The 72089-nt window shown below is 44.7% G+C and overlaps 3 protein-coding genes and 1 long non-coding RNA gene across 8 annotated transcripts; 2 read left to right on the top strand and 2 right to left on the bottom strand.

Moving 5' to 3' along the window:
* Positions 1-22259: 22259 nt before the first annotated feature.
* LOC125522809 (phosphatidylinositol 4-kinase gamma 5) lies at positions 22260-28289 on the top strand. 5 transcript variants are annotated; one of them, XM_087536693.1, is made up of 2 exons: positions 22260-22360; positions 25757-28289. In XM_087536693.1, exon 2 carries the CDS (start codon positions 25860-25862, stop codon positions 27885-27887), a length of 2028 nt encoding a protein of 675 aa, XP_087392819.1. In that variant the 5' UTR covers positions 22260-22360; positions 25757-25859; the 3' UTR covers positions 27888-28289. The 5 variants fall into 5 exon arrangements, with proteins under 5 accessions (XP_087392819.1, XP_087392820.1, XP_087392821.1 ...); XM_087536694.1 differs by lacking the exon at positions 22260-22360 and adding an exon at positions 22767-22884; XM_087536695.1 differs by lacking the exon at positions 22260-22360 and adding an exon at positions 22897-24009.
* Positions 28290-28471: 182 nt separating this feature from the next.
* LOC125522810 (calcium/calmodulin-regulated receptor-like kinase 2) lies at positions 28472-31912 on the bottom strand. The gene is made up of 8 exons (XM_048687839.2): positions 31700-31912; positions 30999-31470; positions 30634-30787; positions 30137-30263; positions 29870-29955; positions 29714-29785; positions 29084-29287; positions 28472-28978 (listed from the first exon to the last, which is right to left on the bottom strand). Exons 2-8 carry the CDS (start codon positions 31349-31351, stop codon positions 28679-28681), a joined length of 1296 nt encoding a protein of 431 aa, XP_048543796.2. The 5' UTR covers positions 31352-31470; positions 31700-31912; the 3' UTR covers positions 28472-28678.
* Positions 31880-32397, top strand: LOC147958963 (uncharacterized). The gene is made up of 2 exons (XR_015611511.1): positions 31880-32004; positions 32143-32397. It is a non-coding gene; the product is annotated as an uncharacterized LOC147958963 (long non-coding RNA).
* A 5276-nt stretch (positions 32398-37673) lies between these two features.
* LOC125520085 (uncharacterized) lies at positions 37674-42481 on the bottom strand. Its single transcript, XM_048684891.2, has 3 exons — positions 42082-42481; positions 38250-40518; positions 37674-38160 (listed from the first exon to the last, which is right to left on the bottom strand). Exons 1-3 carry the CDS (start codon positions 42400-42402, stop codon positions 37910-37912), a joined length of 2841 nt encoding a protein of 946 aa, XP_048540848.2. The 5' UTR covers positions 42403-42481; the 3' UTR covers positions 37674-37909.
* Between the last annotated feature and the right edge of the window lie 29608 nt (positions 42482-72089).

The following is a 72089-nucleotide window of genomic DNA, read 5'->3' as shown; positions in this document are numbered from 1 at the left end:
TGGCGAGACGAAAACGATGCTACGATGGAGATCAAGGTGTCGCGCCGGTGACGATGGTGATCATGACGGTGCTTTGGAGATGGAGATCACAAGCACAAGATGATGATGGCCATATCATATCACTTATATTGATTGCATGTGATGTTTATCTTTTATGCATCTTATCTTGCTTTGATTGACGGTAGCATTATAAGATGATCTCTCACTAAATTATCAAGAAGTGTTCTCCCTGAGTATGCGCCGTTGCGAAAGTTCTTCGTGCTGAGACACCACGTGATGATCGGGTGTGATAGGCTCTACGTTCAAATACAACGGGTACAAAACAGTTGCACACGCGGAATACTCAGGTTATACTTGACGAGCCAAGCATATACAGATATGGCCTCGGAACACGGAGACCGAAAGGTCGAGCGTGAATCATATAGTAGATATGATCAACATAGTGATGTTCACCAATGAAACTACTCCATCTCACGTGATGATCGGACATGGTTTAGTTGATTTGGATCACGTAATCACTTAGAGGATTAGAGGGATGTCTATCTAAGTGGGAGTTCTTTAAGTAATATGATTAACTGAACCTAAATTTATCATGAACTTAGTACCTGATAGTATCTTGCTTGTTTATGTATGATTGTAGATAAATGGCCCGTGCTGTTGTTCCGTTGAATTTTAATGCGTTCCTTGAGAAAGCAAAGTTAAAAGATGATGGTAGCAATTACACGGACTGGGTCCGTAACTTGAGGATTATCCTCATTGCTGCACAGAAGAATTATGTCCTGGAAGCACCGCTGGGTGCCAGGCCTGCTGCTGGAGCAACAGGCCTGGCAGAGCAAAGCTGATGACTACTCGATAGTTCAGTGTGCCATGCTTTACGGCTTAGAACCGGGACTTCAACGACGTTTTGAATGTCATGGAGCATATGAGATGTTCCAGGAATTGAAGTTAATATTTCAAGCAAATGCCCAGATTGAGAGATATGAAGTCTCCAATAAGTTCTATAGCTGCAAGATGGAGGAGAACGGTTCTGTCAGTGAGCATATACTCAAAATGTCTGGGTATAATAATCACTTGATTCAAATGGGAGTTAATCTTCCAGATGATTGCGTCATTGACAGAATTCTCCAATCACTGCCACCAAGCTACAAGAGCTTCGTGATGAACTACAATATGCAAGGGATGAATAAGACTATTCCCGAGCTCTTCGCAATGCTGAAAGCTGCGGAGGTAGAAATCAAAAAGGAGCATCAAGTGTTGATGGTCAACAAGACCACTAGTTTCAAGAAAAAGGGCAAAGGGAAGAAGAAGGGGAACTTCAAGAAGAACAGCAAGCAAGTTGCTGCTCAAGAGAAGAAACCCAAGTCTGGACCTAAGCCTGAAACTGAGTGCTTCTACTGCAACCAGACTGATCACTAGAAGCGGAACTGCCCCAAGTATTTGGCGGATAAGAAGGATGGCAAGGTGAACAAAGGTATATGTGATATACATGTTATTGATGTGTACCTTACTAATGCTCGCAGTAGCACCTAGGTATTTGATACTGGTTCTGTTGCTAATATTTGCAACTCGAAACAGGGACTACGGATTAAGCAAAGATTGGCTAAGGACGAGGTGACGATGCGCGTGGGAAACGGTTCCAAAGTCGATGTGATCGCAGTCGGCACGCTACCTCTACATCTACCTTCGGGATTAATATTAGACCTAAATAATTGTTATTTGGTGCCAGCGTTAAGCATGAACATTATATCTGGATCTTGTTTGATGTGAGACGGTTATTCATTTAAATCAGAGAATAATGGTTGTTCTATTTATATGAGTAATATCTTTTATGGTCATGCACCCTTGAAGAGTGGTCTATTCTTATTGAATCTCGATAGTAGTAACACACATATTCATAATGTTGAAGCCAAAAGATGCAGAGTTGATAATGATAGTGCAACTTATTTGTGGCACTGCCGTTTAGGTCATATTGGTGTAAAGCGCATGAAGAAACTCCATACTGATGGACTTTTGGAACCACTTGATTATGAATCACTTGGTACTTGCGAACCGTGCCTCATGGGCAAGATGACTAAAACGCCGTTCTCCGGTACTATGGAGAGAGCAACAGATTTGTTGGAAATCATACATATAGATGTATGTGGTCCGACGAATATTGAGGCTCGTGGCGGATATCGTTATTTTCTCACCTTCACAGATGACTTAAGCAGATATGGGTATATCTACTTAATGAAACATAAGTCTGAAACGTTTGAAAAGTTCAAAGAATTTCAGAGTGAAGTTGAAAATCATCGTAACAAGAAAATAAAGTTTCTACGATCTGATCGTGGAGGAGAATATTTGAGTTACGAGTTTGGTGTACATTTGAAACAATGCGGAATAGTTTCGCAACTCACGCCACCCGGAACACCACAGCGTAATGGTGTGTCCGAACGTCGTAATCGTACTTTACTAGATATGGTGCGATCTATGATGTCTCTTACTGATTTACCGCTATCGTTTTGGGGTTATGCTTTGGAGACGGACGCATTCACATTAAATAGGGCACCATCAAAATCCGTTGAGACGACGCCTTATGAACTATGGTTTGGCAAGAAACCAAAGTTGTCGTTTCTGAAAGTTTGGGGCTGTGATGCTTATGTGAAAAAGCTTCAACCTGATAAGCTCGAACCCAAATCAGAGAAATGTGTCTTCATAGGATATCCAAAGGAGACTATTGGATACACCTTCTATCATAGATCCGAAGGCAAGACTTTTGTTGCTAAGTTCGGAAACTTTCTGGAGAAGGAGTTTCTCTCGAAAGAAGTGAGTGGGAGGAAAGTAGAACTTGACGAGGTAACTATACCTGCTCCCTTATTGGAAAGTAGTGCATCACAGAAAACTGTTTCTGTGACACCTACACGAATTAGTGAGGAAGCTAATGATAATGATCATGAAACTTCATAACAAGATACTACTGAACCTCGTAGATCAACTAGAGTGAGATCCGCACCAGAGTGGTACGGTAATCCTGTTCTGGAAGTCATGCTACTAGATCATGATGAACCAACGAACTATGAAGAAGCGATGGTGAGCCCAGATTCCGCAAAATGGCTTGAAGCCATGAAATCTGAGATGGGATCCATGTATGAGAACAAAGTATGGACTTTGGTTGACTTGCCCAATGATCGGCAAGCAATTGAGAATAAATGGATCTTCAAGAAGAAGACTAACGCCGATGGTAATATTACTGTCTACAAAGCTCGACTTGTCGCAAAAGGGTTTCGGCAAGTTCAAGGGATTGACTACGATGAGACCTTCTCACCCGTAGCGATGCTTAAGTCTGTCCGAATCATGTTAGCAATTGCCGCATTTTATGATTATGAAATTTGGCAGATGGATGTCAAAATTGCATTCCTGAATGGATTTCTGGAAGAAGAGTTGTATATGATGCAACCGGAAGGTTTTGTCGATCCAAAGGGAGCTAACAAAGTGTGCAAGCTCCAGCGATCCATTTATGGACTGGTGCAAGCCTCTCGGAGTTGGAATAAATGCTTTGATAGTGTGATCAAAGCATTTGGTTTTATACAGACTTTTGGAGAAGCCTATATTTACAAGAAAGTGAGTGGGAGCTCTGTAGCATTTCTGATATTATATGTGGATGACATATTACTAATCGGAAATGATATAGAATTTCTGGATAGCATAAAGGGATACTTGAATAAGAGTTTTTCAATGAAAGACCTTGGTGAAGCTGCTTACATATTAGGCATAAAGATCTATAGAGATGGATCAAGACGTTTAATTGGACTTTCACAAAGCACATACCTTAACAAGATTTTGAAGAAGTTCAAAATGGATCAAGCAAAGAAAGGGTTCTTGCCTGTGTTACAAGGTGTGAAGTTGAGTCAGAGTCAATGCCCGACCACTGCAGAAGATACAGAGAAAATGAAAGATGTTCCCTATGCTTCAGCCATAGGCTCTATCATGTATGCAATGCTGTGTACCAGACCTGATGTGTGCCTTGCTATAAGTCTAGCAGGGAGGTACCAAAGTAATCCAGGAGTGGATCACTGGACAACGGTCAAGAACATCCTGAAGTACCTGAAAAGGACTAAGGATATGTTTCTCGTATATGGAGGTGACAAAGAGATCATCGTAAACGGTTACGTTGATGCAAGCTTTGACACTGATCCGGACGATTCTAAATCGCAAACCGGATACGTATTTACATTAAACGGTGGAGCTGTCAGTTGGTGCAGTTCTAAACAAAACGTCGTGGCGGGATCTACGTGTGAAGCGGAATACATAGCTGCTTCGGAAGCAGCAAATGAAGGAGTCTGGATGAAGGAGTTCATATCCGATCTAGGTGTCGTACCTAGTGCATCGGGTCCAGTGAAAATCTTTTGTGACAATACTGGTGCAATTGCCTTGGCGAAGGAATCCAGATTTCACAAGAGAACCAAGCACATCAAGAGATGCTTCAATTCCATCCGGGATTTAGTCTAGGTGGGAGACATAGAGATTTGCAAGATACATACGGATCTGAATGTTGCAGACCCGTTGACTAAGCCTCTTCCACGAGCAAAACATGATCAGCACCAAGGCTCCATGGGTGTTAGAATCATTACTGTGTAATCTAGATTATTGACTCTAGTGCAAGTGGGAGACTGAAGGAAATATGCCCTAGAGGCAATAATAAAGTTATTATTTATTTCCTTATATATCATGATAAAAGTTTATTATTCATGCTAGAATTGTATTAAACCGGAAACATGATACATGTGTGAATACATAGACAAACAGAGTGTCACTAGTATGCCTGTACTAGACTAGCTTGTTAATCAAAGATGGTTATGTTTCCTAACCATGGACAAAGAGTTGTCATTTGATTAACAGGATCACATCATTAGTTGAATGATCTAATTGACATGACCCATTCCATTAGCTTAGCACCCGATCGTTTAGTATGTTGCTATTGCTTTCTTCATGACTTATACATGTTCCTATGACTATGAGATTATGCAACTCCCGTTTACCAGAGGAACACTTTGTGTGCTACCAAACGTCACAACGTAACTGGGTGATTATAAAGGAGCTATACAGGTGTCTCCAAAGGTACATGTTGGGTTGGCGTATTTCGAGATTAGGATTTGTCACTCCGATTGTCGGAGAGGTATCTCTGGGCCCTCTCGGTAATGCACATCACTTAAGCCTTGCAAGCATTGCAACTAATGAGTTAGTTGCGGGATGATGTATTATAAAACGAGTAAAGAGACTTGCCGGTAACGAGATTGAACTAGGTATGGTATACCGACGATCGAATCTCGGGCAAGTAACATACCGATGACAAAGGGAACAACGTATCTTGTTATGCGGTCTGACCGATAAAAGATCTTCGTAGAATATGTAGGAGCCAATATGAGCATCCAGGTACCGCTATTGGTTATTGACCGGAGACGTGTCTCGGTCATGTCTACATTGTTCTCGAACCTGTAGGGTCCGCACGCTTAAGGTTATGATGACAGTTATATTATGAGTTTATGCATTTTGATGTTCCAAAGGTTGTTCGGAGTCCCGGATGTGATCACGTACATGACGAGGAGTCTTGAAATGGTCGAGACATAAAGATTGATATATTGGAAGCCTATGTTTGGATAACGGAAGTGTTCCGGGTGAAATCGGGATTTTACCGGAGTACCGGGAGGTATATGGGCCTTAGTGGAAGAAGAGAAGAGGCAGCCAGGGCTGGGCCGCGCGCCCCTCCACCCCTAGTCCGAATAGGACAAGGAGAGAGGGGGCCGGCGCCCCCCTCCTTCTCTCTCTCTCTTTTCCCACCTCACGAATCCTATTCCAACTAGGAAAGGGGGGGACTCCTCCTGGCGTGCCTCTCCTGGCCGACCGGCCCCCCTCCCTTGAACCTTTATATACGGAGGCAGGGGCACCCCCTAGAGACACAAGTTGATCCACGTGATCATATTCTTAGCCGTGTGTGTTGGGGAACGTTGCAGAAAACAAAAAATTTCCTACTCGTTTCACCAAGATCATCTAGGAGTTCATCTAGCAACGAGTCATCGGATGCATCTACATACCTTTGTAGATGGCGCACGGAAGCGTTCAAAAGAACGGTGATGATGTAGTCGTACTCGACGTGATCCAAATCACCGATGACCAGCGCCGAACGGACGGCACCTCCGCGTTCAACACACGTACGGGACGGGAGACGTCTCCTCCTTCTTGATCCAGCAAGGGGGGAGGAGAGGTTGATGAAGATCCAGCAGCACGACGGCGTGGTGGTGGATGCAGGGCGTCACAGAAGCAGGGCTTCGCCAAGACTACGAGGGAGAGACGTAACGGGGGGAGATGGAGGCGCCAGGGGCTGGTGTAAAATCCCTCCTCTCCCCCTCACTATATATAGGGGTGCCATGGGGGGGGGCCCTAGTAGATGAGATCTACTAGGGGGGCGGCAGCCAAGGGGAGGTTTCCCTCCCCCCCAAGGCACCTAGGGGTGCCTTCCACCACATGGACTCTTCCATGGTGGAAACCCTAGGCGCATGGGCCTATAGGGGCTGCCGCCCCAGCCCACTATGGGCTGGGTTCCCTCCTATTTCAGCCCATGGGGCCCTCCGGGATAGGTGGCCCCACCCGGTGGACCCCCGGGACCCTTCCGGTGGTCCCGGTACAATACCGATAACCCCGAAACTTGTCCCGATGCCCGAAACAGCACTTCTATATATAATTCTTTACCTCCGGACCATTCTGGAACTCCTCGTGACGTCCGGGATCTCATCCGGGACCCCGAACAACATTCGGGTTACTGCATATACATATCTTCACAACCCTAGCGTCACCGAACCTTAAGTGTGTAGACCCTACGGGTTCGGGAGACAAGCAGACATGACCGAGACGACTCTCAGGTCAATAACCAACAGCGGGATCTGGATACCCATGTTGGCTCCCACATGCTCCACGACGATCTCATCGGATGAACCACGATGTCGAGGATTCAATCAACCCCGTATGCAATTCCCTTTGTCAATCGATATGTTACTTGCCCGAGATTCGATCGTCGGTATCCCAATACCTCGTTCAATCTCGTTACCGGCAAGTCACTTTACTCGTACCGTAATGCATGATCCCATGACCAGACACTTGGTCACTTTGAGCTCATTATGATGATGCACTACCGAGTGGGCCCAGTGATACCTCTCCGTCATACGGAGTGACAAATCCCAGTCTTGATCCATGTCAACCCAACAGACACTTTCGAAGATACCCGTAGTCTACCTTTATAGTCACCCAGTTACGTTGTGACGTTTGGCATACCCAAAGCACTCCTACGGTATTCGGGAGTTACACGATCTCATGGTCTAAGGAAAAGATACTTGACATTGGAAAACTCTAGCAAACGAACTATACGATCTTGTGCTATGTTTAGGATTGGGTCTTGTCCATCACATCATTCTCCTAATGATGTGATCTCGTTATCAATGACATCTAATGTCCATAGTCAGGAAACCATGACTATCTGTTGATCAACGACCTAGTCAACTAGAGGCTCACTAGGGACATGTTGGTGTCTATTATTCACACATGCATTACGATTTCCGGATAACACAATTATAGCATGAATAAAGACAATTATCATGAACAAGGAAATATAATAATAATGCTTTTATTATTGCCTCTAGGGCATATTTCCAACAGTCTCCCACTTGCACTAGAGTCAATAATCTAGTTACATTGTGATGAATCGAACACCCATGGAATTCTGGTGTTGATCATGTTTTGCTCTAGGGAGAGGTTTAGTCAAGGGATCCGCTACATTCAGGTCCGTATGTACTTTACAAATCTCTATGTCTCCATCTTGAACATTTTCACGGATGGAGTTGAAGCGACGCTTGATGTGCCTTGTCTTCTTGTGAAACCTGGGCTCCTTGGCAAGAGCAATAGCTCCAGTATTGTCACAGAAGAGCTTGATCGGCCCCGACGCATTGGGTATGACTCCTAGGTCGGTGATGAACTCCTTCACCCATATTGCTTCATGTGCTGCCTCCGAGGCTGCCATGTACTCCGCTTCACATGTAGATCCCGCCACGACGCTTTGCTTGCAACTGCACCAGCTTACTGCCCCACCATTCAAAATATACACGTATCCGGTTTGTGACTTAGAGTCATCCAGATCTGTGTCGAAGCTAGCGTCGACGTAACCCTTTACGACGAGCTCTTCGTCACCTCCATAAACGAGAAACATTTCCTTAGTCCTTTTCAGGTACTTCAGGATATTCTTGACCGCTGTCTAGTGTTCCTTGCCGGGATTACTTTGGTACCTTCCTACCAAACTTACGGCAAGGTTTACATCAGGTCTGGTACACAGCATGGCATACATAATAGAACCTATGGCTGAGGCATAGGGGATGACACTCATCTCTTCTATTTCTTCTGCCGTGGTCGGACATTGAGCCGAGCTCAATTTCACACCTTGTAATACAGGTAAGAACCCCTTCTTAGAATGATCCATATTGAACTTCTTCAATATCTTATCAAGGTATGTGCTTTGTGAAAGACCTATGAGGCGTCTCGATCTATCTCTATAGATTTTGATGCCTAATATATAAGCAGCTTCTCCAAGGTCCTTCATTGAAAAACTTTTATTCAAGTAGGCCTTGATGCTGTCCAAGAGTTCTATATCATTTCCCATCAAAAGTATGTCATCTACATATAATATGAGAAATGCTACAGAGCTCCCACTCACTTTCTTGTAAACGCAGGCTTCTCCATAAGTCTGCGTGAACCCAAACACTTTGATCATCTCATCAAAGCGAATGTTCCAACTCCGAGATGCTTGCACCAGCCCATAAATCGAGCGTTGGAGCTTGCACACTTTGTCAGCATTCTTAGGATCGACAAAACCTTCCGGCTGCATCATATACAATTCCTCCTTAAGGAAACCATTAAGGAATGCCGTTTTGACGTCCATTTGCCATATCTCATAATCGGAGAATGCGGCAATTGCTAACATGATTCGGACGGACTTTAGCTTCGCTACCGGTGAGAAAGTCTCATCGTAGTCAACCCCTTGAACTTGTCGATAACCTTTAGCGACAAGTCGAGCTTTATAGATGGTCACATTACCATCCGCGTCTGTCTTCTTCTTAAAGATCCATTTATTTTCTATGGCTCGCCGTTCAACGGGCAAGTCAGTCAAAGTCCATACTTCGTTTTCATACATGGATCCTATCTCAGATTTCATGGCTTCTAGCCATTTGTCGGAATCCGGGCCCGCCATCGCTTCTTCATAGTTCGAAGGTTCACCGTTGTCTAACAACATGATTTCCAAGACAGGGTTGCCGTACCACTCTGGTGCGGAACGTGTCCTTGTGGACCTTCGAATTTCAGTAGGAGCTTGATCAGAAGTATCTTGATCATTATCATTAACTTCCTCTCTAGTCGGTGTAGGCACCTCAGGAACATTTTCTTGAGTTGCGCCACTTTTCGGTTCAAGAGGTAATACTTCATCAAGCTCTACTTTCCTCCCACTTACTTCTTTCGAGAGAAACTCTTTCTCTAGAAAGGACCCATTCTTGGCAACAAAGATCTTGCCTTCGGATCTGAGGTAGAAGGTGTACCCAATAGTTTCTTTTGGGTATCCTATGAAGACGCATTTTTATGACTTGGGTTCGAGCTTTTCAGGTTGAAGTTTCTTGACATAAGCATCGCATCCCCAAACTTTTAGAAACGACAGCTTAGGTTTCTTCCCAAACCATAATTCATACGGTGTCGTCTCAACGGATTTCGACGGAGCCCTATTTAAAGTGAATGCGGCAGTCTCTAAAGCATAGCCCCAAAAAGATAGCGGTAAATCGGTAAGAGACATCATAGACCGCACCATATCCAATAGAGTGCGATTACGACATTCGGACACACCGTTACGCTGAGGTGTTCCAGGCGGCGTGAGTTGTGAAACTATTCCACATTTTCTTAAGTGTGTGCCAAACTCGTGACTCAAGTATTCTCCTCCACGATCTGATCGTAGAAACTTGATTTTCCTGTCACGTTGATTTTCAACCTCACTCTGAAATTCCTTGAACTTTTCAAAGGTTTCAGACTTGTGTTTCATTAAGTAGATATACCCATACCTACTTAAATCATCAGTGAGGGTGAGAACATAACGATAGCCACCGCGAGCCTCAACACTCATTGGACCGCACACATCAGTATGTATGATTTCCAATAAGTCGGTTGCTCGCTCCATTGTTCCTGAGAACGGAGTCTTGATCATTTTACCCATAAGGCATGGTTCGCACGTGTCAAATGATTCATAATCAAGAGACTCTAAAAGTCCATCAGCATGGAGCTTCTTCATGCGTTTGACACCTATGTGACCAAGGCGGCAGTGCCACAAGTATGTGGGACTATCATTATCAACCTTACTTCTTTTGGTACTCACATTATGAACATGTGTAGCATCACGTTCGAGATTCATAAAGAATAAACCATTCACCATAGGAGCATGACCATAAAACATATCTCTCATAAAAATGGAACAACCATTATTCTCAGATTTAAAACAGTAGCCATCTCGAATTAAACGAGATCCCGATACAATGTTCATGCTCAAAGCTGGCACTAAATAACAATTATTAAGGTTTAAAACTAATCCCAAAGGTAGATGCAGAGGCAGCGTGCCGACGGCGATCACATTGACCTTGGAACCATTCCCGGCGCGCATCGTCACCTCGTCCTTTGCCAGTTTCCGCTTATTCCGCAGCCCCTGCTTTGAGTTACAAATGTGAGCAACTGCACCGGTATCAAATACCCAGGAGCTACTACGGGCACTAGTAAGGTACACATCAATTACATGTATATCACATATACCTTTTGTTTTGCCGGCCTTCTTATCCACTAAGTACTTAGGGCAGTTCCGTTTCCAGTGACCGCTTCCCTTGCAATAAAAGCACTCAGTCTCGGGCTTGGGTCCATTCTTTGGCTTCTTCCCGGCAGCTTGCTTGCCGGGCGCGGCAACCTCCTTGCCGTCCTTCTTGAAGTTCTTTTTACCCTTGCCTTTCTTAAACTTAGTGGTTTTATTGACCATCAACACTTGATGTTCCTTCTTGACTTCTACCTCCGCTGATTTCAGCATTGAGAACAACTCAGGAATGGTCTTTTGCATCCCCTGCATGTTGAAGTTCATCACAAAGCTCTTGTAGCTTGCTGAAGCGACTGGAGGATTCTGTCAATGACCGCATCATCCGGGAGATTAACTCCCAGCTGAGACAAGCGGTTATGCAACCCAGACATAGTGAGTATGTGCTTACTGACAGAACTATTTTCCTCCATCTTACAGCTGAAGAACTTATCGGAGACTTCATATCTCTCGATCTGGGCATGAGCTTGAAAAACCATTTTCAGCTCTTCGAACATCTCGTATGCTCCATGTCTCTCAAAACGCTTTTGGAGCCCCGGCTCTAAGCTGTAAAGCATGCCGCACTGAACGAGGGAGTAGTCGTCAACACGTGTCTGCCAAGCGTTCATAACGTCTTGGTTCTGTGGGACGGGTGGATCACCTAGCGGTGCTTGTAGGACATAATCTTTCTTGGCAGCTATGAGGATGATCCTCAGGTTCCGGACCCAGTCCGTATAGTTGCTGCCATCGTCTTTCAGCTTGGTTTTCTCTAGGAACGCGTTGAAGTTGAGGACTACGTGGGCCATTTGATCTACAAGACATAGTGTAAAATATTTTAGACTAAGTTCATGATAATTAAGTTCATCTAATCAAATTATTAATGAACTCCCACTTAGATTAGACATCCCTCTAGTCATCTAAGTATTACATGATCCGAGTTAACTAGACCGTGTCCGATCATCACGTGAGACGGACTAGTCAACGTCGGTGAACATCTTCATGTTGATCGTATCTTCTATACGACTCATGCTCGACCTTTCGGTCTTCTGTGTTCCGAGGCCATGTCTGTACATGCTAGGCTCGTCAAGTCAACCTAAGTGTTTGCATGTGTAAATCTGTCTTACACCCGTTGTATGTGAACGTCTGAATAAAACACCCGATCATCACGTGGTGTTTTGAGACAGCGAACTGTCGCAACGGTGCACAGTTAGGGGGAACACTTCTTGAAATTAGTATGAGGGATCATCTTATTTACTACCGTCGTTCTAAGTAAACAAGATGCAAAACATGATAAACATCACATGCAATCAAATAATAAACGTGACATGATATGGCCAATATCACATAGCTCCTTTGATCTCCATCTTGGGGCTCCATGATCATCTTATCACCGGCTTGACACCATGATCTCCATCATCGTGTCTCCATGAAGTTGCTCGCCAACTATTACTTCTACTACTATGGCTAACGCGTTTAGCAATAAAGTAAAGTAATTTACATGGCGATTCTCGATGACACGCAGGTCATATAAAAGAATAAAGACAACTCCTATGGCTCCTGCCGGTTGTCATACTCATCGACATGCAAGTCGTGATTCCTATTACAATAGCATGAACATCTCATACATCACATATAGATCATTCATCATTCATCACAACTTTGGCCATATCATATCACAACCCACTTGCTGCAAAAACAAGTTAGACGTCCTCTAATTGTTGTTGCAAGTTTTACGTGGCTGAATTAGGGTTCTAGCAAGAACGTCTTCTTACCTACGTTAAAGCCACAACGTGATTTGTCAACTTCTATTTACCCTTCATAAGGACCCTGTTCATCGAATCCGCTCCAACTAAAGTGGGAGAGACAGACACCCGCCAGCCACCTTTATGCAACTAGTGCATGTTAGTCGGTGGAACCGGTCTCACGTAAGCGTACGTGTAAGGTTGGTCCGGGCCGCTTCATCCCACAATACCGCTGAAGCAAGAAAAGACTAGTAACGGCAAGAAAGTTGACAAATCTATGCCCACAACTAATTGTGTTCTACTCGCGCAAGAAGAACTACGCATAGACCTAGCTCATGATGCCACTGTTGGGGAACGTTGCAGAAAACAAAAAATTTCCTACTCGTTTCACCAAGATCATCTAGGAGTTCATCTAGCAACGAGTCATCGGATGCATCTACATACCTTTGTAGATGGCGCACGGAAGCGTTCAAAAGAACGGTGATGATGTAGTCGTACTCGACGTGATCCAAATCACCGATGACCAGCGCCGAACGGACGGCACCTCCGCGTTCAACACACGTACGGGACGGGAGACGTCTCCTCCTTCTTGATCCAGCAAGGGGGGAGGAGAGGTTGATGAAGATCCAGCAGCACGACGGCGTGGTGGTGGATGCAGGGCGTCACAGAAGCAGGGCTTCGCCAAGACTACGAGGGAGAGACGTAACGGGGGGAGATGGAGGCGCCAGGGGCTGGTGTAAAATCCCTCCTCTCCCCCTCACTATATATAGGGGTGCCATGGGGGGGGCGCCGGCCCTAGTAGATGAGATCTACTAGGGGGGCGGCAGCCAAGGGGAGGTTTCCCTCCCCCCCAAGGCACCTAGGGGTGCCTTCCACCACATGGACTCTTCCATGGTGGAAACCCTAGGCGCATGGGCCTATAGGGGCTGGCGCCCCAGCCCACTATGGGCTGGGTTCCCTCCTGTTTCAGCCCATGGGGCCCTCCGGGATAGGTGGCCCCACCCGGTGGACCCCCGGGACCCTTCCGGTGGTCCCGGTACAATACCGATAACCCCGAAACTTGTCCCGATGCCCGAAACAGCACTTCTATATATAATTCTTTACCTCCGGACCATTCTGGAACTCCTCGTGACGTCCGGGATCTCATCCGGGACCCCGAACAACATTCGGGTTACTGCATATACATATCTTCACAACCCTAGCGTCACCGAACCTTAAGTGTGTAGACCCTACGGGTTCGGGAGACAAGCAGACATGACCGAGACGACTCTCAGGTCAATAACCAACAGCGGGATCTGGATACCCATGTTGGCTCCCACATGCTCCACGACGATCTCATCGGATGAACCACGATGTTGAGGATTCAATCAACCCCGTATGCAATTCCCTTTGTCAATCGATATGTTACTTGCCCGAGATTCGATCGTCGGTATCCCAATACCTCGTTCAATCTCGTTACCGGCAAGTCACTTTACTCGTACCGTAATGCATGATCCCATGACCAGACACTTGGTCACTTTGAGCTCATTATGATGATGCACTACCGAGTGGGCCCAGTGATACCTCTCCGTCCTACGGAGTGACAAATCCCAGTCTTGATCCATGTCAACCCAACAGACACTTTCGAAGATACCCGTAGTCTACCTTTATAGTCACCCAGTTACGTTGTGACGTTTGGCATACCCAAAGCACTCCTACGGTATCCGGGAGTTACACGATCTCATGGTCTAAGGAAAAGATACTTGACATTGGAAAACTCTAGCAAACGAACTATACGATCTTGTGCTATGTTTAGGATTGGGTCTTGTCCATCACATCATTCTCCTAATGATGTGATCTCGTTATCAATGACATCTAATGTCCATAGTCAGGAAACCATGACTATCTGTTGATCAACGACCTAGTCAACTAGAGGCTCACTAGGGACATGTTGGTGTCTATTATTCACACATGCATTACGATTTCCGGATAACACAATTATAGCATGAATAAAGACAATTATCATGAACAAGGAAATATAATAATAATGCTTTTATTATTGCCTCTAGGGCATATTTCCAACAGTGTGCGGTGCCCCCTTCCACCATAGTCCACGATAATATTATAGCGGTGCTTAGGCGAAGCCCTGCGACAGTAGTACATCAAGATCGTCACCACGCCGTCGTGCTGACGGAACTCTTCCCCGACACTTTGCTGGATCGGAGTCCGGGGATCGTCATCGAGCTGAACGTGTGCTAGAACTCGGAGGTGTCGTAGTTTCGGTGCTTGATCGGTCGGGCCATGGAGACGTACGACTACATCAACCAAACGCTTCCGTTGTCGATCTACAAGGGTACGTAGATCACACTCTCCCCCTCTCGTTGCTATGCATCACCATGATCTTGCGTGTGTGTAGGAATTTTTTTGAAATTGCTACGAAACCCAACAGTTTGATGCCCAGTGGGTGTAATATACCCTAATTCCTTTATTGTATAGTGTAGGTTTATTCTAAGTTACTATGCTGTAATTTCTTTATTGTATAGTGTAGGTTTGTTTTTAATTCCTAGTTATCGTATATGCCATCATTCGCTATCTAAAAAACGGCAAAAATGTGATGGAGGTGACCGGGCTGAAACATTTGCCTCTAACGGGCCTTTTAGCGGGCCATAATTAGGTCGGCCCGCAACTTACTTGGCGTGGACCTGCCATATGGGCCCTTCATGGACACGGTGCTCCAGGCCCATAACTCAGATGGGCCAAAGGCCCAACTAATCGTTGGGCCCATGTAGCTTCGGGCCATTAAAAGACTGAATATTCTGCTAGCCAGTTATGGCTCATAAGACACCATGGGCCGCTAGCAGACCGAAATGCATGTTGGGCCTCAATTTTCAAGGGTCGTCCATGGGCCTTTAGAAGGCTGGAGTATATGTCGGGTCATTATTGGCCCAGTTATATAACGGGACGTTATCAGGCCGAAACATATCTCGGGTCTTGGTTGGCCCACTGATATCATGGGCCTTTAAGAGGCTGAAAGTTTAGTAGAGGCATTAACGGGCCGAATTGTACGACGGACTTTAACAGACCTAAAGTTAGGTTGGGTTGAGTTGGTGCCACCGTGATCACGGGCCCTTAATGGGCCGAATGTCGCATCGGACCATATATGGCCCATGGGTAGCACAGGCCATTAACAGGTCAAAAACTCACTGGGTCATAATGGGTCCATGTCTACATCGGGCTTCTAACAGGCTAAAAACTCACTGGGCCGTAATGGGCCCAAAGACTGAGCAAACAATTAACGGGCCAAATCTGGCGGTGAGACGTAAATGGGTCATGTTTAAGCAGGCCGTTAGTGGGCCATCCCACTAGTACCTGAGTAAATCCTACATGCCTTTGATTAGGCTGACCTTTTTCACCTAAATGGGCCTTTGTTGGGCCGTGTCGACGTCTCCACGTATCATAGGCATGACATGTGCTTCCTCTGGCCAATGAGAAATTTACACGTGGAAAATTTTCATTGGTCGTGACTGTTAACGGGTTATCGGATCCAAAACCGGACCCGATAGCTTAAGGATAACCCTTTACAGTGGATGCCACATGTCGGTCACTCTTAACGAAAACACTTCCATGCAAGCAACTTACGCTAGGCTATCATGGCTATTACACATATTACAGCCACTGGGCATCAAAGTTTGCCACTAGTGCAAATATAGGGAACAAAGCAGCATATCATATACACTGCTTGTCAAAGTTGGCGACCAGTGCAAATAAACGCCACAGCAAAACAAGTCCAGAACTGAAACCACTTCAGAAGAGCTCAAGAAACAATATCCTGGGTACCCATAATGCTCGCAAGATGCTTAGCAAGCTTTTTAACTTTCTCTTGTTTGATGCTTAAATCCTCCAGCACTTGCTGTTGCACCAGAAAGTATGCATCTGAATTCTGCAGGGACTTCCTCAGTCCTTCGGCTTCCTGTCGCATCACATCTGATCGATATCTTTCAACTTGAAGTTGAGACTCAAGAAGCCAAACTGATTCAGGTAGCGAGTTCGAAGAGCAGGTGCGAGCAGTAGTAGCCAGTGACATGAACACTACATAAAGACATGACTTTGGGGTTGTCTCAGTGTCTTCAACATAGTTTTTATCAGCTTTCTTGGAGACCAACAGGGATGTCTCACTATCTTGAACCTTATCTGCATTACTTCCTTTACCATTCCATAACGGGGTACTCTTCTCCAATATTTTATCCGCGTTCTAAAAGAGAAACAAACAAACATCACAGGTTTACAATGCAGTATATGAAACTTATTTTGGTAAACCAGTTCAGTAGTAAGGTGGACATGATAACAGCATGAAACAAACATATATCTATGTAGTATAATCACTATATGGTTTATATCATTCTAGTTTATGTTGCCAAATCAAGATAGATATAGTTCGAATCATATCTATTTAAGACAAAGCAGCATAGACAGAATATAAGTGTGGGAAACTACACAGCAATAACAACACATATAATGTGCATGGCATGAGAACATAACTTTTTATTCAATTGAAACTGAAATCAACATAGAGCAAGTTACAACATCAAACACGTTAAAGAAATAGGTTTAAAACATACCTGTTGTGCCATTGGAATTTTGATTGCATCCTTCAAATTTGAAATTAGTTGGTATGAGTAAATACAGTGATGCAAGAGCAAAGTAGTATGAAGCATAGCTACGGAACCTGACCTGATAACAATTCTTCTTCTACTTTAAGCGTTGACTTGGGGTTCGGAGTGGTGGTCCTCGTGCTTTGGGCACTGCAGTTGCCTTACTAACTGCTCGTGTTCAGGTGCTCTGTGGTGAAGACGATGATGTGTCAACTGGAACTGGGTTACTATCTGCTGGGGTTGGGGTTAGAAGGGGTGCAGCTAGTTCTCTGTCCAACTGGGTAGGGGTACCATCTGCGTGAGTCTGGGTTATGTGTGGTGGGGCTGGTTCTTGGGCAAGTACAACCGTGGTTCTATCTGCATCGACAGGTTGCATGATCTTTTCTGAAGACTGTGTTTTTACTCCCACAGATACTGCCATCACCCCCTCCAATTGAAATGGCTGATAAACAAGAAAAATAATTGAATGTACAGACATTGTAAGATAGACATGTGCAATGGATAGTAGGGAAGAAAACAGGGCATGAAATAATTCACATTTATGTTGTCTAACCAAATAGAATAGCAGGACATAATTTCACATATATGATGGCTAATTAAACAGGATAGCATGACACAATTTCACATGTATGATGGCTAACTAAACATGATAGAATGACATAATTCAAAATATGATGACTATGTAAACAAAATGACATGATATAACTATACGATGTGTCTATTAAAGTGGTTGGCATGCCATAAATCACAAACATGTCATCGATGGAAACATGATGTCATGATATAATTCACGGATAGAATGACATAACTCAAAATATGCTGACTATGTAAACAGGATGAAATGATATAACTATATTATGTCTTTAGAAAATGGGTTGGCATGCCATAATTCAGATAGATGCTGTCTATGTAAACATCTTGGCATGATATAATTCAACTATATGATTTATATACTAATCAAGTGAGCAAAGGGCAATCGCATATATGGTGTGTCAACTAAGGAGATGTCATTTAATATTATGTATATGATGTAAAAACTAAGCATTGCAATACAACATATGCATGATATGAGTAATATAACCCTGCCAAGTTTGAGCATACACTCCAGGGGGATAATAGGACTGGTCATCTGCCTCTGATTCCTCCTCTGAAGAGCTATCTGTAACCAGCAAGATATCTGCTTCAGCAGGTAGCATTGTCTGCTTTGAAAACCTTATTTTCACTCCACATTTCTCCATCACCAATTCAAATGGCTGATGCACAGGAAGAGCAGTTGAATATACAAACATTGTCGACAAATACAACGAGAAATGCAAAAAAAGGACGGCATGATATAATTCACATATATGACGCTTGGCTAAACAGCATGGCATTGCATAATTCACATATATAATGCCTTGCAACAAGATAGCATTGCATAATTCACATATATAATGTCTTGCAACAAGATGGCATCGCATAATTCACATATATAGTAATTAGACACTAAACAGGTGGCATTCACACAAAGCATATCTAAACTAAGTAAATGACATAGTAATGCAAGATACCATACGCACGATATGAGCAACATAACCCTGCCAAGTTTGAGCATGCACCTCGGGGGGAAATAGGACTGGTCATCTGTCTCTGAATCCTCCCCTAAGAAGTTATCCGTAACCAGGCTAACATTTCTTCAACTGTCTTGGAACTGGTCTTGGTTCAGTATTTTTTTGCTGTGCTGCAATGGCAGGACCTTTGATACCCAGTTTTTGCAATCTACTTCTTGGTTGTGGTTTATGATCACTGGTGGCGAAGTTTGATGCCCAGTGGATGTAATATACCATAATTCCTTTATTGTATAGTGTAGGTTTATTCTAAGTTGCTATGTCGTAATTTTTTTATTGCATAGTGTAGGTTTGTTTTTAATTCCTAGTTATCGTATATGCCATCATTCGCTATCTGAAAAAACGGTGAAAATGTGATGGAGGCGATAGGGCCGAAACATTTGCCTCTAATGGGCCTTTCAGCGGGCCATAATTGGGTCGGCCCACAACTCACTTGGCATGGACCTGCCATATGAGCCCTTCATGGACACGGTGCGCCAGGCCCATAACTCACATGGGCCTTTGTTGGGCATAATGATTAATTAGGCCTTTGGTGGGCCAAACGTTTAGTTGGGTCCATGTAGCTTCGGTCCATTAAAAGGCTGAATATTTTGCTGGCATGTTATGGCTCAGAAGACACAATGGGCTGTTAGCAGGCCGAAATGCATGTTGGGCCTCAATTTTCAAGGGTCGTCCATGGTCCTTTAGCAGGCTGGAATATATGTCGGGTCATTAATTTGGCCCAGTTATATAACGGGCCGTTACCAGGCCGAAATATATCTCGGGTCTTGGTTGGCCCACTGATATCATGGGCCTTTAAGAGGCTGAAAGGTTAGTAGAGGCATTAATGGGCCGAATTGTACGACATGCTTTAACAGGTCTAAAGTTAGGTTGGGCTGAGTTGTTGCCACCGTGATCACGAGCCGTTAATGGGCCAAATGTCGTGTCGGATCATATATGGCCCATGGGCAGCACAAGCCATTAACAGGTCGAAAACTCACTGGGCCATAATGGACCCATGTCTACATCGGGCTTCTAACAGGCTAAAAACTAACTGGGCCGTAATGGGCCCAAAGACTAAGCGAACAATTAACAGGCCAAATCTGGTGGCGAGCCGTAAATGGGCCATGTTTAAGCAGGCCGTTAGTGGGTCAGCCCACTAGTACCTGAGTAAATCCTACGGGCCTTTGATTGGGCTAACCTTTTTCACCTAAATGGGCCTCTGTTGAGCCGTGCCGACGTGTCGATGTATCATAGGCACGACATGTGGTTCCTCTGGCCAATGAGAAATTTACACGTGGAAAATCCCCATTGGTCGTGACTGTTAACGGGTTATCAGATTCAAAACCGGACTCGATAGCTTAACGGCGACCCGTTACGGTGAATGACACATCTCGGTCACTTTCATAATTTGAGTGTTGTCATGGAACACTTCTACGACAACACAAGTATGACTATCTTGATTTTATCATAAAATTGTCATGGATATACATACATGATAGAATACGTGACCTACTGTGACAAACATGTATTATCACGAAATTAATTTTTTTAGTGCTACATGGGCCATGACCCGTCTAGCTTTGCAGCACCTGCTCCAATTACAGCCGGCCCATGGGCTGAGGAAATCTCAGTTTCTTGCAGTTTGGCCTGCCCAACCCGCCCAAGTAATTTGCTGCAAGCTCCGCCACTGGTTTTCAGCCAGGATGATGTTCACCTCAGCACGTGAGGAAAACCGTGTTAAGGAAGCATTCGGGATACTTCCGTTTTGTGCGGTACGAAAGATCTAAGATGAAAAATGAGCTTTTGCAAAGCTCATTTTCTCTTTAAAAAGACAGTAACGTTACCAAGAAAAGCTAAAACTAACTCTGTTGCCACCGTAGGATACATGCATACCGTGCGAGCCAGCTAAAAGCGTCGCACGTTTACAATCGCCGCCGTACACGTAAAGAAGAAGAAGAAGAAGAGAAAAACCATGGACATGACGCTTATCCCTTATCCCCCGCGGATGAACCGGCATGGGCTAGACGGCATCCATCCATCCATCCTCCGCGACGCCAACGGCGCCCGGGCCAGCCAGCACGGCCGGTTCCTGCGTGCCACCGCCGGTTTAATTTACTTGAACCGGGGGCCAAGGCCGGTGCATGGCACGCACGCACGCACGCACGGCACGCAAGACGCAGCGCAACAAAAGCGGTTCGGGCCGAGCGACCGCCACCGCCGTTGGTTTAGCTAACTTGAACCGGGGGCCAAGCACCTCACGAACTCCCGCCCAGCGCGCGCGCGCGGCTGCATGGGGGTGTGCATGGCCGCATGCACGGCACGGGGTGGTGACAAGAAATCTTGTTGTGGCCGGGACGCTTCCCCGGTAAATCCAAACGGCTCGCGTCCGTTCCCACGGTAGAGGTACAAAAAACGTTCGGTTTGAGTGGCGGACAAGCCCAAAGCCTGCTCGGCGCTTCTCGGCTCCGCCCATGGCCGCAGGTGGGGGCGGTGATATGCTCGAGCTGCCTTTCCACGCACTATACATGTCAAGAACAAAACTGACGCCTATCCCCCCCGGAGAAGATCGATCGAGATAAGATTGGTGATGCAAAACTACGGACGAAAATCGGTAGGCGTAACTTATCGTCTGGGGAAAAAGAATATGAGTACAAAGAAGAACTAGCTGGAAGCCATTTTACAACGGGATTCCGCTCGTTAATGCAAATATGTGCATGACAATGCAGTATTTTCTGGGTTGGGGGTAGGGGAGGGGGGCATAAGAATATAGCCATGACAGGGTGAGAAATGAGAAAATGTTGAGTGGGAGCCTGAGCGATTTTTTTTCTCTCCTATATGAAATAGTGTATTAACTTCTATATAGGGAAAATGAAATTCAGTCGTGTGTAAACAGTGTTTTGCTATTTGAATTGTTCCACGCATGCCACATTTGAGTTCGAAAGCCATGACTGTTGCATTTACTCCAAAAATGGCATAAGCATTGCAAGCCTATATAAGTTGATAGAACTATTATTAGTTCACATGCTTAATTTTTACCACCGGGAATACATATGCAAACTACACAAAACAATGGCATGGAGTTTCTGCTCCCGAACTCAAATGTGCCATTATAAATAGTTTTAAAAAACCAGAATTAAACATTGTTGAATTATCTACATACGAGCAAAATTCATGATGAAAAACATTGCTAGTGCTCGGGGTGAAAAAAATTGATGCTCCAAAAAGATTATTTTTTAGAATGGTTTGGAGCATTGATTTATTTTCCTTCGTCTAGAGCATTAGGAATGATTTGTATTAAAAAATCACGTGCATAGAACATTCAATAATGTTTGTTGCAAAAACTATTCATAATTCTTTTGTTTTATTTACTGTTTTTTTTAATGTTCATGGCAGGTGCATTTGGACTAGGGAGCAGAAGAACACTTTCGGCAAACACACAAGCTAAACTTATTGATGCTATTCATAGATAAAACCTTACATAAGGTTTAGCGGTAATCCAAGGACTCACCTTTGGTAATGACATTGCCTTCTTTGTCCTCTTTCGCGTGTGTTTACCGATTCGGTAATAACCACAAAACGAGCTTTCTCGAAGAAAAAAAGGGAATTACAATACACCTTCCGAGAAAAGAAGAAAAAAACACTACAATCGCGCATAAATAGTCGGGTCGCTCTCTCTGGGCGACTCGAGCAATGCCCCTAACTTTAGTCGCCACCGACCCTCCTTTCACTACCAACTCTCCTGCTCGGCGCCGTCTGAGGTCGCCGCCGGGAAAGCCCACGCAACAACCAAGGACGGCGGCGACGAGGCATCATGGCTTCGATTTTTGGTTGCTGGGTGCGTTAGGTCTAGTGGGCCATGGACACCATGGTGAATGTGTTGCGGCCTCTGCTGGTGGCAACAATGGCGGGCATGGCTTCCGGCAGTGTGTCATGGTGCTTCCGGCATCAGAGGTGGCACTTTTCCGGCTGTCTGTGCCTCTGTAATCCTTTGGCTGGAGTGTTGGTGGTCTGTGGCCTCTCAACACAACATGAATCTGGTATTCTGCCTCCCCCCCCCGACCATCCTCGACCAGATCTGAATGTTTTTCTTATCGCCTCGTTCTCCTTGGGGTGGCCGGGGCTGGTTATTTTTTGTCCCCCTTCGGTCATCGGTATCCACCTCCATATTTCCAAGGTTGAACTGATCCCTCCCATGGACCCCCCTCCCTCGACCATCCTCGACCAGATCTGGATGTTATCCTTATCGCCTCGTTCTCCTTGGGGTGGTCAGGGCTGGTTATTTTTTATCCCCCTCCGGTCATCGGTATCCACCTCCATATTTCTGAGGTTGAACCGATCCCTCCCGTAGACCCCCCCCCCCCCCCCGCTCGACCATCCTTGACTAGATCTGGATGTTTTCCTTATCGCCTCGTTCTCCTTGGGGTGGTCGGGGACGGTTATTTTTGTCATCCTGGACCTATGTTGTCCCCCTCCGGTCATCGGTATCCACCTCCATATTTCTGAGGTTGAACTGATCCCTCCCATGCCCCCCCCCCTCAACCATCCTCGACCAGATCTTAATGTTTTCCTTATCGCCTCGTTCTCCTTGGGGTGGTCAGGGCTGGTTATTTTTTGTCATCCTGGACCTATGTTGTCCCCCTCCAGTCATCGGTATCCACCTCCATATTTCTGAGGTTGAACTGATCCCTCCCATGCCCCCCCCCTCAACCATCCTCGACCAGATATGGATGTTTTCCTTATCGCCTCATTCTCCTTGGGGTGGTCAGGGCTGGGTTTTTTTTTGTCATCCTGGACCTATGTTGTCCCCCTCCGATCATCGGTATCCACCTCCATATTTCTGAGATTGAACTGATCCCTCCCATGACCCCCCCCCCCTCAACCATCCTTGAACAGATCTGGATGGTTTCCTTATCGCCTCATTCTCCTTGGGGTGGCCGGGGACGGTTATTTTTTGTCATCATGGACCTATGTTGTCCCCCGCCGATCATCGGTATCCACCTCCATATTTTGAGGTTGAACTGATCCCTCCATGGACCCCCCCCCCTCCCCCTTCCCCTATCTCTGGTCGGCAGGGTGGTGTCTGATTCGGTAGTGCAAGATTGTTTGGGTGTGCAGCGTTTCCACAGTCATATTCCACCAACGCATGTGCTATGTTCGTGCATGTAAGTTTCACCTACGACCGATGGCCGCACTCCCATTGTGGTCATGGTAATGTTCTGATTGTCGCTCCAGTTGATGATCTTTATGTCATTCGTTGCCCATCTAGGTCGTACAATCTTCGACTTCTTATTGAATCATGCCATTTTTTACAATATACCAATCGTGTCATCTTCGACGTTATAATCTCTTTCTTGTGGACGAATTACATGCGGCCCCCCTGCATGGTTCGCCGGGAATTTGCGCATAGGCCCGCGGAAAACCGCACAAGGCCGTGCCATCCAATTAGATGAGAGTCGAGGGTCGCCGGAGGAAGAAGGCCCTCGCACGCACACACGTTGCCCCGGCCAATCCCAGCTCACGCGCCCCTCGCACCTCTCTAACCTAACCATGGTTTGCTCAGGGCTTTAAATTAACCCCCTCCATTACACATCTCCCCTGTCCCTCTCCCTGTCGCACCCCCACACACCCAGCCCCTCGCAAGCTCTCGCTCACTCACGCACGAGAGAGCGAGGGAAGAAGGGGGCAAGAACTCGGAACCCGGGAGGCGGAGGCGGAGGAGTGCTGTGCCGGGGAGTGGGAGGTGCCGGTCCCTCGCCGGACGACGGACGGAAGAGGCGGCTGCGGCGCACCTGCCAGATCTGCGGCCCCGCCGGCGGCGGGCCGCCATTTCTGGGTCTCCGCATTGGTTCAGGTATGGACAGAGCCTCATTTCCCCCTTCGTGTTGGTGCTCGTTCCGCCGGTAGAATCCATGGCCTTCGCCGCCCCGATGTCTCTCTTTCTCAGTGGAGAGAGCGGAAGGGCCGGCGTTTTTGGTAGGGGGAAAAAACGGTGCTTCGTCGCCAAGGAATGGAGCGCGGCTTCGTTCTGGTAGCTTCTTGAGCAATAATTATTCCTTTTTTAGGATTCTCCAGGCTTTCAGCTGGGCCGGGCTCATTAATGTCTTTCCTTACGCGTAGCTCATGTCATCAACCGCTAGATTGTCTGACGATTGTGTAGCTCGCTCCCGCAGCAGCTGATCTACTGTGTCTGAGCGAAGCTTGTACTCGCGCAGCTTCCCTAGTTCGGATTCAGCTTGAAAGTTCCAAGATTTCTGTCATAAAAAAAGGCCTTTGACAACTGCATCTGAATTTTTACTGACTCTGTCGAGATGAAATGTAATAGCCGTTAGCTACACATGGAAGAAAACTGCACGATTGTCGAATCGAGAGGTAATTAAGCTGCTGGCCCGGATTCCGGACTGAATCGTGGGCTTTGGGTTTGTTTTCCACATGAAAAGTTTAAGAGATTTCCCTGTCTCATCAGTGATCAGTCTACAGAGATTTTGGGTAAGAAAAGGACAAATGCTATTGATGGGGGAGTGAACGGGGGACAGCACGAATCTCTGAATGAAACTGAAATAAAAATGCATCTATGTTCAACGAACATATCATATCTTCAGTACGAGGCTTAAAAAAAGCTAGTAGTCAAAGATGGGAAGTGGTAGCCCACTCCTTATGTACACCATCTTTCTGTAAAATATGGAAATGCTAGCTCAAGTCACGCGAAGTGTTTTGGTTTATTCATTAACTGGGTGGTTGAGTTTACCATGAGAATTACTTATGTTCCATTTCATATTTATTACAGAGCAAGAATCGGTAGTTTGGAAGTTGAATGAAGAACTAATATTTCTCGTTTTGATGCTTATTAGCGGTTGTTTCTGACTTGAGAAAAAGATAATAACCTCCAATTGCTCTTTTCTGTTTTTGCAGGATCTTATTATCCAAAGGTTGGGCTCATCGGGTTTCGTAACAGCTTACCACTGAAGCTTTCTGTTGCTTTCTGTCTAACGTGGAAGATGGCGTCCGTTGCCTGATGATTGCTTCCGTGACACCTTTCTCGCACTCTAGCACAGCGTCATCTGCAGAATTTGAAAGGTGCAAGAGATCAATTCCTTTGTTGGCTGCCATGTCTCGCAACTTGAAGAACCCTGTCCAGACCCAGATGGCAGTTTCAGCCTTGAGCAGCTCTCTGATCGGTGATTACCCTAGCAAAACTAGAAGCGAGGGGAAGGCTGTTGGATGGAAACGTGTTTTTGTCCAGACTGACACTGGGTTTGTACTGCCTGTTCAACTGGATCGTGGTGACAGTGTACACACAGTCAAAAGAAAGCTGCAGGTGGCCCTCAATGTTCCCACTGAGGAGAGTTCTCTGACACTCGGTGATCATGTCCTCAAGAATGATCTCAGCAGCATCCGAAATGATTCCCCACTGCTCCTGACCAAGACCTTCATGCATCGGAGTTCCTCCAGCCCATGCCTGTCTCCTACAAGCAAGGATCTCCAGCAGCAAAAGGATAAGGGTGGTCCAATTGAAGTTTTAGTGTGTCCAACCCGCTGCATTCAGGCAAAGCAGCTTGTTAAGGATGTTGCTAGGGCCATAAGAAACGGTGTGGATCCAAAACTTGTCAATAGTGGGCTTGGTGGTGCCTACTATTTCAAGAACAGTAAAGGTGAGAATGCTGCCATTGTGAAGCCAAATGATGAGGAGCCATTTGCACCCAACAATCCAAAAGGTTTTACTGGGAGAGCCCTTGGGCAGCCAGGCCTCAAAAGATCAGTTCGAGTTGGTGAGACCGGTTTTAGAGAGGTTGCTGCATACCTTCTGGACTATGATAACTTTGCTAATGTCCCCCCGACAGTTCTTGTTAAGATTTCACATCCTGTATTTAATGTGAATGAAGGCGTCGGTTCTACCAACAAGAAGGCTTCTGTGGGTGATCCGCGAACTGTCAGCAAGATTGCCTCATTTCAGCAGTTCGCTCCTCATGATTTTGATGCTAGTGACCTTGGCACTTCAAGCTTCCCTGTATCTGCTATTCACAGGATTGGTATTCTTGACATCCGAATCTTCAACACTGATAGACATGCTGGAAATCTTCTGGTAAGAAAGGTGACAGGAGCAGATCAATTTGGAAATCTGACTGAGCTGATTCCTATTGACCATGGTCTCTGCCTGCCAGAGTGTTTAGAGGATCCATATTTTGAATGGATTCACTGGCCGCAGGCGTCAATCCCATTCTCTGAGGATGAGCTTGAGTACATAGGGAAACTTGATCCAGTGAAAGATGCTGAGATGCTTCGTATGGAGCTGCCTATGATCCGGGAAGCGTGCCTCCGTGTGCTAGTCCTCTCAACCATATTTCTGAAAGAAGGCACATTATTTGGTCTTTGCCTTGCGGAGATTGGTGAGATGATGAGCAGGGAATTCAACGGGATGGATGATCAGCCAAGTCAGCTAGAGGTTGTCTGCATGGAGGCAAGGAGGCTAGCAAGTGAACGAGAAGAATGTTCCACAGAACATGATTCTGCAGATGAAGATGTGACCCAATTTGAACTTGACTGTGAAGATCATGAAATGCCAAAAACACCACCAGCCTGCCATTTTGAATTTAAGGGGGGAAGCTCCAGAAACCCGCTGTCTAAATTGGAAGAGGCCATTGAAGAAGAGGAAGATGACATTCAGGAGGAGGAAGAAAGCAATGCAGAAAAGTTAGCTTGCCCCAAGCCTGTCAATAAGTGGCTTCCTAACATTTCCAAGCTATCAACCTCACTGAGCAGCGTCAGTCTCATGGACAAAAGCCAGCGTCAGGTGCCTGCTATTCCCAAGGGTGCAGATTCTGTGAAAACCTCTGAAAACAACCAAGTTGGTAACTGGAGGACTGCAAATGAACAGCTCCCAACAAGCGCAAGCTTTGTGAAGCTGGCCGACATGGGTGTGGATACATGGGGCCTGTTCCTTGAGAAGTTCCAGGAGCTGCTCCCTGGCGCATTCCGCGCGCACAAGCTTGGCGCCACCGGGCAGAGGGGGAGGCTGAGGATGGGTACTTCTTGTCAGTTTTGAGTTAGTGCAGGAGTAGAGAAGTCAGTTTGGCTGCTACTGTTTGCTGTGGCTTCCTGTAGGTGTCAAGGTATGCGGTCGGTCGTCGAATAAAGCCATCCTTTACAATAGGGTTCGAGCGTTGAATATGCCTGCTTCAGAGGTCCATGTTCAGATGATGGCCTTTCCTGTACATAGTTTCCTTCTTCTTTTTCCTTTTTTCCTTTTCTAGCTAGTTGCCTGGAGGAGGTTGGGATGTGATGTCTGCCCAGTTCTTGGCCACCCAATTCCTCCATGCATGATATGCATTCAAAGGTGCCATTCAAATAAAACAGACATGCAAGAAAAAGTTTCTGGTGTGGTAATTAAACATTGTCCAGATTTCAGAGTAATGTTATATTTCAACTTGAAAGGTTTTTATTGTGCTGTCAGTTGTCATTGTTCTCATGTCATTTATATATACTGTACCTGTTGTCACAGATGTTTAAGTGGTGTGTACCTTGCACTCTATTATTGATGCAGTTGAACTCTTCTGTCTCTGCTAGGTTATGCTGCTGTGAAATTTATTGTCTAGTTCATGCAGCAACATTATGAACATAAGGTCAGCATGCAGTTTAATGTCCCCTTCATCGATTTACACTTTCTAGCATTTGTTACTAGAGTGTTCATATTACCAATCTGCCAGTCTATCAATTGAGAGACGGTCATCCTGCCAAACTCTACCTTCAGGATTATTTACATCTATTCCAACCCAAGTTAGACACCTTCAAAGGCCAAAACTAACTGATGTTTTCATCAAATAGGAAGGAGGGACTTCAGGCTCCTACCGGCGTGAGTTCTTTCATGCCGGCGAGATCGCTGAGCTCCACGTGCTGGTACTCTATCCTCCTTAGCACGGTCCTGGTCTCGCTCCTCGGCAAAGTCATCTGCCGCTGCCTTAGCCTTGAAATGGCCTGGGTGACCTCTGATATCCATGGCCGCTTCCTTGGGCTCCTGTTGATGCACCAGTAGGCAACATCGGCAAGGACCCTTGCCTCTTCTGGAATGCTCCCGCCAAGGAGGTTCTTGTCAAGTATCTCATCCCAATCCACCTTTCCTTCCCCTCCAATCGCTGCCTAAAAGGAGAGGTGCGTAATGCTCACTGACTGGTACTACAAGGTAAATTTCTCCCTACTGAAATCTTGTCAGAAAATACTGTAAGAATGCCTGAAATCACTTACTAGGTCAATGTACTCCATTAAGCCTTGTTGTGGATTTATGGCTGTTATGAGTTCAAAAAGTATTATGCCGAAACTGTAAACATCACTCTTCTTTGTGAATTTGTTGGTGGACATGTAATCAGGGTCCATATATCCATAGGTGCCCTTGAGACCTGACTTACTTCCATCAAATACTTCCTCCTTTGATAGACCAAAGTCTGCAACCTGCACGCAGCAAGTAAAACAAACAGAGCACATTAGCATGGTTATTTTCAAGCAAACAATTTTCTACCATGGAACTGATATCTTTATTTTAGTTGCATGCGTCTTCCATCAGAAATATCTTTAGCAGGTTCAGTTGATCACTGAACTGCAGACACATCGTCGTGAGAGAGTATTGGTTCAGCTAAACAACTGGCATCCAGCAGGAGCAGGTTAGTTTATTACTAATGAACTCGTGATAGAGACAATACTGGTTTAGCTAAACCATCGGCATTAGCAGGTTCAGTTGATCACTGAACTGCAGACTCATCATGACACAGTAGTACTGGTTTAGCTAAGGTGGCAGCATAATAACACCTAAAAGTACACATAAAGAACAAAAGGCATTTGCAATGATCAGCATAAATACTCCATCATAAATTGCCTAACCTTGGCCCTCATTGATTCGTCCAAGAGTATATTAGCAGACTTTAGGTCTCGGTGAATAACAGGCGGGACAGCCTGCACACATAGTCGTAGCTTTGATCAATTGCAAGACCAGGTCATTAACAATGGAGGTACGTGTTTAATAGCCATCAACTGTACCCCTTCATGCAGGTACTCAATCCCATGAGAGACGTCGTGAGCTATTTGTAGCCTCTCTTGCCAGCTCAAACTCCGTTTATTATCGCCTAACAGGATGTGGTATGAAAATAATTAGAGAGAGAGATTTCTTGATTCATATCAACAGTTAGTTTATTCCCCTTCCCAATGCATGTCATGCTACATGCTCAGTGCAGAATTACTATGCATGGATGTTTTTTTTCCTTTTCATGTTTCATCACCGAAAAGTAGAGAAATTGTCTCCCTTACCATACAGAAGAGTTGCCAAATTCCCGTTGCTCATGTACTCATACATCAGAATGTGTTGGCCTTTTTCCACGCAATATCCAACCAAATTAACAAGATTTCTATGATGCAGCCGACTAAGCAAGATTACCTGCAAAAGAAGACGTGATCATGATTATATCTTGGTTTATCAGAGTCAAATGCTTCACTACCAACTACTACTCAACATGGACTAAAGATATTGCCAGTTGCACTGCCTTCACCCGCACCATGTGTCATCACTCAAGAACATAATTATATGCTGACTATCTACTACCAAAAAGAGACAGCCAATAAGTTTGCACAACCAAAATTAAGATATGCCAATTCTTGGTGCCAAACCAACTGGAAGCCAATTCTTTGTTAGCTTGCCTCAGTTTTGGGCTGCAGACAGTTGGAGCGAAACCCAGCTGGCTATGATACATGATCTATGGATCCCCAAATCAAGTGGTCGCCGGGACTGAGCAGAAAAGTCACCTTACCTCTGTCTGGAACTCTCTTTCCCCTTGCGTAGAATCGCCCGCGAGAACCTTTACAGCCACGACTTCACCGGTAGCCATTACAGCCTTGTACACAGGACCAAACGATCCTTGCCCCAGAATCGTGGTGAAGTTGTTGGTAGCCTTCTGCAGATCCCTGAACAACCAGCAGCAGTAACATGGAGCGATCAGAAAATGTTACTCTACTTTTATTTCTTTTGGTCACTCACACCAAGACCACTACACCAGCATTCACAATTATGATCATGGTATGAGTTTCATATGGGCTGATAGCTTCTGAAATAAATCACAGCTATGAAATGAAAACAGCACGAGGATTGCAATGGGGCTGTAGTTGCCAAACATACTTGTAGTGGTACTTGGGGATCCCGGAGATGGAGAGGGGCTGGTCCCTGCCGTTGTTGGCGCCCCGCCAGCCCCAGAAGGCGACGCGCTTCCCCGGCGGCAGCGGGTTGTGGCCCCAGTCGGCGACGCTCTCGGAGACGACGGAGACGGAGACGCTGGAGTCGAGGCTGGCGGTGGAGCCGTTGGCCCGCAGCGTGGCCGTGGAGGACTCGAGCGACCGCGTCCGCGTCCGCGCCACCACGCTGGCCCGCCGCCGGTACATCCATATGGCGAGGAACACGCACGCCGCCGCGAGCACCGCCGCGCCCACGCCCGCGGCGACCACGACGGCCACGACCTTCGCCCTATCCGCCATTCCCGTGCGTTCGCGCGGGGGCCAAGACCATGCCGCGCGAACCGACCCCCGGTGCAGGCGCGGAGCGGCGACCGCGTCGGCGCGCGCTCTCCAGGCTCCTCCCGCTCCTCCTCCTCCTCCTGCCACGGAGCAGCAAAGCAACACGCGTCAGGAATCAATCCCGCACCCAAAATTCTCGCGGCGCCACGTACGGACGCGTCAAGGCGCGTCACGCGCCAGGGGGTCGGAAGCGCCCCCGCGCCGGAATTCCGGGGCCATGAAGGCGGCCCCGCGTCGGAATTCGGTGATCGGGCCGCCCGGAATAAAGGCGATCTGTCCAAAAAGCCGGGCGGGAGGCGTGCGTCGTACCTCAGCGCCTTGCGCGCGAAGCTTCCGGCCTGCCTGCCCCCGCGCGCGCTTCGAGGCACGGGGAGGATCGGCGGAGACGACGACGACGACGCGCGCGAGCGAGCGAGAGAGAGGTCTCCTCCTTCCCTCCTTCCTTCCTTCCTTCCCGTGCTCCGGCCGTTGCTTTCGCCGCGCGGGTTTGGTTTGGGAGAGGGAGGAGGAATTCAGAGCCGGTGGGCGCGTGGAAAAGGCGGCTGCGCGTTTTGGAGGTGGACGCAGTCCAAGCGCTTCATCACAGGACAAGACTGGGAGTAATCAATGCCTGCGTACGTACTGTGCATCTTTTTCGGGGACGAAATTAATTACAGTGATTTATTAGCAATATATCCGTCTCTATCTCTCTCTCGCTTCCTCTTTGATCTTTTCCTGAATATATTATTTTTCTCTTCTTTTTGTTTCTGAAGATGAAGATGGAGGGGGAGCAGTTGGTGGTTTGATGGGAGCCGCCGGTCATGTGCGAATGGATCCCGTAGGAGACACCGTCTCGTCGTGAATATAATACGGGGACTTTCGGGAGGGCCCGCCTGTCGGTGACTTGTGCAGACGCTCAGTTGCGTATCTTTGTAGGATCCGGTGTGTACGCTGAATGCGCTTAACCGTTAACCAGGATTTTTTTGTTAGGATTATATTATAGGGAAGAAAAATAACCGTAAGATGTACTCCCTCCGGTCCCTTTTTACTTCGCATATTAGATTTCTGTCAAGTCAAACTTCACAAAGTTTGACTAAATTTATATTAAAAATCATCAACATCAACAATACCAAACATACGTACTATGAAACTACATTTCATAATGAATCTAAAAATGTTAATTTGACATTGTGAATGTTGATATTTTTTTCTATAAGTTTGGTTAAAGTAGAGATACTTTGACTTCGGGCAAAACTTATATACAAATTAAAAAGGACCAGAGGGAGTGGTAGAATCCCGTAGGAGACCTGGGACTGCTTGTCGGTGACTTATGCAGATGCCGAATGCGTGTCCTTGTAGATTGTGTTACATTGAATGTGCTTAGTTGGTTAACCAGGTCTTTTCTAGTATTGAAAATATACGGCTGCATCAGCATGGCTCGGTATAATTTGATTACATATATATATATACACAGAGAAAACGACATTTATTCAAATGCATACCCCAGCCATCAGGGTTCCAACTCCAACTTCAATATGAATAATTTGTACGAGGGGAAGCGTAAGACGATATCTCCGCCGGTAAGGTAACGAGAGATCTCAATCATATGGCCCCTCAACACCCCTCTTTAGTAGACGTTGTGTGAATGTGTGTGTATGTCATGGTGGTGTGTGAGTGTGCACGTGTCTATCTTATAATACTTTATAAAAACGAAAAAGATGTGTGTGCGGTGTCATGGTGGATAATATTTTTCTTGACCTGGCTATTAATTGTTCATGTCAATGGTCATTGACACTTGCACCCGCAAAAAAATGGTCATTGACACTTCTCTCATCATATTTGATTTGTGACTAGCAGTATAAACATCAAATACTATACGATTATTTTGCAGAACAAAAAAACATAAAGGATGGATTTGGAGTGACTCTATCGGATATACACTATGTAGCGTCGAGACTCCACAGTACAATCGTGGCACTTTCCTTGCACATACGAGGACTTTCATGGGGTGGTAGGAAACTTAAGGCAGAGACACACATAAGGAAACGTTGACCGTCCGACGCAAGGTTACCTGCAAACATCAAGAGAACAATAAGTGTGTCAGGGAGAGAAAAAGGCTCTCTTTATTTCAAACGTTCGCCCCCTTCCAGTGGAGATGAGCCTCTCCTATATTTTATAGGGAAAATATGATAAGACCTATAGGGGTGCATGGTTACATACTTACATATGTCCTTTGGGCTACAACTTAACATGAGGTTATTTTAGTCTTTATAGAGAATCCTAAAACAATATTGTGTTGGAATAACCCAACAATATAACGTTGGTATATGCTTAGAGTATATCCCACATGGATACTTTTGTTCTTCATCCATCGAGTAATCATTTTCGGGTGGTGCAGGACGAGTGGGATGACCCTTGCCCTAAACGTAGATTTGACATTAACACCCCCTCCGCGCTTGCCATACCCTTGGTGTTTGGCCATCCACCATGAAGGGCATAGCCTCGATGGTACTCTCAGCACCGGGCATACCCTTCACACGACATGCTTCCCACGTTGGGCAAATGGGCGTTAAATGAGATGCCTTGCGTTGAGTTGCTCTAAGGTAGGGTGGTACCCTCCTCCAACCGACACGATATTCGGCATTGTAAATATCTAATAGTATTCAAGACAAATAATGACCATGTCGAGCGTCACCAGCCGCTCCGAATCCGACGAGGAGCTCGCCCTCCGCATTGCCCTCGAGAGGTACAAGGTGGATACGGGTAGCAGTTCCGGATCGGCCGCCTCGCCTCTCACTCGCCGGGGCAGCAAGGACGCTGGCGCTACCTCCTCCCGGCCCGCGCGCAGCTCCGTGAGGGTTGCGAAGTCCGTGCCTCCCCCACGCCAGCCCCTGCTCCCCCACGTGGGCTCCTCGTCCTTCGACGACGACCATGGCCCCTCGTCCGACGAATCGGACAATTCTCCACCAGCCGCCGACAGCTACAGCTGCGCCGGCGACTGAAAGGGAAAATGGCCGGCGAGGAAGTGGTGAAGATCCGATTTCTTCAATTTAATTTCAAATATTAGATGTAGTTTAAAGTGTCTGTCGTTTATGTGAACTTTGGTGGTCTTTTGAACATTGTTCGTGATCTTTTGACGAGTGTATTGTGCTTGCCTATGTCCTTTTGCTGATCTATGTAGTTTGATCGACGTTGCATGGTTTAGCATGGATATAGGGGATTGGATATAAGATACACGAACGTGGACGATATGATTTAAGAAGTGACCGGTCAGTGCCCGCGGAAGCGCCCAGGCGCATCCACGATCGTTTGAGGGCCCGAATTTGCCTAGTCCGGTTGTAAATGCTCTTAACCATAAGTTTTTTTTAGAGAATTATAAGGGCATGGCCAACGCTACATGCTGGACAGATGCCTCAGCTGGCACATCGACTCAATCGATACAGCTCAATTAAAAGGTGCTGCCTGTAGAGGCTAACCGGCTCTTGCAGCAGAGTCTGGTTCCTCACTGACAAAAGTGTGGAATGAGGCTAGTGTTGCTCTACATGTAGTATGTTTTTCTTGCTTTGGGAGAAAACAATGAAGAAAAGGGGAAGAACTAATGACGAGAGACTTGGAAAGGGACCATTGCTACCATTGAGTAATGATGGGTTCGGATAGCAGCTTCAAAACAAATATCTACATGGAATGCACGGGGCTCATCTTGGTACTGCCACCATTGTTCTTGCCCCAAGAAAGAAATAACCGTAAGATGTTGTATCCCGTAAGAGAGCATTTTTGTCGTGAAATATAATACAATTTTTTTAGGAAGGGCCAGGTTGTCGGTGACTTGTGCAAATGCCGAAATGTGTGTCTTGGCACACTGTGTGTTGCATTGGATGTGCTTAGTTGGTTAACCAGGCTTTTTCTATTATGAACATATAACGAACTTAACAGATCTGTCAGCATGCCCCTGTAAAGTTTGATTACGTATATACACAGAGGAAACGGCATTTTATCAAATGCATATAGGAGCGAGATTGAAATCCAACTTAGTATGTATATTTGTATGAGCGGAAGTGCAAGGCGATATTTCCGTCGGTGAAAAGAAATCAGTCATATAGCCCCTCAACACCGGTCATTTGTATACATTGTGTGGACGTGTGTGTGTGTGCATCTTGGTGGTGTGCGCTCTGTCATTTTATACTCGCTATGTTTTAAACAAAAAAATGTATGGGCGGTGCCACGGTGGATAATATTTTTCTTGACTTGGCTATCGATTGTTCATGGCAAGGTCATTGATACTTCTCTCATCATATTTGATTTCTTTGTGACCAGTGGTATAAACATAAAATATTATATGATAATTTTTCTGAACAAAAAACAGAGGACAGGTTTGGATTGACTGCAACAGATAGGCACTATTGTAACGTCGAGGCTGCACAATACAGTTGTGGTGCTTCCCTTATGCGTACGACGACCTTCGGGTGTTGCATAAAGAACTTAAGGTGGAGACACAGATAAGGGAACGTTAACCGCCCAACAAAAGGTTACCTAAAAACATGAAGAGACCAATACAGTCGTTAATTTATTTAAACTGTATGGCAATTTTAACCGCATAATATGGCAAATCCTGATACACAAGCATGGCAATTTTATTTGTTTTTGCATCTCAAATCTGGTTGTCACAATTTTTAGTTTTTTTTTTGCGTTAACATTTCCGCCTTCTAATGTGTGATATATATGGCTCCAACCTCCTTTTTCCAAAAAATAAAATGTGATATGTCTGGCTCCCATTTTACTACAAAATATCGAACAAAATATTCGTTAACGGGACTGAATTTCCACCCGAAAAAAAAGGAGAAAACAGGACTCAGCCAAATTTAAGGAAATGTCTTTACCACAAATTGAATAATGTTTTGTCAGTTCAAAAAAATCGTATATACGCGGCAAGTCAACGCTAGAGACGTCTGGAGAGGGACGGGCTTGGAATGAAAATGTCACTCCTACTAAACAATTTGAAAATAAAAGGGGAAATCACAAGACTGTCACTGTACCACATTTGTCACTCCGGTAGGTAATTCGAGAAAACAAAGGAAAATCAAAAGACTGTCACTGTATCACACTCGTCACTCCGGCAGATAGTTCGGAGGAGAAGAGAAAAATCTCAAGGCCGTCAGTGGATCACATCGTCATCCGGCGCAGGCGATCAGGAAGAGCTGAACAGCAATGGCACGCGTGTCCTGATCGGCTTCGCCGGTCGCTACGCTGCTCGCTACCGCCCGGTGTCGTCCGGTTCTTCCAACTGCCACCCTCCGGACGGCAATGCGTATCGTCTCGTCTCTCTGCTTCGAGCGTAACGCCTGCCTTGTCCGGTGGTCAGTGGTGGCCACCGCCGGAGCCGTTTTGGTTCTCTGCTTAGATCCTTCTTCCGACCTCGTCTGCGAGGAAAATTACTCTCAATGTCCTTTCGAAGTCTTGGTGTTGACGTTTTGTTTTAACTGATGATGATGCCGTCGGTTGTGTCTTGCGTGCCTGTTAGTGTTACAGTCCTGGCCGTCTTTTTCTGGACTTTGTCGATGCACTTTTACAAGGTGGAAAACCAAACAAACTTTGCTTGGATGGTTATAAAAAGACCACGGGTAAATTCCTCTAGCTTAACACAAAATGACACTCGAATTCGGAACTGAATTGTGGAACCGAGAGGCAGAAATTCAAATGCGCATGGTTCGGCATCGGATTCGGGTCAAGCCTAAATGGACCTTTTGTGTTCTGAAGAGAAATAGTTGAACATTTTCTTGTGTGATTAACGAATAGACGAATACCAACTTTGCTTTTTACAAATCCATTAAATCGCTGTATGCAGCGATGGCATATTTACTTAGACTTCATCTCGGTCCAGACATTGAGTTGGTGACTGGTGACAGTAACCAACAATATATTCTGCCAAACCAACCTAGAGCTGCTTACCTCACATAACCTTCATTCCTGCAAATAGAAACACTGCCAGTTGCATTCCAGCTTGTATAAATCATTTGGGTAAAGCATTGGACCTAACACTCACAATCTTGGAAAGTTTCAGACTTTCAGTAATGCCTCTCCTCAGGGAAAGACTTTAGGAGGTCAAGCAACCAATAGCAGCTAGTGGCGCTTAAATACGCAAAATTTGCGACGAACAATTACACCACAACCCCCAGCTGGGTTTCCCTACTTGGGAGACTTTTTGTCCAGCCAACCATTAACAGCCAGCGTTCACAAATCCGGGCATGTGAGACCAGTTCCGTGCTCCAGCCGCACCAACCATTGCCTCATATAAACCAGCAACTACTGTTTCAAGTACTATGTTTCTTTTGTTATTATTCTTGATTGAAACCCATTCAAGTACTATGTTTCTTGTCCTGGATCAGGTCTACCAACCAAGCCAAGCAACCACTACACAGCTAGGTAGGTTACACCAAAAAACGCTACGGAAATGTACATACAACATCTGTCTACACACTAGCTAAGACAAAAGAATTTTTCCTTTCACAACCGTGAAAGACAATCTGAGACGCAGTCTAAACCCTAGCAAGAGGCGGCAGTTTGATCCATCTGCTTGCTGGCCAACACCGAACTGATGGCTTGCTTCACGAAACCACGCAGGCATTCCTTGCAGGTGTTGGCTATCGCTGACAGTTTGGAAGATCCGGTTCTGCAGCTGTGCTTGCAGACCGGTTTGGGGAGTGCCAGGGCTACTGATGGAGTATGCTCCAGTCCGTAGGAAGCCAAGACGGTGTGTGTTGCTGCTCGAGCAACCTCCTTGAATCTGTCGGAACCTGGATCACAAGCAAGTTTTAACAGATCAGATATATGTAAATAAAAGAAGGTTCTTCTTGCTGAAACGGCTGAAAGGAAAAATACGTACCATAGGTTTTGTCTATCTTGAGTAGCTTCAACTCAAGCATGGCCAAGCATGATATTTCACTTTTTGCAAGTTTACCACTCTTCCTGGGTTTCTTGGATCCTTGATCATCATGTGTTCCAGAACGATGTTTTCTCTTGGATCCATCACGGTCTGGCCCAGAACTTTTTCTAACTTCAACTGTTGCTGCCACGGTACCAATTTCATTGGATGTTGTGGCACAAACGGCTGAAGGTTCCTCAGGGTTTACCCTCGGTTTTTTGGATCCTTGATCATCACGCGTTCCAGAACGATGTTTTCTCTTGGACTCACCGCGGTTTGGTCCAGAACTTTTTCTAACTTCAACTGTTGCTGCCACGGTACCAATTTCATTGGATGTTGTGGCACGAACGGCTGAAGGTTCCTCAGGGTTTACCCTGGGTTTTTTGGATCCTTGATCATCACGCATTCCAGAACGATGTTTTCTCTTGGACTCGCCACGGTCTGGTCCAGAACTTTTTCTAACTTCAATTGTTGCTGCCACGGTACCAATTTCATTGGATGTTGCAGCACGACCTGCTGAAGGTTCCTGAGGGTTTACCTTTGCACCAGATTGGTTCCCAGCGCTCGACACGATTTGTAGCGGAGAGATCGCCGTGGGACGACCGGACGATAGACTGTTTGCAGATGGATGCAGCGCATCCATTTTAGGTTTCCCTGATCCAAGCAGGCCATGCACAGATTCCAATGTTTGATCAACATGTTGTCTGTGGCTTGATAAGGCAACTTTACCGCCACACGAAGATTCTGGTGTCTGATCAACATGCTGACTATGGCTTGACGAGGCAACTTTACCATTTGGACTTTCCTGATTTGTCATTCTACTCTGGAATGAACCAATTCCTTCACAAACTAATACATGGCGATTCCCAGGCAAGTCGCAGTGCCCTACAACATCCTTCCTGGGCAGTATATTATCCCTTTTTGCACCACGGTCAAATTTCATAGCGTTTCTCTGAGTCACGGTAGGAGAAAGGCTCTGCTTCTTCTGTCCTAAGATTGTATCAATCGGGCTGAATGAAGTTGACCTATTTCCCATAGAGAATCGAGGAGTGCAGTCTAGGGAGGAAGGCTTGTCACATTTCTTCCTTCCACCAGCAGACTTTGCCATTTCCAACATTTTCCATGCCTTATTGACATAACAGGTCTCCTTAGGCGGAGGTGCCGCAGACTGCTGATGCTCTTTAACAGAAGAACTAGCGCTATTGTTGTGTAGATGTGTGGCAAATCCCGCAGAACCTGCACGGAGAGCAGGCCAGTTCTCACGCAGCAGCATTATACGGTTATTAAGATTGCGAGAATTACGAAATGTTCTAGCTCTCTCAGTTCCAAAGCGAGCATGGGCATGCAACAATGCGCGACCAGTGCCTCGCCCTTGAGGAGATTCATGAGAATATGATCCATCAGAAGAATTACCCTGCGATGGCAAATCATTGGCATTTCTATCAGGTCTAGTGCTCCGCGTATTGGTCCTACACAGTGGATTTATTTCGTAATCCTCATCCACAATGTCATAAACAGAAGGAACTGGGAAAGACCCACTGCTTTGTGCATTTGTCCCGTGCACTGGAATTGTCCCGTAATCTTCATCCACATTATCATAAATAGACGGAACTGGGATAGGCCCACTGCTCCTCGTATTTCTGTGGCGCAGTGAACTCAAAGAGTAACTCCCATCCACAATATCTGAAACGGGAGGTTCTGTAACTGGCTGGACAGTTGGAACTTCAATGGTAGTCCCACTGCTCCTCGTATTTGTGCGGCGCAGTGAACTCGAAGAGTAACCCTCATCCACAATATCCGAAACGGAAGGTTCTGTAACCGGCTCAGCAGTTGGAACTTCAATGGTAGTCCCACTGCTCCTCGTATTTGTGCGGCGCACTGAACTCAGAGAGGAACCCTCATCCACAATATCAGAAGCGGAAGGTTCTGTAACTGGCTCAGCAGTTGGAACTTCAATGGTGATTTCAATTTCACCCTGATCACTAGACCCACCATCCTCGATCTGACACCTCGAGTGCTCCTCCTTGGATGTTTCACAGTCCTTGCAGAACCAGTCTCCCTCTGGCACAGCGGTCCCTAGCCCCACGCAGTACGTGTGTGAAGCCGCATCGCACAGCTCGCAGAGGAGCAGCAGGTCCTCATCACTGGAGCAGTTACATACGCTGCAGCGGCTGTTCACGTAAGGATCAGTGCTCACCACGCTACTCACATTGCCTCGAGGATGGTATACCTGTTCAACCAACACAGCACGTCAGTTCTGCTAAGAATTGAAAGGGTCCTAACAACAGAATATAAACTACCACCTCCTTTCGGGTTTACAAGGCCCACACACATTTTGAGGCCAACTACAACCATTTATTTGACTGACTAACAAATGTTAATTATATGCCATAATTTTTTATCATTGAATTCATATGTGAAAGAAGTTTCTGATGGTATAATGATACACAACTCATATATTATTGGTCTAATTGATGGTCAAAATAAATGCGGGCTTTGTAAACCTAAAATGAGGGAGTAATAGAGTTATCAATGAATTGCTGGCATTGCGATGCAAGAACTTAAATTTGTAAGTGCATTTACAAAGGCGTGACATCAACTGACTCTACATCTTGACACATAGGAACTGCCAGGGACAATGAGAGAGGAGAGAGAATAAAACCGACTAAAAATAACAACTAGCAAAGTGTATGTGTGTTGCACCAGATCCAAAGTAAATAAATATGTGCTCACAAACCTTAAAAACATTTCGATAGTTTATACCACTCAAACTTCTTATGCTTCATCCTAATTCGGGCTGTATAACATTATAAATATGTTGGGTTTCACTCCAGTTTTAGTCCTCTTACCTATTCCACTATACAACAATCCTCTCAATAGAAAAAGAAAAAACACACCACCTACTTTTCAATTTTCAGCATAAACAAAAATGTGAAAAAGGCAGGGAAAGGCTCGGCAGCAGAGCCATGTTGGAGCAATTGAAGCGACCACGGGAGAGGCATTAGAAAATTTGAAGCGGGATCATAGATCAAATTTTGAAATGACGGAGGACGATGATTGGAAGGAGAGGTGGCTAGAGGACAGGACTGCAAAAAAAGATGACGGATGGAGGACTCGCGAGGAAATGGTTGAGGGCTAATTTAATAAATGCCGTTCGATCCCTTTGGCAGACCCCTAGTATACAGATCAGATGGTAGGACCCTAGAACCCTCTAGACAAGGTGCCGAGTTCGACTCTCTGCTGACCCAGTATTTTAATTCTGCCCCTTTTGGCAAAACATCCCACATGTGTAGAGAAGTGAACTCGCCACCAACTCGAACTTTTAGAAGTAGGAAAGATCATCTTAAGAGTCAACCCTATTGCCTTTGCGCGCCGTCGCATTCAATGCTAACTCGACGTGTAAAATCAGCTTGAGACGCACACCAAATATATAGGTTATTTCCACTGTTCCCTCTAGATGACACAAAGAGGCCAAAGAATCGACGATTGGCTTCACCTTTGCAGCAGTTACATGAATCTTTTAAGGTTTTGCCCGTGCGGCTTAATTTGTTTTCCTGATTCTTAGTTTGACAGAATCTTTTCATAAATCTCAGTACTGTGAACTTTGCCATTATGGTGTCTGAAGCTGGAACCTAGGAAATGTGCAATTATAGAAACACGTCATGAAATATTTGACAGTCTAACTTATCCATGGAGCGAGGCCGCGACGGCGACGAAGATGGCTGGATAATTATCGCGCAACTGATAGACAAGACAATCATGGGGTTGAAAATGCTTCGGATTTGGCTATTACCTGGTTGCGCTCGGCGACGTTGACGATGCGCTCGGAGGGGAGGCGGCCGGGAACGGGCGGGCGGCGGATGGTGTGGAAGCGCGCCTTGCAGAAGGGGCAGCGCGACTCGACGCGCGCCCAGGCCATGATGCAGACGAAGCAGAAGTGGTGGGCGCAGCAGTCGAGCTCGCCCCGGATCGCCCGGCGCGAGTCCGTGAAGCAGATGCCGCAGGGCACGCCCTCCGGCGCCGCGGCCACGGCCTCGGCGTCGTCGTCCATCCTGGCCTTGCCCTTGGACGCCGACGACGGGGGCGCGAGGCCGTCGCCGGCGGAGGAGGACATGAGGGCGGAGGGCGGTCGGTCGGTATGAGTGGGAGGCGCCGCGTTGGGTCCGGATCGAGTCGGATGTGTGGCTCGTCGGGCTGGGTTTCGTCGGTCGGAGCTTTTGTTCCTGCGAAATTCCTTGGTGCTCGTATTTGGGCTCGAGAGTTGAATGATATGGGCTAAGGAGGCCGAGTTCGTGTCGCTTGCAGAGAAGGCAAGGGGATTCGGTTTGGCACTTTTTTTTTACAATAGTTTTGGCTAGGCCCAATTTTTATTTGGCGCCTTAAGCACTATTTATAGGCGGGTTTTCTTTCTGTTTTCCAGCACGGATTTTTAGGCAGTTTTTTTCATGATTCTCAAAAAAGGTAGTTTTTGTTCATTTTCACTTTTTTTTCTTTTCTTATGTTTTTTTATTTTTCTTTTTCATGAAATTTTTATATTCCTTTGTGACCGTGAGGTCACGAGTTCGAGTCCTGGAAACAGCCTCTTGCACAAATGCAGGAAAAGGCTGCGTGCTATAGACCCAAAGTGGTCGGACCCTTCCCCAGACTCGTGATAACCCACAAGTATAGGGAATCGCAACAGTTTTCGAGGGTAGAGTATTCAACCCAAATTTATTGATTCGACACAAGGGAAGCCAAATAATATTCTCAAGTATTAGCAGCTGAGTTGTCAATGCAACCACATCTGAAAACTTAATATCTACAGCAAAGTATTTAGTAGCAAAATAATATGATAGTAGTGGTAACGGTAGCAAAAGGTAATGATAACAAAAGTAATGTTTTTGGTATTTTGTAGTGATTATAACAATAGCAACGGAAAAGTAAATAAGCGAAGAACAATATATGTAAAGCTCGTAGGCAATGGATCAGTGATGAAGATTTATGTCGGATGCGGTTCATCATGTAACAGTCATAACCTAGGGTGACACAGAACTAGCTCCAATTCATCAGTGTAATGTAGACATGTATTCCGAATATAGTCATACGTGCTTATGGAAAAGAACTTGCATGACATCTTTTGTCCTACCCTCCCGTGGCAGCGGGGTCCTACCGGAAACTAAGGGATATTAAGGCCTCATTTTAATAGAGTGCCGGACCAAAGCATTAACACATAGTGAATGCATGAACTCCTCAAACTACGGTCATCACCGGGAGTGGTCCCGATTATAGTCACTTCGGGGTTGCCGGATCATAACACATAGTAGGTGATTATAGACTTGCAAGATAGGATCAAAAACTCTCATATATTGATGAAAACATAATAGGTTCAGATCTGAAATCATGGCACTCGGGCCCTAGTGACAAGCATTAAGCATAGCAAAGTCATAGCAACATCAATCTCAGAACATAGTGGATACTAGGGATCAAACCCTAACAAAACTAACTCGATTACATGATAAATCTCATCCAGCCCATCACCGTCCAGCAAGCCTACGATGGAATTACTCACGCACGGCGGTGAGCATCATGAAATTGGTGATGGAGGAAGGTTGATGATGACGATGGCGACGGATTTCCCTCTCCGGAGCCTCGAACGGACTCCAGATCAGCCCTCCCGAGAGGTTTTAGGGCTTGGCGGCGACTCCGTATCGTAAAACACGATGAATCCTTTTTCTTAATTTTTTTCTCTCCGAAACCAAATATATAGAATTGGAGTTGAGGTCGGAGGAGCTTCAGGGGGCCCACGAGGTAGGAGGGCGCGCCCCCCACCCCCGTGGCTAGGGTGTGGGCCCCCTGGTCTTCATCTTTTGCAAGGATTTTTTTATTATTTCTAAAAAGACGTTCGGTGAAGTTTCAGGTCATTCCGAGAACTTTTGTTTCTGCACATAAATAACACCATGGCAATTCTGCTGAAAACAACGTCAGTCCGGATTAGTTCCATTCAAATCATGCAAGCTAGAGTCCAAAAATGGCAAAAGTGTTTGGAAAAATAGATACGACGGAGACGTATCAACTCCCCCAAGCTTAAACCTTTGCTTGTCCTCAAGCAATTCAATTGACAAACTGAAAGTGATAAAAAAACTTTTACAAACTCTGTTTGCTCTTATTGTTGTAAATATGTAAAGCCAGCATTCGAGTTTTCAGCAAAGATTATAAACTAACCATATTCACAATAACGCTTAGGTCTCATGTTTACTCATATCAATGGCATAATCAATTAGAGAGCAATAATAATAAATCTTGGATGACAACACTTTATCAAAACAATCATAATATGATATAATAAGATGGTATCTTGTAACATCCCAAATTTTCAATTTGAAATGTTATACATTAAATCATCATTGATATCATATTTTATTTGCTTTTTGGTTTGATCCTAGAAATCCTACGCAACTCAAGGGCCTACGCAGAGAGTTGGGGATTTCGTTATTTTTATATTTGAGGTTTTCTCGAATTATGAAAAGAGGATCATTTGATTTTAATTATTTTTCTCTGAATTATTTCTTTTATTAAAAATGAAAGGGAGAGGATAAAACGACTTCCTCAAAATAAACAAATATCAGAGATTTAATATTAAAATCAAATAGGATTTTTATTTTGGAGTTTTTCGCTGTTTTATTTGAATTTAGGAAAAATGCACATTTTTAAAAATTGCATTTAGGCCCCAAATAAATGTTCACTTTGTCTGGCTTGATTTTAGAAGTCGGGGAAAATTTATTTCGAGATTTTTGGAGTCTGTTTAGTATTTCTTTTCTTTCTTTTTCTACACGTCAAATTATTTTAAAAAAATCGACCGACTTAGGGCCGTACTCGGCCAGGACTTCTCGGGCCAGGCCTTTATAAGCCGCCGCCCCGAGGCCCGTTACCGCTGCCCCACACGAAATCCTAACCCTAGCCACCACCCGCCGCCGCTGCGGCGCCGCCCGTGCCGGAGCCCGCCGCCGCCGCCACCCTCCACCCGCGCCGCCCGCGCCGGAGCCCGCCGCCGCTGCCCGCGCTGCCGCCCGCGCCGCCTCGCCGGAGCTTGCCGCCGCCGACTCGCCGGATCCCGTCGGAGTTCGAGGTAGCCACCGTTTTTTTTAAAACCGATCGGTTTTATTACATAAACCCTAGATCCGTTTTTTCTAGATCCGTTTCGGTTTATTTTCTTCGGTTTAGTTATTTAGCGAATGGCCGCTTTTACGTTCGTTTTTATGAACGGTTTTCGTCGTTTAGCCGCAGACAGCTAACGTTCGTTCGTTAGCCTGTTCGTCGTTTTTCTTTTTCTCGGATTTTCCGTGATTATTTCTGATCGCGATTTCTGATCCGATTTTCGTTTTAGTTTAACTTTTCGCTCGTTTATCGGAATCAGGCGATTCAAGCGCCTAGAGTTTCTTCTCGAAACCCTTTTTCCGTTTAACCAACTCAAACAAGTTTTTGCTTCTGTAAAATTTGACTTAGATCCAGATTAGTAAACGAAGCTTGTTTCTTTCGTCGTTTGCCTTTCGTCGCTTCGTTTGATTTGTTTCTTTTTGCAAATCGGAGTTCTTAAGTTGAATTTTTTGGTTAGATCTCTTATTTGAGTTTTACCTGTGCATTAGATGAGTACTTATTGTATGCTTGTTTGTTTGTTTGCGTTAGAGTACCCGGAGTGCGCCGCTTGCTACTTCGAATCTCTAGGTTTCACGGATCATCAGCAAGACAAGTAACACTTTGATCATACCTCTTACTACCCAGTTTTATTGCATTAGATCAATCCTCAAACATTGCATGATTAGGATCTAATTAAATTGTGGGTTTTGGGGAAGTAGATGAGGTAGTACCTATTACCTGTTTTATTATCAAACCCTGGGAGTTACTTCTACGTTTGCTTATTCCATGCTATGCTTGTAGACGTGGATTGGGTTTGAGAGTATTCATGACTGATGTGAGATTGTTTAATTAATGGTTAAACTTAAGGTGGCAACTTAAATACACATCTGGGTGGATTGGGGCACCTGGGTATTCCAGTGATTGCCTGTTTTTCTTTATGGACCGCCACCCAGGCTCAAAGGGATCATGAGATTATTCATGCTAGAAACTTCCATGTGCAGCCACAAGCTACTATGGGCTCTAGCATAGTTGATTAAGTCGTGCAAACTCTTATAGTGGTAGACTAGCAGATGTAGGGGGAAGTAGGTGTAACGGTCTACCCGATCGTAAGGTGCTAGCGCTTCTGAAAGACTATGTCTCGGTCATCCGTTTCTCAAACGCCATGTAGTGCGAGAATTCCAACGGAGGAGATCGAGTCTTGTGGGGAAAAGTGCGCAAACCTCTGCAGAGTGTATAAACTAATCATGATTAGCCGTGTCCCCGGTTATGGACATTTTGAGTATCTCGTACTTGGATTATCATGTGAATCTCATCATGTGACTTTAATTAATTTTGTTGGGTTTTAATGATGATGTTTAATTGGGATTGAGAGGGTGTCTACGCTCTCAATGTTTAACAACTACCATGATAGTTAAATAAAATTTATTCCTTTGCAGTAGGGAAAAATTGGCTTTACGCAAAACTGTAACCATAGAGCTTTCCACCAGCCATATATGCATGTAGTATAGCCTATTTTTGTTCATTACTCTCTATGTGTTACTTTGCCAGCATATTCCATGTGCTGACCCGTTTTCGGGCTGCAACGTTCATGTTGCAGACTTTTCAGACGACGAGTAAAGAACTTTAGGTCGTGATTCTATACTCAGTGATGCCGTTGGAGTTGATGGACTCACTTATCTTCCAAGCCTTCCGCTGTTATCGTTATTAGATGGCCTTAAGCCATATTATTTGTAATAAGTTCTCTTTTGAGACACTCGTTGTAATAAGTGTGTGATTGCTACTCTGTTATAAATCCTTCAAGTACTGTGCGTGTCAGCATTACTGATCCAGGGATGACACTGAAGCACAGATATCGGACCGTTTGAGGTCTGGTCGCCACATATCTCGCTAGCCCTTTCTGAGACCGCAAAACATAAATGCAGAGCACCTTTAAAGATCAAGGACTGACTAGACATTGTAATTCATGGTAAAAGAGATCCAGTCAAGTCATACTTAATGTAAACTAACAGTAATGAATGCAAATGACAACGGTGCTCTCCAGTGATGTCTACTACACAATTCTTCTTGTAGACGTTGTTGGGCCTCCAAATGCAGAGGTTTGTAGGACAGTAGCAAATTTCCCTCAAGTGGATGACCTAAGGTTTTTCAATCCGTGGGAGGCGTAGGATGAAGATGGTCTCTCTCAAGCAACCCTGCAACCAAATAACAAAGAGTCTCTTGTGTCACCAACACACCCAATACAATGGTAAATTGTATAGGTGCACTAGTTCGGCGAAGAGATGGTGATACAAGTGCAATATGGATAGTATATAAAGGTATTTGTAATCTGAAATTATAAAAATAGCAAGGTAACTAATGATAAAAGTGAGCGTAAATGGTATTGCAATGCTAGGAAATAAGGCCTAGGGTTCATACTTTCACTAGTGCAGGTCCTCTCAACAATAATAACATAATTGGATCACATAATTATCCCTCAACATGCAACAAAGAGTCACTCCAAAGTCACTAATAGCGGAGAACACGCGAAGAGATTATGGTAGGGTACGAAACCACCTCAAAGTTATTCTTTCCAATCAATCCGTTGGGTTATTCCTATAAGTGTCACAAATAGCCCTAGAGTTCGTACTAGAATAACACCTTAAGACACAAAGCAACCAAAACCCTAGTGTCACCTAGATACCCCAATATCACCTCAAGTATCCGTGGGTATGATTATACGATATGCGTCACACAATCTCAGATTCATCTATTCAACCAACACAAAGGACCTCAAAGAGTGCCCCAAAGTTCTACCGGAGAATCACGACGTAAACGTGTGCCAACCCCTATGCATAGGTTCATGGGAGGAACCCGCAAGTTGATCACCAAAACATACATCAAGTGAATCACGTGGTATCCCATTGTTACCATAGATACGCACAGCAAGACATGTTGGGAACGTAGTAATTTCAAAAAAATTCCTACGCACACGCAAGATCATGGTGATGCATAGCAACGAGAGGGGAGAGTGTTGTCCACATACCCTCGTAGACCGAAAGCGGAAGCGTTAGCATAACGCGGTTGATGTAGTCGTACGTCTTCACGATCTGACCGATCAAGTACCGAACGCACGGCACCTCCGAGTTCAGCACACGTTCAGCCCGATGACGTCCCTCTAACTCTGATCCAGCCGAGTGTTGAGGGAGAGTTTCGTTAGCACGACGGCGTGGTGACGATGTTGATGTTCTACTGACGCAGGGCTTCACCTAAGCACTGCTAAAGTATTATCGAGGTGGACTATGGTGGAGGGGGGCACCGCACACGGCTAAGAAGACAATCAACTTGATCAACTTCTGTGTCTAGAGGTGCCCCCTGCCCCTATATATAAAGGACCAAGGGGGGAGGCGGACGGCCTAGGAGGAGGGCGCGCCAAGGGGGGAGTCCTACTCCCACCGGGAGTAGGACTCCTCCTTTCCTTGTTGGAGTAGGAGTGAAGGAAAGAGGAGGAGAGGGAGAAGGAAAGGGGGGTTGCATCCCTTCTCCAATTCGGACCAGAGGGGTGGCGCAGGCCTCCTTCCTTTTGGCCTATCTCCTCTATTCCCGTATGGCCCAATAAAGCCCATATACTCCCTGGCGAATTCCCGTAACTCTCCGGTACTCTGAAAAATACCCGAATCACTCGGAACCTTTCCGAAGTCCGAATATAGTCGTCCAATCTATTAATCTTTACATCTCGACCATTTCGAGACTCCTCGTCATGTCCCCGATCTCATCCGGGACTCCGAACTCCTTCGGTACATCAAAACATATAAACTCATAATATAACTGTCATCGTAGTGTTAAGCGTGCGGACCCTACGGGTTCGAGAACTATGTAGACATGACCGAGACACATCTCCGGTCAATAACCAATAGCGGAACCTGGATGCTCATATTGGCTCCTACATATTCTACGAAGATCTTTATCGGTCAGACCGCATAACAACATACATTGTTCCCTTTGTCATCGGTATGTTACTTGCCCGAGATTCGATCGTCGGCATCTCAATACCTAGTTCAATCTCGTTACCGACAAGTCTCTTTACTCGTTCCGTAATACATTATCCAACAACTAACTCATTAGTTGCAATGCTTGCAAGGCTTAGGTGATGTGCATTACCGAGAGGGCCCAAAGATACCTCTCCGACAATCGGAGTGACAAATCCTAATCTCGAAATACGCCAACCCAACAAGTACCTTCAGAAACACCTGTAGAGCACCTTTATAATCACCCAGTTACGTTGTGACGTTTGGTAGCACACAAAGTGTTCCTCCGGTAAACGGGAGTTGCATAATCTCATAGTCATAGGAACATGTATAAGTCATGAAGAAAGCAATAGCAACAAACTAAACGATCAAGTGCTAAGCTAACGGAATGGGTCAAGTCAATCACATCATTCTCCTAATGATGTGATCCCGTTAATCAAATGACAACTCATGTCTATGGTTAGGAAACATAACCATCTTTGATCAACGAGCTAGTCAAGTAGAGGCATACTAGTGACACTCTGTTTGTCTATGTATTCACACATGTATTATGTTTCCGGTTAATACAATTCTAGCATGAATAATAAACATTTATCATGATATAAGTAAATAAATAATAACTTTATTATTGTCTCTAGGGCATATTTCCTTCAGTCTCCCACTTGCACTAGAGTAAAAAATCTAGTTCACATCGCCATGTGATTTAACATCAATAGTTCACATCACCATGTGATTAACACCCATAGTTCACATCGTCATGTGACCAACACCCAAAGGGTTTACTAGAGTCAATATTGTAGTTCACATCGCTATGTGATTAATACCCAAAGAGTACTAATGTGTGATCATGTTTTGCTTGTGAGGGAAGTTTAGTCAACGGGTCTGCCACATTCAGATCCATACGTATTTTGCAAATTTCTATGTCAACAATGCTCTGCACGGAGCTACTCTAGCTAATTGCTCCCACTTTCAATATGTATCCAGATTGAGACTGAGAGTCATTTGGATCAGTGTCAAAACTTGCTTCGACGTAACCCTTTATGACGAACCTTTTGTCACCTCCATAATCGAGAAACATATCCTTATTCCACTAAGGATAATTTTGACCAATGTCCAGTGATCTACTCCTAGATCACTATTGTACTCCCTTGCCAAACTCAGGGCAGGGTATACAATAAGTCTGGTACACAACATGGCATACATTATAGAACCTATGGCTGAGGCATAGGGAATGACTTTCATTCTCTCTCTATCTTCTGCCGTGGTCGGGTTTTGAGTCTTACTCAACTTCACACCTTGTAACACAGGCAAGAACTCTTTTTTGACTGTTCCATTTTGAACTACTTCAAAATCTTGTCAAGGTATGTACTCATTGAAAAACTTATCAAGCGTCTTGATCTATCTCTATAGATCTTGATGCTCAATATGTAAGCAGCTTCACCGAGGTCTTTCTTTGAAAAAACTCCTTTCAAACATTCCTTTATGCTTTGCAGAATAATTCTACATCATCTCTGATCAACAATATGTCATACATATACTTATCAGAAATGATGTAGTGCTCCCACTCACTTCCTTGTAAATACAGGCTTCACCGCAACTTTGTATAAAACTATATGCTTCGATCAATTTATCGAAGCGTATGTTCCAACTCCGAGATGCTTGCACCAGTCCATAGATGGATCGCTGGAGCTTGCATGTTTTGTTAGTACCTTTAGGATTGACAAAACCTTCTGGTTGCATCATATACAACTCTTCTTTAATAAATCCGTTAAGGAATGCAATTTTGTTTATCCATTTGCCAGATTTCATAAAATGTGGCAATTGCTAACATGATTCGGACAGACTTAAGCATAGATACGAGTGAGAAACTCTCATCGTAGTCAACACCTTGAACTTGTCGAAAACCTTTTGCGACAATTCTAGATTTGTAGATAGTAACACTACTATCAACGTCCGTCTTCCTCTTGCAGATCCATTTAATCTCAATGGCTCGCCGATCAATGGGAAAGTCAATCAAAGTCCATACTTTGTTCTCATACATGGATCTCATCTCAGATTTCATGGCCTCAAGCCATTTCGCGGAATCTGGGCTCATCATCGCTTCCTCATAGTTCGTAGGCTCGTCATGGTCAAGTAACATGACCTCCAGAACAGGATTACCGTACCACTCTGGTGCGGATCTCACTCTGGTTTACCTACGAGGTTCGTTAGCAACTTGATCTAAAGTTACATGATCATCATCATTAGCTTCCTCACTAATTGGTGTAGTAGTCACAGGAACATATTTCTGTGATGAATTACTTTCCAATAAGGGAGTACGTACAGTTACCTCATCAAGTTCTACTTTCCTCCCACTCACTTCTTTCGAGAGAAACTCCTTCTCTAGAAAGGATCCATTCTCAGCAACGAATATCTTGCCTTCGGATCTGTGATAGAAGGTGTACCCAACATTTTCTTTTGGGTATCCTATGAAGACGCACTTCTCTGATTTGGGTTTGAGCTTACCAGGTTGAAACTTTCTCACACAAGCATTGCAACCTCAAACTTTAAGAAATGACAGCTTAGGTTTCTTGCTAAACCATAGTTCATACGGTGTCGTCTCAACGGATTTAGATGGTGCCCTATTTAACGTGAATGCAGCTGTCTCTAATGCATAACCCCAAAACGATAGTGGTAGATCGGTAAGAGACATCATAGATCGCACCATATCTAATAAAGTACGGTTATGACATTCGGACACACCATTACACTGTGCTGTTCTAGGTGGCGTGAGTAGTGAAACTATTTCACATTGTTTTAACTGAAGGCCAAACTCTTAACTCAAATATTTTACCTCTACGATCATATCGTAGAAACTTTTATTTTCTTGTTACGATGATTCTCCACTTCACTATGAAATTCTTTGAACTTTTCAAATGTTTCAGACTTGTGTTTCATTAAGTTGATATACCCATATCTGCTCAAATCATCTGTGAAGGTCAGAAAATAACGATACTTGTCGTGAGCCTTAACACTCATCGGACCGCATACATCAGTATGTATTATTTCCAATAAGTCAGTTGCTCGCTCCATTGTTCCGGAGACGGAGTCTTAGTCATCTTGCCCATGAGGCATGGTTCGCAAGCATCAAGTGATTCATAATCAAGTGATTCCAAAAGTCCATCAGCATGGAGTTTCTTCATGCGCTTTACACCAATATGACCTAAACGGTAGTGCCACAAATAAGTTGCACTATCATTATTAACTTTGCATCTTTTGGTTTCAATATTATGAATATGTGTATCACTACGATCGAGATCCAATGAACCATTTTCATTGGGTGTGTAACCATATAATGTTTTATTCATGTAGACAGAACAACAATTTATTCTCTTACTTAAATGAATAACCGTATTGCAATAAACATGATCAAATCATATTCATGCTCAACACAAACACCAAATAACACTTATTTAGGTTCAATACTAATCCCGAAAGTATAGGGAGTGTGCGATGATGATCATATCAATCTTGGAACCACTTCCAACACACATCGTCACTTCACCCTTAACTAGTCTCTGTTCATTCTGCAACTCCCGTTTCGAGTTACTACTCTTAGCAACTGAACCAGTATCAAATACCGAGGGGTTGCTACGAACACTAGTAAAATACACATCAATAATCTGTATATCAAATATACCTTTGTTCACTTTGCCATCCTTCTTACCCGCCAAAACTTGGGGCAGTTCCGCTTCCAGTGACCAGTCCCTTTGCAGTAGAAGCACTTAGTCTCAGGCTTAGGACCAGACTTGGGCTTCTTCACTTGAGTAGCAACTTGCTTGCCGTTCTTCTTGAAGTTCCCCTTCTTACCTTTGCCCTTTTCTTGAAACTAGTGGTCTTGTCTACCATCAACACTTGATATTTTTCTTGATTTCTACCTTCGTTGATTTCAGCATTACGAAGAGCTTGGGAATCGTTTCCGTTATCCCTTGCATATCATAGTTCATCACGAAGTTCTTCTAACTTGGTGATGGTGACTAGAGAATTCTGTCAATCACTATCTTATCTGGAAGATTAACTCCCACTTGATTCAAGCGATTGTAATACCCAAACAATCTGAGCACATGCTCACTGCTTGAGCTATTCTCCTCCATCTTTTTAGCTATAGAACTTGTTGGAGACTTCATATCTCTCAACTCGGGTATTTGCTTGAAATATTAACTTCAACTCCTGGAACATCTCATATGGTCCATGACATTCAAAACATCTTTGAAGTCCCGATTCTAAGCCGTTAAGCATGGTGCACTAAACTATCAAGTAGTCATCATATTGAGCTAGCCAAACGTTCATAACATCTGCCTCTGCTCCTGCAATAGGTCTGTCACCTAGCGGTGCATCAAAGACATAATTCTTCTGTGCAGCAATGAGGATAATCCTCAGATCACGGATCCAATCCACATCATTGCTACTAACATTTTTCAACATAATTTTTCTTTAGGAACACAATAAACTGGGAGCAACATCGCGAGCTATTGATCTACAACATAGATATGCTAATACTACCAGGACTAAGTTCATGATAAATTAAAGTTCATTTAATCATATTACTTAAGAACTCCCACTTAGACAGACATCCCTCTAATCTTCTAAGTGATCACGTGATCCATATCAACTAAACCATGTCCGATCGTCACGTGAGATGGAGTAGTTTCAATGGTGAACATCACTATGTTGATCATATCTACTATATGATTCACGCTCGACCTTTCGGTCTTCGTGTTCCGATGCCATATCTGTTATATGCTAGGCTCGTCAAGTTTAACCTGAGTATTCCGCGCGTGCAACTGTTTTGCACCCGTTGTATTTGAACGTAGAGCCTATCACACCCGATCATCACGTGGTGTCTCAGCACGAAGAACTTTCGCAACGGTGCATACTCAGGGAGAACACTTATACCTTGATAATTTAGTGAGAGATTATCTTATAAAGCTACCGCCAAACTAAGCAAAATAAGATGTATAAAAGATAAACATCACATGCAATCATAATATGTGACATGATATGGCCATCATCATCTTGTGCCTTTGATCTCCATCTCCAAAGCATCTTCATGATCCCCATCGTCACCGGCATGACACCATGATCTCCATCATCTTGATCTATATCAATGTGTTGTCATATGATTGTCTCACCAACAATTGCTCTTGCAACTATTGCTATCGCATAGCTATAAAGTAAAGCAATTATTTGGCGCTTGCATCTTATGCAATAGAGAGATAACCATAAGGCTTTTGCCAGTTGCCGATAACTTCAACAAAACATGATCATCTCATACAACAACTTATATATCATTATGTCTTGACCATATCACATCACAACATGCCCTGCAAAAACAAGTTAGACGTCCTCTACTTTGTTGTTGCAAGTTTTACGTGGATGCTACGGGCTGAGCAAGAACCGTTCTTACCTACGCATCAAAACCATAATGATAGTTTGTCAAGTTAGTGCTGTTTTAACCTTCTCAAGGACCGGGCTTAGCCACACTCGGTTCAACTAAAGTTGGAGAAACTGACACCCGCTAGTCACCTGTGTGCATAGCACGGCGGTAAAACCAGTCTCGCGTAAGCGTACGCATAATGTCGGTCCGGGCCGCTTCATCCAACAATACCGCCGAACCAAAGTATGACATGCTAGTAAGCAGTATGACTTATATCGCCCACAACTCACTTGTGTTCTACTCATGCATATGACATCTACGCATAAAACCTGGCTCGGATGCCACTGTTGGGAACATAGTAATTTCAAAGAAATTCCTATGCACACGCAAGATCACGGTGATGCATAGCAACGAGAGGGGAGACTGTTGTCCACGTACCCTCGTAGATCGAAAGCGGAAGCGTTAGCACAACGCGGTTGATGTAGTCGTACGTCTTCATGATCCGACCAATCAAGTACCGAACGCACGGCACCTCCGAGTTCAGCACACGTTCAGCCCGATGACGTCCCTCTAACTCCGATCCAGCCGAGTGTTGAGGGAGAGTTCATCAGCACGACGGCGTGGTGACGATGTTGATGTTCTACCGACGCAGGGCTTCGGCTAAGCACTGCTACAGTATTATCGAGGTGGACTATGGTGGATGGGGGCACCGCACACGGCTAAGAGACGATCAACTTGATCAACTTGGGTGTCTAGAGGTGCCCCTGCCCCTGTATATAAAGGAGCAAGGGGGGAGGCGGCCGTCCTAGGAGGAGGGCGCGCCAAGGGGGGAGTCCTACTCCCACCGGGAGTAGGACTCCTCCTTTCCTTGTTGGAGTAGGAGTGAAGGAAAGAGGAGGAGAGGGAGAAGGAAAAGGGGGCTGCACCCCTTGTCCAATTCGGACCAGAGGGGGGGCGCAAGCCTCCTTCCTTTTGGCCTATCTCCTCTATTCCCGTATGGCCCAATAAGGCCCATATACTCCCCGGCGAATTCCCGTAACTCTCCGGTACTCCAAAAAATACCCGAATCACTCGGAACCTTTCGGAAGTCCGAATATAGTCGCCCAATATATCGATCTTTACGTCTCGACCATTTCGAGACTCCTCGTCATGTCCCCGATCTCATCCGGGACTCTGAACTCCTTCGGTACATCAAAACATATAAACTCATAATATAACTGTCATCGTAGCGTTAAGCGTGCGGACCCTACGGGTTCGAGAACTATGTAGACATGACCGAGACACGTCTCCGGTCAATAACCAATAGCGGAACCTGGATGCTCATATTGGCTCCTACATATTCTACGAAGATCTTTATCGGTCAGACCGCATAACAACATACGTTGTTCCCTTTGTCATCGGTATGTTACTTGCCTGAGATTCGATCGTCGGCATCTCAATACCTAGTTCAATCTCGTTACCGGCAAGTCTCTTTACTCGTTCCGTAATACATCATCCCACAACTAACTCATTAGTTGCAATGCTTGCAAGGCTTAGGTGATGTGCATTACCGAGAGGGCCCAGAGATACCTCTCCGACAATCGGAGTGACAAATCCTAATCTCGAAATACGCCAACCCAACAAGTACCTTCGTAAACACCTGTAGAGCACCTTTATAATCACCCAGTTACGTTGTGATGTTTGGTAGCACACAAAGTGTTCCTCTGGTAAACGGGAGTTGCATAATCTCATAGTCATAGGAACATGTATAAGTCATGAAGAAAGCAATAGCAACAAACTAAACGATCAAGTGCTAAGCTAACAGAATGGGTCAAGTCAATCACATCATTCTCCTAATGATGTGATCCCGTTAATCAAATGACAACTCATGTCTATGGTTAGGAAACATAACCATCTTTGATCAACAAGCTAGTCAAGTAGAGGCATACTAGTGACACTGTTTGTCTATGTATTCACACATGTATTATGTTTCCGGTTAATACAATTCTAGCATGAATAATAAACATTTATCATGATATAAGGAAATAAATAATAACTTTATTATTGCCTCTAGGGCATATTTCCTTCAAGACATACATCAAGTGTTCTCAAATCTTTAAAGACTCAATCCGATAAGATAACTTTAAAGGGGAAACTCAATTCATTACAAGAGAGTAGAGGGGGAGAAAACATCATAGGATCCAACTATAATAGCAAAGCTCGTGATACATCAAGATCGTATCACCTCAAGAACACGAGAGAGAGAGAGATCAAACACATAGCTACTAGTACATACCCTTAGCCCCGAGGGAGAACTACTCCATCCTCGTCATGGAGAGCACCGGGATGATGAAGATGGCCACCAGAGAAGGATTGCCCCCTCCGGCAGGGTGCCGGAACGGGTCTAGATTGGTTTTCAGTGGCTACGAAGGCTTCTGGCGGCGGAACTCCCGATCTATTGTCTCTTCTGGAAGTTTTAGGGTACGTAGGTGTATATGGGTGAAAGAAGTACGCCGGTGGACCGAAGGGGGGGCCACGAGGCAGGTGGGCGCGCCCCCACCCTCGTGGGCACCTCCCTTCTTTCCTGACATGCACTCCAAGCTTTTTCGGTAGCTTTCCTTCCAAAAATAACTTCTCCAGTTGATTTCGTTCCGTTTCGACTCCGTCTGATATTCCTTTTCTTCGAAACACTAAAATAGGCAAAAAACAACAAATCTGGGCTGGGCCTCCGGTTAATAGGTTAGTCCCAAAAATAATATAAAAGTGGATAATAAAGCCCAATATTGTCTAAAACAGTAGATAATATAGCATCGAGCAATAAAAAATTATAGATACGTTGGAGACGTATCATCCGGCAGGTGCTTTTTAATAAGAGGGTGATCACTCAACATAAAAGTAAATAGATAGGGAAGCAGGGATTTGTAGAGGTGCCAGAGCTCGGTTTTGAAATAGAGATGAATAATATTTTGAGCGGTATACTTTCATTGTCAACATAACAACCGAGAGATGGCGATATCTTCCATGCTACACACATTATAGGCGGTTCACAAACAGAATGGTAAAGTTTATACTCCCCCTCCACCAACAAGCATCAATCCATGGCTTGCTCGAAACAACGAGTGCCTCCAACTAACAAGAGTCCCAGGGGGAGTTTTGTTTGCAATTATTTTGATTTGATTTGCATAAAGCATGGGACTGGGCATCCCAGCGACCAGCCATTTTCTCGTGAGTGAGGAGCGGAGTCCACTCCTCTTGAGAATAACCCGCCTAACATGGAAGATACAGACAACCCTAGTTGATACATGAGCTATTCGAGCATACAAAACAGGATATTTATTTGAAGGTTTAGAGTTTGGCACATACAAATTTACTTGGAACGGCTGGTAGATACCGTATATAGGTAGGTATGGTGGACTTATATGGCATAACTTTGGGGTTTATGGGATTGGATGCAGAAGCAGTATTCCCGCTTAGTATAGGTGAAGGCTAGAAAAAGACTGGGAAGCGACCAGCTAGAGAGCGACAACAATCATGAACATGCATTAAAATTAATCAACACCGAATGCAAGCATGAGTAGGATATAATCCACCATGAACATAAATATCGTGAAGGCTATGTTGATTTTGTTTCAACTACATGCGTGAACATGTGCCAAGTCAAGTCACTTAAATCATTCAGAGGAGGATACCACCCTATCATACCACATCACAACCATTTTAATAGCATGTTGGCACGCAAGGTAAACCATTATAAGCTCCTAGCTAATCAAGCATGGCACAAGAAACTATGATCTCTAGTTGTCATTGCAAAGATGTTTATTCATAATAGGCTGAATCAGGAACGATGTGTTGGGGAACGTAGTAATTTCAAAAAAATTCCTAAGCACACACAGGATCATGGTGATGCATAGCAACGAGAGGGGAGAGTATGCCTACGTACCCTCGTAGACCGAAAGCGGAAGCGTTATATCAACGCGGTTGATGTAGTCGTACGTCTTCACAATCCGATTGATCCAAGTACCGAAAGCATGGCACCTCCGAGTTCTGCACACGTTCGGCTCGGTGACGTCCTCGCCTTCTCGATCCAGCAAGAGGGGCGAAGTAGTAGATGAGTTCAGGCAGCACGACAACGTGGTGACGGTGTTGGTGAATAACAATCTCCACAGGGCTTCACCTAAGCACTACGAAAACTATGACCAAGGATAAACTAGAGGGGACGGGGTAGCCGGCACACGGCTTGGTGTTTCTTGATGTGTCCTGGGTGCTAGCCCTACCCCTCTATTTATATGTTGAGCCTTGGGGTCGAAACTTGGAGTAAAAGCCACCACAAAGTCGGTTTCACCCAAAAGGCAAGAGTACTTCTCGGACTCCAGGGCCAGACGCCAGGGTTCCCGGCGTCTGGACCCAGACGCCAGGGACCCTGGCGTCTGGCCCCCGGACTCCGCAAAACTTCATTTTGCGCTTTCCAAAAACCTTGTGGGCTTTCCCCTTTGGCCCAAATAAAGTGTTCTCGTACCCAAACATTTCGGGAAACATCCGGAACCCCTTCCGGTGAATTTCGGAACCCTTCCGGTGACCAAACACTATCATCCCATATATCAAACTTTATCTCCGGACCATTCCGGAGTTCCTCGTTATGTCCGTGATCTCATCCCGGACTCCGAACAACATTCGGCCACCAATATACATAACTCATATAATACTATATCATCAACGAACATTAAGCGTGCGGACCCTACGGGTTCGAGAACTATGTAGACATGACCGAGACACCTCTCTGGTCAATAACCAACAGCGGGACCTGGATGCCCATATTGGCTCCTACATATTCTACGAAGATCTTTATCGCTCAGACTGCATAACAACATACGGTGTTCCCTTTGTCATCGGTATGTTACTTGCCCGAGATTCGATCGTCGGTATCTTAATACCTAGTTTAATCTTGTTACCGACAAGTCTCTTTCCTTGTTCTGTAATACATCATCCCGCAACTAACTCATTAGTTACAATGCTTGCAAGGCTTATAGTGATGTGCATTACCGAGTGGGCCCAGAGATACCTCTCCGACAATCGGAGTGACAAATCCTAATGTCGAAATACGCCAACCCAACAAGTACCTTTGGAGACACCTATAGAGCACATTTATAATCACCCAGTTACGTTGTGACGTTTGGTAGCACAAAAAGTCTTCCTCCGGTAAACGGGAGTTGCATAATCTCATAGTCATAGGAACATGTATAAGTCATGAAGAAAGCAATAGCAGAATACTAAACGATCGTGTGCTAAGCTAACAAAATGGGTCAAGTCAATCACATCATTCTCCTAATGATGTGATCCCGTTAATCAAATGACAACTCATGTCTATGGCTAGGAAACATAACCATCTTTGATTAACGAGCTAGTCTAGTAGAGGCATACTAGTGACACTCTGTTTGTCTATGTATTCACACATGTATTATGTTTCCGGTTAATACAATTCTAGCATGAATAATAAACATTTATCATGAAATAAGGAAATAAATAATAACTTTGTTATTGCCTCTAGGGCATATTTCCTTCAGTCTCCCACTTGTACTAGAGTCAAAAATCTAGTTCACATCGCCATGTGATTTAACATCAATAGTTCACATCATCATGTGATTAACACCCATAGTTCACATCGTCATGTGACCAACACCCAAAGGGTTTACTAGAGTCAATAATCTAGTTCACATCGCTATCTGATTAATACCCAAAGAGTACTAAGGTGTGATCATGTTTTGCTTGTGAGGGAAGTTTAGTCAACGGGTCTGCCACATTCAGATCCGTATGTATTTTGCAAATTTCTATGTCAACAATGCTCTGTGCGGAGCTACTCTAGCTAATTGCTCCCACTTTCAATATGTATCCAGATTGAGACTTAGAGTCATCTGGATCAATGTCAAAACTTTCATCGACGTAACCCTTTATGACGAACCTTTTGTCACCTCCATAATCGAGAAACATATCCTTATTCCACCAAGGATAATTTTGACCAATGTCCAGTGATCTACTCCTAGATCACTATTGTACTCCCTTGCCAAACTCAGGGCAGGGTATACAATAGGTCTGGTACACAGCATGGCATACTTTATAGAACCTATGGCTGAGGCATAGGGAATGACTTTCATTCTCTCTCTATCTTCTGCCATGGTCAGGTTTTGAGTCTTACTCAACTTCACACCTGTAACAAGGCAAGAACTCCTTCTTTGACTGTTCCATTTTGAACTACTTCAAAATCTTTGTCAAGGTATGTACTCGTTGAAAAAACTTATCAAGCGTCTTGATCTATCTCTATAGATCTTGATGCTCAATATGTAAGCAGCTTCACCGAGGTCTTTCTTTGAAAAACTCCTTTCAAATACTCCTTTATGCTTTCCAGAAAATTCTACATTATTTCCGATCAACAATATGTCATTCACATATACTTATCAGAAATGTTGTAGTGCTCCCACTCACTTTCTTGTAAATACAGGCTTCACCGTAAATCCGTATAAAACTATATGCTTTGATCAACTCATCAAAGCGTATATTCCAACTCCGAGATGCTTGCACCAGTCCATAGATGGATCGCTGGAGCTTGCACACTTTGTTAACACCTTTAGGATCGACAAAACCTTCTGGTTGCATCATATACAACTCTTCTTTAAGAAATCCATTAAGGAATGTAGTTTTGACATCCATTTGCCAAATTTCATAATTATAAAATGCGGCAATTGCTAACATGATTCGGACAGACTTAAGCATCGCTACGGGTGAGAAAATCTCATTGTAGTCAATCCCTTGAACTTGTCGAAAACCTTTTGCAACAAGCCGAGCTTTATAGACAGTAACATTAGCGTCAGCGTCAGTCTTCTTCTTGAAGATCCATTTATTCTCACTGGCTTGCCGATCAACGAGCAAGTCAACCAAAGTCCACACTTTTGTTCTCATACATGGATCCCATCTCAGATTTCATGGCCTCAAGCCATTTCGCGGAATCTGGGCTCATCATCGCTTCCTCATAGTTCGTAGGTTCGTCATGGTCAATTAACATGACCTCCAGAACAGGATTTCCGTACCACTCTGGTGCGGATCTCACTCTGGTTGACCTACGAGGTTCGGTAGTAACTTGATATGAAGTTACATGATCATCATCATTAGCTTCCTCACTAATTGGTGTAAGAGTCACAGAAATAGATTTCTGTGATGAACTACTTTCCAATAAGGGAGCAGGTACAGTTACCTCATCAAGTTCTACTTTCCTCCCACTCACTTCTTTCGAGAGAAACTCCTTCTCCAAAAAGGATCCATTATTAGCAACAAATATCTTGCCTTCAGATTTGTGATAGAAGGTGTACCCAACATTTACTTTTGGGTATCCTACGAAGACGCACTTCTCCGACTTGGGTTTGAGCTTATCAAGATGAAACTTTTTCACATAAGCATCACAACCCCAAACTTTAAGAAACGACAGCTTAGGTTTCTGCTAAACCACAGTTCATACGGTGTCGTCTCAACGGATTTAGACGGTGCCCTTTTTAATGTGAATGCAGCTGTCTCTAATGCATAATCCCAAATCAATAGTGGTAAATAGGTAAGAGACATCATAGATTGCACTATATCAAATAAAGTACGGTTATGACGTTCGGACACACCATTTCGCTGTGGTGTTCCAGGTGGCATGAGTTTTGCGAAACTATTCCACATTGTTTTAATTGAAGGCCAAACTCGTAACTCAAATATTCGCCTCCGCGATCAGATCTAGAAACTTTATTTTCTTGTTATGATGATTTTCCACTTCACTCTGAAATTCTTTGAACTTTTCAAATGTTTCAGACTTACGTTTCTTCAAGTAGATATACCCATATCTGCTCAAATCATCTGTGAAGGTCAGAAAAATAACGATACCCGCCGCGAGCCTCAACACTCATCGGACCTCATACATCAGTATGTATTATATCCAATAAGTCAGTTGCTCGCTCCATTGTTCTAGAGAACGGAGTCTTAGTCATCTTTGCCCATGAGGCATGGTTCGCAAGCATCAAGTGATTCCAAAAGCCCATCAGCATGGATTTTCTTCATGCGCTTTACACCAATATGACCTAAACGGCAGTGCCACAAATAAGTTGCACTATCATTATTAACGTTGCATCTTTTGGCTTCAATATTATGAATATGTGTATCACTATGATCGAGATTCAACAAACCATTTTCATTGGGTGCATAACCATAGAAGGTTTTATTCATGTAAACAGAATAACAATTATTCTCTAACTTAAATGAATAACCGTATTGCAATAAAAATGATCAAATCATATTCATGCTCAACGCAAACACCAAATAACACTTATTTAGGTTCAACACTAATCCCGAAAGTGTAGGGAGTGTACGATGATGATCATATCAATCTTGGAACCACTTCCAACACACATCGTCACTTCACCCTCAACTAGTCTATGTTTATTCTGCAACTCCCGTTTCGAGTTACTACTCTTAGCAACTGAACCAGTATCAAATACCAAGGGCTTGCTATGAACACTAGTAAAATATACATCAATAGTCTGTATATCAAATATACCTTTGTTCACTTTGCCATCCTTCTTATCCGCCAAATACTTGGGGCAGTTCCGCTTCCAGTGACCAGTCCCTTTGCAGTAGTGTAAGTGCATCTAGTGCCACCCCTAGTTGGTTTTGGAGTATTAACGACAAACCTAGTTGAGGGACTAATGTGTTTGTGAGAATTGCAGGATAACATAGGTAGAAGTCCCTCATTGATTCGGTTTTCCTACCAGAGATGACCCCTAAAAATGTATGAAGACATTGAAGTCAAAGGTGGTATGTGAAGACATTCACATTGAAGACTATGACAAGAGAAGACATCGTGTGAAGACTATGGAGCGCGAAGACTTAGCAGTTTCGTCGTTCTATGTTTGTCTTTGTTGAGTCATAGGAACCACCGCACTGTTATGTGGGGTCCAAGAGAACCAGTCAGAATGACTGAAGTGATGCTTAACCAAAATCCTATGTCTTCGAGTGAAGACTATGAGAGCAAATCTTGTCCAGAGTTGGATAAGTCATCTTTGCTTGTAGCCCAAGTAAAGTTGTCATAGGTGTTTGAAATCTGACCGTTGGAACACGTGTCAGTTCCTTAGTGACCGAGGGTCATTTCGGACAAATCAGGTCGGGTTGCCTAGTGGCTATAAATAGCCCACCCCCTACAACCATAAACGGTTGGCTGCTCAGAGTTAGTGTACGGCTTTTGTCGTTTGAGAGCAACCCACCTCGAAGCCTTTGAGAGAGAATTCCTTGCGAGGATAAAGCCCTAACCATCCAGAGCCAAAGAGAGTTAGGCATCACTAAAGTCTTCCTGTCTGTGTGATCTGAAGACTTATTACACTTGAGGACTGTGAATCCTCCAGCCGGTTAGGCGTCGCGTTCTGAGCATCCAAGAGTCATTGTGGATCGCCAGTGAACGAAGTCTGTGAAGGTTTGGAAGTCTACCTTGAAGACTTACTAGAGTGATTGGGCAAGGACTGGGTGTCCTTAGCTCAAGGGGAATAAGGTGAAGACGCGGTCTTCTGAGTTGAATCTCAGCCTCCCTAACCAGACATACAGTTGTCACAACAACTGGAACTGGTCCAACAAATCATTGTCTTCAACGAGTCATTGGTTTCATCCTTCCCATTCCTTTACTTACTGTTGGCCCTGGTGAAGTCATTGCATGATTGCTTTATCTTTTGTCTTCATTGAGTGACTGTTTGTTCTGATTGGCCTCACTATATCTTCCTACCTGATCTTTACTGCCTAGTTGCTATTAGTCATTGTGCTTTCACTTCATTGAATACTTGACTATGGTCTGCCTAGTGTAGTCTACCTTCCGCTGCATGGTAATAGGTTTATTTCTATCGTTTGTCTTCGAAACTTCCATGTTTTGAAGACTTTCATAAAAATCGCCTATTCACCCCCCCTCTAGTCGATCACTAGCACTTTCAAGTAGAAACACTTAGTCTCAGGCTTAGGTACAGACTTGGTCTTCTTCACTTGAGTAGCAACTTGCTTGCCGTTCTTCTTGAAGTTCCCCTTCTTCCCTTTGCCCTTTTATTGAAACTAGTGGTCTTGTCAACCATCAACACTTGATGCTTTTCTTGATTTCTACCTTCGTCGATTTTGGCATCACGAAGAGCTTGGGAATCGTTTCCATTTATCCCTTGCATATTATAGTTCATCATGAAGTTCTAGTAACTTGGTGATAGTGACTAGAGAACTCTGTCAATCACTATCTTATCTGGAAGATTAACTCCCACTTGATTCAAGCGATTGTAGTACCCAGTGTAGGATCGAAAGTATGTTTAGAGGGGGGTGATTAGACTACTTGAACAAATAAAAACTTAACCTTTTCCCAATTTTAGTTCTTGGCAGATTTTAGCTAATTTAGGACAAGTCAAGCAATCATCACATAATTCAAGCAAGCATGCAAAGAGTATATAGGCAGCGGAAAGTAAAGCATGCAACTTGCGAGAATGTAAAGGGAAGGGTTTGGAGAATTCAAACGCTATTGGAGACACGGATGTTTTTCCCGTGGTTCGGATAGGTGGTGCTATCCTACATCCACGTTGATGGAGACTTCAACCCACGAAGGGTAACGGTTGTGCGAGTCCACACAGGGCTCCACCCAAGGGCAACGGTTGCGCGAGTCCACATAGGGCTCCACCCACGAAGGGTCCACGAAGAAGCAACCACCCACAAAGGGTCCACGAAGAAGCAACCTTGTCTATCCCACCATGGCCATCGCCCACACAGGACTTGCCTCACTAGCGGTAGATCTTCACGAAGTAGGCGATCTCCTTGCCCTTACAAACTCCTTGGTTCAACTCCACAATCTTGTCGGAGGCTCCCAAGTGACACCTAGCCAATCTAGGAGACACCACTCTCCAAGAAGTAACAAATGGTGTGTAGGTAATGAACTCCTTGCTCTTGTGCTTCAAATGATAGTCTCCCCAACACTCAACTCTCTCTCATAGGATTTGGATTTGGTGGAAAGAGGGTTTGAGTGAAAAGCAACTTGGGAAGGCTAGAGATCAAGATTCATATGGTAGGAATGGAATGTCTTGGTCTCAACACATGAGTAGGTGGTCCTCTCTTAGAACATATGAGTTGGAATGGTGTGTGTGTTCTGATGGCTCTCTCACTGAATGAGAAGAAGGTGGAGGGGTATATATAGCCTCCACACAAAATCCAACCGTTACACGGTTTTCCAATCTCGGTGGGACCGAATCAATGATCTCGGTCGGACCGAAAATGTAAACCTAGTGACCGTTAGTGATTTTCGGTGGGACTGACATGCAACTCGGTAGGACCGATATGGTTAGGGTTTGGGCATAACGTAATCTCGGTGAGACCGATTACACAAACTCGGTGAGACCGAATTTGGTAATTAGCTAACCAGAGAGTTGGTCAGGCAAACTCGGTGGGACCGATTTGCTCTTTCGGTGAGACTGAGTGGAACTCGGTGAGACCGAAAAGTTACAAAGGGGAAACACTGAGTTTACATTGCAATCTCGGTGGGACCGATTCGCTCTTTCGGTGGGACCGAAAAGTTATGAAAGGGAAACAGAGAGTTTGCAACCCCATCTCGGTGAGACCGAGATCCCTATCGGTAGGACCGAATTGCTAGGGTTTGGCAGTGGCTAATGACAAGTGAAACTCGGTGGCGCCGGATAGGAAGAATCGGTAGGACCGAGTTTGGATTAGGGTTTAGGTTATATGTGGATATGGGAAAGTAGTTGAGGGTTTTGGAGCATATCACTAAGCACATGAAGCAAGAGGCTCATTAAGCAACACCTCATCCCTCCTTGATAGTATTGGCTTTTCCTAAAGACTCAATGTGATCTTGGATCACTAAAATATAAAATGAAGAGTCTTGAGCTTTTGAGCTTGAGCCAATCCTTTGTCCTTAGCATTTTGAGAGTTCCACTTTCACATCCATGCCATGCCAATCATTGAGCTTTCCTGAAATAATCATCTTGGAATAGTATTAGCTCAATGAGCTATATGTTGTTATGAATTACCAAAACCACCTAGGGATAGTTGCACTTTCACCCAGACAATCTGAGCACATGCTCACTGCTTGAGTTATTCTCCTCCATCTTTTAGCTATAGAACTTGTTGGAGACTTCATATCTCTCAACTCGGGTATTTTCTTGAAATATTAACTTCAACTCCTGGAACATCTCATATGATCCATGACGTTCAAAACGTCTTTGAAGTCCTGATTCAAAGCTGTTAAGCATGGTGCACTAAACTATCAAGTAGTCATCATATTGAGCTAGCCAAACGTTCATAACGTCTGCATCTGCTCCTATAATAGGTCTGTCACCTAGTGGTGCATCAAGGACATAATTCTTCTGTGCAGCAATGAGGATAATCCTCAGATCACAGATCCAATCCGCATCATTTCTACTAACATCTTTCAACTTAGTTTTCTCTAGGAACATATCAAAATAAAACAGAGGAGCTAAATGCGAGCTATTGATTTATAACATAGATATGCTAATTTCAATTAATAAACTACCAGGACTAAGTTCATGAAAAATTAAAGTTCAATTAATCATATTACTTAAGAATTCCCACTTAGTTAGACATCCCTCTAATCATCTAAGTGATCACGTGATCCATATCAACTAAACCATGTCCGATCATCACGTGAGATGGAGTAGTTTCAATGGTGAACATCGCTATGTTGATCATATCTACTATATGATTCACGCTCAACCTTTTGGTCTCAGTGTTCCGAGGCCATATCTGTTATATGCTAGGCTCGTCAAGTTTAACCTGAGTATTCCGCGTGTGCAACTGTTTTGCACCCGTTGTATTTGAACGTAGAACCTATCACACCCGATCATCACGTGGTGTCTCAGCACGAAGAACTTTCGCAATGGTGCATACTCAGGGAGAACACTTATATCTTGATAATTTAGTGAGAGATCATCTTATAATGCTACCGTCAATCAAAGCAAGATAAGATGCATAAAAGATAAACATCACATGCAATCAATATAAGTGATATGATATGGCCATCATCATCTTGTGCTTGTGATCTCCATCTCCGAAGCACCGTCATGATCACCATCGTCACCGGCGTGACACCTTGATCTCCATCGTAGCATCGTTGTCGTCTCGCCAACTTATGCTTCTACGACTATCGCTACCGCTTAGTGATAAAGTAAAGCATTACATGGCGATTGCATTGCATACAATAAAGCAACAACCATATGGCTCCTGCCAGTTGCCGATAACTCGGTTACAAAACATGATCATCTCATACAATAAAATATAGCATCATGCCTTGACCATATCACATCACAACATGCCCTACAAAAACAAGTTAGACGTCCTCTACTTTGTTGTTGCAAGTTTTACGTGGCTGCTACGGGCTGAGCAAGAACCGTTCTTACCTACGCATCAAAACCACAACGATAGTTCGTCAAGTTAGTGTTGTTTTAACCTTCTCAAGGACTGGGCGTAACCACACTCGGTTCAACTAAAGTTGGAGAAACTGACACCCGACAGCCACCTGTGTGCAAAGCACGTCAGTAGAACCAGTCTCGCATAAGCGTACGCGTAATGTCGGTCCGGGCCGCTTCATCCAACAATACCGCCGAACCAAAGTATGACATGCTGGTAAGCAGTATGACTTGTATCGCCCACAACTCACTTGTGTTCTACTCGTGCATATAACATCTACGCATAAAACCTAGCTCGGATGCCACTGTTGGGGAACGTAGTAATTTCAAAAAAAATCCTACGCACACACAGGATCACGGTGATGCATAGCAACGAGAGGGGAGAGTATGTCTACGTACCCTTCATACGTCTCCAACGTATCTATAATTTTTTATTGCTCCATGCTATACTATCTTCTGTTTTGGATGTTTATGGGCTTTATTATACACTTTTATATTATTTTTGGGACTAACCTATTAACCCAGAGCCCAGTGCCAGTTTCTGTTTTTTCCTTGTTTTTGAGTATTGCAGAAAAGGAAAATCAAACGGAGTCCAATTGACCTGAAACTTCACGGAACTTATTTTTGGAAGGAAAGCAACCCGGGAGACTTGGAGTCCACGTAAGGGAAGCAACAAGGAAGCCACGAGGCAGGGGGGCGCACCCACCCCCTGGGCACGCCCTCCACCCTCGTAGGCCCCTCCTGGCTCCCCTCAGGTACTTCTTCCTCCTATATATATCCATATACCCTAAAACGATCAGAGAGCACAATAGATCAGGAGTTCCGCGGCTAGAAGCCTCCGTAACCACCGAAAACCAATCTAGACCCGTTCTGGCACCCTGCCGGAGGGGGCAATCCCTCTCCGATGGCCATCTTCATCATCCCGGTGCTCTCCATGACGAGGAGGGAGTAGTTCTCCCTCGGGGCTGAGGGTATGTACCAGTAGCTATGTGTTTGATCTCTCTCTTGTGTTCTTGAGGTGGTATGATCTTGATGTATCGCAAGCTTTGCTATTATAGTCGGATCTTATGATGTTTTCTCCCCCCTCTACTCTCTTGTAATGGATTGAGTTTCCCCTTTTGAAGTTATCTTATCGGATTGAGTCTTTAACGATTTGAGAACACTTGATGTATGTCTTGCCGTGCGTATTTTACATATTTTATTCCCCGTTGAAAACTTCAACTAGTTTGTCATCAATCACCAAAAAGGGGGAGATTGTAAGTGCATCTAGTGCCACCCCTAGTTGGTTTTGGAGTATTGACGACAAACCTAGTTGAGGGACTAATGTGTTTGTGAGAATTGCAGGATAACACAGGTAGAAGTCCCTCATTGATTCGGTTTTCCTACCAGAGATGACCCCTAAAAATGTATGAAGACATTGAAGTCAATGGTGGTATGTGAAGACATTCACATTGAAGACTATGACAAGAGAAGACATCGCGTGAAGACTATGGAGCGCGAAGACTTAGCAGTTTCATCATTCTGTGTTTGTCTTTGTTGAGTCATAGGAACCACCGCACTGTTATGTGGGGTCCAAGAGAACCAGTCAGAATGACTGAAGTGATGCTTAACCAAAATCCTATGTCTTCGAGTGAAGACTATGAGAGCAAATCTTGTCCAGAGTTGGATAAGTCATCTTTGCTTGTAGCCCAAGTAAAGTTTCCGTGTGTGTTTGAAATCTGACCGTTGGAACATGTGTCAGTTCCTTAGTGACCGAGGGTCATTTCGGACAAATCAGGTCGGGTTGCCTAGTGGCTATAAATAGCCCACCCCTACAACCATAAACGGTTGGCTGCTCAGAGTTAGTGTACGACTTTTGTCGTTTGAGAGCAACCCACCTCGAAGCCTTTGAGAGAGAATTCCTTGCGAGGATAAAGCCCTAACCACCCAGAGCCAAAGAGAGTTAGGCATCACTGAAGTCTTCCTGTCTGTGTGATCTGAAGACTTATTACACTTGAGGACTATGAATCCTCCAGCCGGTTTGGCGTCGCGTTCTGAGCATCCAAGAGTCATTGTGGATCACCGGTGAACGAAGTCTGTGAAGGTTTGCAAGTCTACCTTGAAGACTTACCAGAGTGATTGGGCAAGGACTGGGTGTCCTTAGCTCAAGGGGAATAAGGTGAAGACGCGGTCTTCTGAGTTGAATCTCAGCCTCCCTAACCAGACGTACAGTTGTCACAGCAACTGGAACTGGTCCAACAAATCATTGTCTTCAACGAGTAACTGGTTTCATCCTTCCCATTCCTTTACTTACTGTTGGCTCTGGTGAAGTCATTACATGATTGCTTTATCTTTTGTCTTCATTGAGTGACTGTTTGTTCTGATTGGCTTCACTGTATCTTCCTACCTGATCTTTACTGCCTAGTTGCTATTAGTCATTGTGCTTTCACTTCATTGAATACTTGACTATGGTCTGCCTAGTGTAGTCTACCTTCCGCTGCATGGTAATAGGTTTATTTCTATCGTTTGTCTTCGAAACTTCCATGTTTTGAAGACTTTCATAAAATTCGCCTATTCACCCCCTCTAGTCGATCACTAGCACTTTCAATTGGTATCAGAGCAAGGTACTCCCTTGTTCTGTGTGATTCGGTTTAACCACCTGGAGTTTTAGCTATGTCGACTGCAGGGATAATCAAAGTCTCCGCTGCGTGCCCAGTCTTCGATGGAACTGAATATCCCTACTGGAAGAATAAGATGCGCATGCATCTTGAAGCCATTGATGTCGACCTATGGTATGTCATCAAGAATGGCGTTCCCAAGGCTAGTGAAGGTGTCACCGCTGCTGATGTTAAGAAGTTTGTTCAACTGGACTCCACTGCCAAGAACATCAACTGTGGTCATCTGACCAAAGGACAGTATGGCCGTGTGAGTGCTTTGGAAACATCTAAGGTAGTCTGGGACTGGCTCTCCAAGGTCAACGAAGGCGTCTCAACCCAGAGAGATCAGAGAATCAGTGTCCTTCGCAACCTCTTCAACCGCTTCAAGAGAAATGACAATGAGAATGTTCAGCTCACGTTTGATCGACTCACTAACATCACCAATGAGCTTCAAGCCCTCGGCGCCACTGAGATCACCAAGCATGAAGTTGTCAAGACACTCCTGAGATCACTTGACAGCTCGTTTGACACCCTAGCCCTGATGATTCAAGAACGTCCTGACTTCAAAACACTCGATCCGTCTGATATACTTGAGAGGCTCAACACACACGAGTTTCAGCTTTCTGAGAAAAGAGACATCTACGGTCCCAACTATGGGCGAACTCGTGCCTTGAAGGCAAAAGCTGTCTCCTCATCTGAAGAAGAATCTGACAGCAGTTCTGATGATCCTGAAGACATTGGAAAGGAGCTTGCTATGCTTGTGAAGAAGTTCCAAAAATTCACCAAGAAGAAAGGCTTCAGAAAGTCCTCACGATCAAGCTCAAGGAATGATGAAGCTTCTGCTCATGGCTACAAGAAGAGAACATTCCACAAGTGCAAGAAACCTGGCCACTACATCTCTGAGTGTCCACAATGGGACAATGAGAACAAGAAGAAAAAGAAGAGCAAGGAGTATGATTCTGACGACAAGAAGAAGAAGAAATACTCAAAGTCTTCTTCCAAGTCCTCCTCAAAGTCTTCATCACACAAGAAGAGCTCATCTGGCAAGGCACTTGCGTTTGTTGGCAAGGAAATGGATTCAGAGGAGGAGTCCGCTTCTGAGGAGGCGGAGGAGGAGTCTGAGGAGGAGTCCGATTCTGGCGTTGCGAGTCTGGCTACAGCATACGTTGCCAAGTCCATCTTCAACACTG

This window comes from Triticum urartu, chromosome 7A (assembly GCF_056163025.1).
Source record: "Triticum urartu cultivar PI428250 chromosome 7A, HENAU_Tu73, whole genome shotgun sequence".
In the NCBI taxonomy this organism is placed as follows: Eukaryota; Viridiplantae; Streptophyta; class Magnoliopsida; order Poales; family Poaceae; genus Triticum; species Triticum urartu.
Note: the sequence above shows the minus strand (reverse complement) of the source record. Positions and strands in the feature narration are given on the sequence as shown.

Excerpts from the sequence above, each read along its gene's own strand:
- LOC125522809 (XM_087536693.1), top strand. The coding sequence starts at position 25,860 with ATGATTGCTTCCGTGACACCTTTCTCGCACTCTAGCACAGCGTCATCT.
- LOC125522810 (XM_048687839.2), bottom strand. The coding sequence starts at position 31,351 with ATGGCGGATAGGGCGAAGGTCGTGGCCGTCGTGGTCGCCGCGGGCGTG. Across the intron at positions 30,788-30,998 it reads ATCCCCAAGTACCACTACAA|GGATCTGCAGAAGGCTACCA; the intron begins GTATGTTTGGCA and ends CTGGTTGTTCAG. Across the intron at positions 29,288-29,713 it reads ACGAATCAATGAGGGCCAAG|GTTGCAGACTTTGGTCTATC; the intron begins GTTAGGCAATTT and ends TGCTGCGTGCAG.
- LOC125520085 (XM_048684891.2), bottom strand. The coding sequence starts at position 42,402 with ATGTCCTCCTCCGCCGGCGACGGCCTCGCGCCCCCGTCGTCGGCGTCC. Across the intron at positions 40,519-42,081 it reads ACGTCGCCGAGCGCAACCAG|GTATACCATCCTCGAGGCAA; the intron begins GTAATAGCCAAA and ends TTGGTTGAACAG. Across the intron at positions 38,161-38,249 it reads CAAGATAGACAAAACCTATG|GTTCCGACAGATTCAAGGAG; the intron begins GTACGTATTTTT and ends CTTGTGATCCAG.